We start from the raw sequence: 71,305 nt of genomic DNA, 5'->3' as shown, positions 1-71,305 counted from the left end.
TCTGGCTACTTCTCACTGTAATGACTCTACATGCACATATGTGCATGCACATGTGCACACATACACACACAGATGTGTTGGTGTGTGTGTGTGTGTGTGTGTGTGTGTGTGTGTGTGTGTGTGTATGTGTGTGTGTGTGTACATCACTGTGCCCTCTCTATGGCCTTTATAGGAGCCAGCACCCATGTCAAGCTCTATGGGCTTTCAGTCTCCAAAACCAAAGATAAACAACCTTCTTTTCTTGTAAGGTTTCTGGTATTTTGCTGTATCAACAACACAGAGATGACATGAGGCAATGCAAGTCCCTTTAAGGAAGTAAAAATACAAAACTTCCATGAGATTCTCTAGTCTCTCTCCTTCTTTCTACCTCAGCTGGGGAGGTGGTGATGTGTAGACAGTGGAGAGAACCTGCAGACAGTGGAAGAACCTGCACACAGTAGGAGAACCTGCAGACAGTGGAGAATCTGCAGACAGTGGAAGAACCTGCAGACAGTGGGAGAACCTGCACACAGTGGCAGAACCTGCACACAGTAGAGAGAAACAACCAACCTATTCCTGCTATGGGGATGGAGTTTGAATAGTAAGTAAACCGTTGTCTCATTAAACTTTTGAGATCTGTTACTGTGGTAACAGTGGCTTACCCCGAGCTAATGATCAGAGAGAACAGCAGTAGGCGTCCCATTTCTGGACTCCCTGCTTTGTTCTGGATGCTTCATATAGGTGACCCCACTCTACTGAGAGGAACTCATTCAGCCATGTTTTGTTGATTTAGAAACCACTTAAGACTCTTCTTGGGTTTTCTCCTCCCTGCCTCTTTAAGGGGCTCCTTTTTGTTCTCCCTCAAGCACACCATTAAAGACCTAATCTAGATCCCTTATTTGCAGGCAATCCACTTCTAAGGAGAGAAGGGATTAGCTGATAGGCTGATCTACTTGAGATCATTTGCATATATTTGCATTACAGCTCATCTCTGACCTCCTGCTCCAAACCCCCTAACTCCAGAGCTCAAACCCAACAGCATTACTAGGGAAGACATGTGTGAGGCTGGGGCATGAAATACAAAGACACAGCTGACCTTGCCACTCAGTTCCAGGACTAAACTCTTAGGCCTCAGTTTATTTGTTTGTTTCTTTTCTGAGTGTAAAATTTGGATCACGTGTGTCATGCCCATCTGTGTCTGCCATAAAAATCACCACAAACTCAGCAATTTGCAACAGGAGTCTAACTTTTTAGAGTTCTAGAATCTAGAAGTCTAAAATCAGCTTCCACCCAGGCTTGGGCAACTTAGCGAGACCCTGCCTCAAAATAAAAGTTACAAAGTGCTGGGCAGACCTGTGAGGGGAGCTTCTAGACCAGGTTAATTAAGATGGGAATGATGATGCCCGCACTCATCTCTGCCTCCTGGCTGTGTGTTCAGCAGGAGCAGCTATCTCCTGTTGCTGAGACTGCCCACCAAGGTGGACTCGCCCCCAGACTGTGAGCCAAAGTAAATCTTTCCTTAGGTGGCTTCTGTCTGGCATTTGTTGTAGCAACGGAAAAACCAAAACAAAAAAACAAAAAACTTCTGCCTAATGCAGAAGTTAAGTTTGCTGGGTCAAAATCAAGGTGCTTGAAGGACTGAGCTTCTTCGGGAGGCCTAGGAGTAAATCCATCTCCTTCCCTCTTCTGGTTTCTCATGGCGGCTGGCTTGGCTTGGCCGGTGGCCTTGTCACTCAGCCCTGCCTGTGTGGTCACCCTCATCCCTCCTCTCTGTGAGGAGTCTCCTCTGCAGTTGGGCTGGCATCAAGGCCCTCCCTGGATGGTCCCACACGTCCATGTCTGTACTTCAGCAGGGCCTGCAAAGATCCTGATCCTGTGTTTAAGTTCTCTGTAAGAATGCTCCTGGGTTAGGGTGAGCTCTCTGCACAAGCTATTGCTGGGTCTGGAACACCACCACAGACAGGTTGCCTTGGGCCTGGCACAGGGCACGTTTTCCACATCTCTAACTGCTTTCATAATGGTGTGGTTCTTCTACGTGGTATCTAAGGCCCTGAGCCTTCCCTTCCAGGGGAGGAAGACGCCAAGGCCGCCATTGTTACTGTGCTGTGGGTGCTAAGGGTACTGAAACGACAATAACGGCATTCACTTAGCCCTTGAAACAGATGTACCCACTGTTTGTCTGCGTGGAACCTTCCTCTGCTGTGTGGTCACAGACCCCACCATGGCCACTTCCCTGAAAGGTGTCATCATGAGCCAGAGGAAGTGTGGCTTTAGCACAGCTGGGGCATGGCCATTGGGTGCTAAGATAGGTCAAGAGCCAGAGCTGAGGAGGAGGCGCGGAGCCCCTGCCCCTCAAGATGCAGGCCAGTCTGAGATACATTATCTCTGGCTAAGGGCCCAAACCTTCTGGAGGCAATGTTCGAAACACAGACAGCAGAACCTGGTGTCTGTCCTGCGTGTGACCTGAGAAGCTGCTTCCAGATTAGCAACTGGACATGGGAAGTCGGGGGAGGCCCTGTGTGGGAGGACCTCTGTGTGGGAGGACCTCTGTCTGGGAGGACCTCTGTCTGGGATCACTGCAGCTGTTTCCACTAGGTGAAGTCATTTAGACCTTATTAACCCCTCAGAGGCGGGATAAAATTAACCATCTCTAACCCAAGGATGGCGTATCCTAAAGAGTCAATAGTAAAAATGATACCAAGGCCTGTGGGGATGTCCCACGAAGGCTTGAGGATGTCAGCTCAGAACCTACTTAATGCTGGACACTGTGGTGTACATCTGCAATTCCGGTGCCTCTACAGTAAATGGTAAGGTGGGGGACTGAGACAGAAGAATCCGCAGGAGCTCAGAGGACAGCCAACCCAGCATTCTCTACCTCCAAAGAAAGAAATCCTGTCTCAAACCAGATGGAAGGTAAAAACTGACCCCTGAGACCGTCCTCTGACCTCCTGTGTGCACCATGGCAGGTGAGTTCCTGCACGCACACACACAAATGCGCATGAATACACATCCGCACGTGTGCACACACACATATATGCACATCATACACTCAGAGTTGTAAAACCTGATGTCGCTTCTCTCTGTGCTTTGAGACCGTGGAGGACGAAGTCTCTGTTCTTTGTAGATGTTCCCGGCATCTTCGAGTGTGACCAAACCACATGCCTGAAATTCACCTTCAAACAGGTCAATAAATTCAACCCTAAAGATATAGAAAGGAGACAGGGCACAGGGCACAAGCATCTGAAGCTGGGGAGGAGGTCAGATCTTCTCGGTGTTGGTCTCTGTAAGTGGAGCTCAGGAGCAAAGAAAATTGGTGACACAAACCAGAAAGTTTGACTGGCCCTTTCCCAAGACTCAGTGTGGTGGTATGGGGGAGCATCCCTGTCTGAGAGGCTCCTGAGAACAAAGACCTGGGTATCCAGGTTAGCGGGGTGAGGAAAGAGATGAGCTGAGGAGCCTTTCCCAGAGCCACACCCAGGCAAGTGGGGCAGCAACAGCATGGCAAATGTCAATCACCTGAGGGTGAGCCTCAGTTAAGCCCATGTTGCTTGCAGAGACTATGAATAGCTGGTGAGATAACGGGTGCAGAGGCACATGCATCCTGGAGTCCCCAGGGACTCTCCTCTGCCTTTGCAGGTCTACGCTGCAACGCTCAGGGGTCCAGATGTCCGGACATAGAAAGAGAAGCAGCAAAGGACACACATCCTGCAAGCTCAGGTGACCTCTCAGCCCCCAATCTGAGTTCATCAGGTCTTCCCAACCCCTGCAAAGTGACTGGCTCAAAAATGGCCATGAGACCAGTTCTAGCCAGTGAAAGACAGGAGGCCTCTAGGAAGATCCCCAGAAGAGCTGGTGTCTTCTGGCTTCGGACTACCTCAGATGTGAGACACAGGAACCACGGGCTCCAGCCTAGGGCAAGCCCAACAACGCAGGTGATGTCAAGGCTCCAGAGCGGGGGATAGTATAGGAAGGGCCCCAGACCTGAAGGGTGCTTCTGAGCATGGAGCTGCCTAGCCTGCAGCTGCATTGCTGCCTGCAGGATCCCTGTCTACACTCCGCAGGGCTGCAAGCTTGGCTTCTGTGACTGCTACAATCCCAGGAGATGAAATCATAGAGTACTTTTGCCTTATCTGAGCAAGGAGCCCCTTACCCTAGAACAGGAGTCCTCAACCTTCCTAATGCAGTGACCCTTTGATACAGTTCCTCGTGTTGTGGTGACCCCCCAACCATGAAATTATTTTTATTGTTACTTCATAACTGTAATTTTGCCATGGTTATGAACTGCAATGGAAATATCTGATATGCGACCCCCAAAGGAGTCACGACCCACAAGTTGAGATCCGCTGCCCTCAAATGATATTACACATCTCTGGTACAGAAGACACAGATTCCCCAACACCAGGAACCTGTGCAGGAAACACCCCACACGGAGCTTTCATCCTGTGCCATCTGCCTGCCTAATGCGCCCAGCAAGATGAGGAGCTCATGCCATGCCCTCAAGGTTTTTAGCCTTTGAGAAGTTCACAGTGGTACCCAGGGATGAGCACAGACCCCATCCTCCAATCCAAGCATCCTTCCATTAAAACCCTAGGTTCTTGTTCAAACGTAGTTTCAAACCCCATTCACTCTTTCCTTTCCAACTAAAGAAAGACTGTGGATCCCCACAGTGCAATCCAGGACACAGCCCTACCTGTGGGACTCCCCTCCTCCCACCCCACCCCCACAAAAAAAAAAACAAAACAAAAACAAAAAAAAAACGAAAACAAAAACAAAAAAAAAACCAAACAAACAAAAAAAAAACCTACAGAGGAAAACCAAGGCGCAGAGCAAGCTGCCCTCTGCTGGACTGGCTGAGGATCCACAGGTCAGTGTCAGATGCAAGTTTCTTGTGAAATGGCCTCAAGAGACAGATGACTTCAAAATGGCTCAGAATCTCTGCCTTCAGAACTGCAGAACCTCAGAACCTACGGGCCAGCTGGGCCCCAGTAGCTTGGAAACAAAGGATGTCTGCAGAGCCCAGAGGACCCAGGACAGGATGAGGTTCAAGAACTATGCACATAATTTGGTCTTGGACACTGGAGTTCGGAGCAAGAGGCAGCCGGGCACTTGGCCTGGTTCCCAGCTCACAGGGACAGCACAACAGCACTATCTTCTTTCCTTCCAGGCTGGAGTACACTGCCCGAGCACAAGGGGTCACGGAGAGCCCAGCAAAACCTCCTAAGGCCAAGGAGCTGGCCCAGGTAAGGCCAGCTCCCATGCTGGGTGTGTTCGCTCCCTGCTTTTCCCAACCTCACATTTCCACTGAGCTTCCGCAGCTCACAGCCAGAATCCTCAAAGGGGAGAGGAGCTTAAAGACTTGAATTGTGGGCCAGTGGGTTCCAGGCTGCAGGACTGACTCTGTGCAAGACTACCTGCCTGTTTCCAGCTGGGTGACCGTCTGCAAGTGACTTCACCTCTCTGATCCTTTATCTCGTCCACAAAAATGTGAACAACACCAGAAGGTCCCTCTCAAGACTTCAGGTGGGACTAAGGCAACATGTGTGTGCCAAACACACAGGACCCACCCTGACACACAGAGAGCACACAGACACATGTGGTGACACATGTGGTGACTGCTAAACATCCACAGCTCCCGATGGTGTGGAGAGTGTGCTCCTGAACACCATAACCTCTTCTCTCTGGCTGAAAGACAGAGTGGGCCGGTCCTGGAACAGCTTAGAGATTCCTCATGCTACCCTGGGCTGCAGAAGCCGACCTCCTTGGGCCAGTCTGTGGCCCCAGGCTGGGTTTCAACAGTGATACTCTCTGTCTGACTTCCTCTCTCTGCTCCCAGTTTCTTTATCTAAGACCCCCCTCCCCACCTCAAGCATGGTTTCCAGGTCTCCAGGGTCTCCGTTGGTCTCATGTCAACCTGATGATATTTTTTGCTACACTGACATCTCTGGTCCTGGTTAAACTCTGAGTGTTTGCTTAAGCCAGCCTGCTGTCAGGCCTCGGTGGGCACCTTCAGTACCTTTCCAGTTCTCAAAGTACCCTAGACAGATAATCACTGTATACTCATTGTACAGATGGGGAAACTGAGGTACAGAAATAGGCATTGCACAGGACAACTCACTAAACAAGCGACACCCATGAGATGGGATTCTAACTCCTATTGGTCAAATTCAACCTTATACCCTGGTGTTGTCTCCACCCAGACCCTTTAGGGGTCTGAGCCAGCTGAGCTCTTTTGTAGATTACCAGACTTCACCATGGGTCTGTCACCTTGGACGCGTGATTTTGCAACTGTGGTGGTGGCCATATAGCAAGACCAGACCCCAGAGTGGATGAGCTCATGTAATCCGCCATCACTAGGAACCCCATGAGGAGAAAGCCAGCTCAAACCGGCTTGAGCATCCGTGGACAGCGCTGTGTGCTTGTACTGCAGAGGCATCTGCACCAGGTACATATAGTGAAGCAAGGCCTCAGGAGCCAGCCCTGCTCTGAAGCTTCTCCGCTCTGGGAGACCCACAGAACAGTCCAGAGAGGACCACCAGGTCTAGGTTTGCAAACTGCTTCTTCCTCATTCTCCTCTTGAAGCCACACGAGCACCTGAGTCCCACTAGGGAGTCATGTGACTATCCTCCAGCGTGTGTAGCCCAGAGCTGAACAGACTCCCCAGCATAGAGTTGGAACTGCCCTTAACCCGCCCATAAATAGGAGAATGAGAAGTCTGATGAACAGGGATCGTCACTTCAGAATCCCTTGCCTGCAGCCTCAAAGTCACCCTATTGATAGCAATGGCTGTTTACATATGATGGAGATTTGAAATGTTCCTTAGCAACCCACCCGAACTGCCTACGGCTCAGGACTCTGATTCTAACTCATCCTAACCCTGGGATCGCTTGTGGCCACAGTACCGTTCTCCAGCCGGACTGATCAAATCCGAGCTTGCATGCTCTGCAGAGAACTGGGTTCAGGATCCCTAGATGTCACCCGTGTTATTTCTGTGTTGACTGCCTCATGAGCCAACTGAGACATCTGCTCCAAACCCTTGGTCACACCACACCAGTAGGTTAAGATCAGCAGGTGACGAATTATACCACAGAAACTGGACACTCTTCCCCACCGCCCCTCCTCCCCCAGAAGCCCTAGCTAAGTTTCTAGCCGTGTGAAACCTCAAATGATCTAGATGTCCTCAAAGCCCCTGGTTTTATCTTTCGTATCCCATGCACTTTGTCGTTGTCCACAAAAGGTTTGTTAGCTTCTTGCAGGATTTGGGGCTCGCATATGGGCTGATCTTAAACTCAACATCCTCCTGCCTCAGCCTTTCGAATGCTGGAATTACAGGCATGCGTCATCACACCTGGTTAAAATTATCTTTGACTTCCCTAGGACATTTTTAAATGGCCATCCACCTTGTTGTCAGCGATGAAGAGACAGGCCAGCAGCCTCCAACAGCCTTAAGGAGTCCCCTCCCATCTCAGAGACCTCCACCCAGAGAAAGCTGGATCTTCAATTTTGCCACAGAAAAAGAATTTCAGGATGAGCCAAAGAGAAGTGAAGGTAGTAAGTTTTTTAGCTATTCAGACAGAATCCCACAGAGACAGACATGAATACCTCAAGGACCAATGGCCCTGAGGTGTCTTGACAATGGCTGCACACAGGACCCTGTGGTTCACTAAGTATATTCTTCTTCGGGGATTTAGTTTACACTAAGATATAAAGATTAGGCAAAGCAGGTTTACGTCTCTTAAAAATGTTTCCCTTTTGTGAATGAAACTGTCAGGTGGTCTGATAAAGTTTGCTGTGTCACCTTAGGCTGAGAGGTCAATGCTGATTCAGTAGAAGTCAAGGCACCGCATCCTGGTCCTACTAACCACAGTTCACATCTTGTTCTGAACATCTTCGTCCGAGCTGCCTTTAGAGAAACACATTATCTTGGTAGGTGACTTCGGCCCTGGGAGCTGTGTTGACATTTCTTGACTCACAGCCGTGAGGACGAGCAGATGAGATCCCCGTAAGGGCTTCTTTGCCATTCGTGTTCTATCCTGTCTCAACATGACTGCCCTGCTCAGACACTATCTTTCATGAGCTTGACCTGCAGCCATCTTCGTGGAGGTCTGATGCCTCAGACTGCAGTAATCAGCGCCCTAAGAGTGGAGGCACACGGGTAGAACTGAGAGGCACCAGGGGGTTGGAAGTGTCCTGTGTGGCAGGCAGTGGTGGCAAATGACATTTGCGTTTGTTCAAAGCATGGGGTCCACCACCAAGATTGCACCCTGATGTCAACCAACAGCCAGGCCTGGGTGCCAATGAGTGTCCACAGAGACTGTGGACCCTAGTGAGTGGGGTACTCCAGGTGGAACGTGGAGACGTGCTGGGGGTTTGGGGAGGAGACTCAGGGTGTGTGGCAGCTTTGTGTCTCTCACTATCTGGAATCCCATATAAAGTTTATTTTTAAGTTTTTGAAAGGAGAAAAGTCGCAGAGCACCACCCAGGCCCCAGGTGTTCCCCCTAGACCCCAGATCCCATCCCTCTGCCTCCTGGCTTTAATTAGCACAGTGAAAGTGGCCAGTCCTGGGACCGGTTCCTCCTCGGGTAGGGAAGAAGCTGCGGGCTGGCAGGTGCCGCGCCCTCCCTGGCAGATGTCTTCACCGTGCGGTCAGGTTTGGGGAAGAAGTGGCTGGAAGCCTTGGGTGGTGGTTCCTCCAGGTGTCTTCGGGCACCTGGGAGGCGTCGAGACATGGCTCTGGGTCCTGTGTGGGGACCCCATGAGCTAAACTACAAGGCCAGGCCTGAGTCTTTGCTCTCTACTGTCCAGCTGCTGAGAGCAGGTAGAGCTGATCCCAGAGTGTCAGGAGAGAGCGGGATGCCTGACTCTGTCCTCCCAGATAACTGTCCCGTGGGTCAGCTGACACAGTTACTACATGCTGTGTAATGGTGGGCAAGGTTCCAGCCTCTTTGAGCCTTGGTTTCCCCAGCTGTGACAGGGGTAGGTAATGCCATTGGCCTTGTGTTAATAAAGTCGTGACTGCCCAAACCTGGGGGTCCAGCAGCCCCAAAATCCAAGAATCTGAGGATGGCTCAGACACACATCCTCAATAGACCAGTTAAACAGAGAGGAGCAAAGAGAAGGTAAGAGAAAGGACAGTTACTCGGTGTGTCGGAGGTGCAGTGACCCCTCCTACCATGTGTACCCAGGATTCTGATGATGGTGGTGATATTTAAATAGAGGACAAAGGGGTGCACAGATCAGCTGTCCTGACCCAAAGGTGGTCCTGTCCATCACTGTCCCAGCTCCAGACTCCCCTGCAAGGCAGTCTGACAAAGTCAGAACGGTGTGAAGTCTCTTCCCGAGAGACAAGCTCCCCTCTGGCTGACACCAGACCTCAGCCTTTCCTTTCCCAGGATGAGACTTTCCTAGCAAAGGTATGTTTGTCCCCAGAATCAAAGGGAGGGCACAAGGGTCTCTTTAGGAAATCTTCCTGCCTGCCAAGACCCCTCTTTACACCCAAAGGGCATTCACACATATTAAATGTCACACCCAGGCTGGAGAGCACACAGCCTGATAAAGCTGTGAGCCTCCAAACCTGCAGCCAACTGTGGGAGCCTCGAGTTTGGCAGTGCCTCACTAGAGTCCCATGGGCTCATCTAGGTAGTGAACATTGCTGACACACCCCTCCCCAACACCTCCTGGAAACAGTGGCTCCCCAACTCCTCAGTCCTTGGGAATGAGCACAGTGCAGTGGAGCCCAGGCTGCAAGCACAGAGAGTACTGAGTACCCAGCACTAAGGGGATACTGAGTATCCAGCACTGAGGACTATAGCAGTCATAGCCATGGTGACTGAAGAGGAGAGAGGTTGCCCACAGCCTTTTGAAATGGCCTTCCAAGTGGGGTAGTCCCTTTAAGGAAATTCTCAAGGTTAATAACTGCCTGCTCTCCATCCTAAGTGACTTTGGAGACATTGTTTACCCACAGCCATCCAGTGAGACAGGAGCCACCATTGTCCCACTGTCAGGATGAGAATAACTAAGTGGCTCCGTAAGAAACAGAGCCCAGATTAGTGGCTTTAGTAAGAGGATTCCAGTTCAGACTGAAATAACTAAGAACCGGTTTGCCTCCAGGTACCAGTGTCTGAGTCTTTCTAGGTGCCAGAGTCTGGTCCCTCTGGGTGTTAAGGTCTGAGTCACCGTTGATACATAGTAAATGAATCCCAAGTATCTGTGTCACCGGTGATACTAAGAGCTAGTCCTGTGAACTAAGCAGGCCATCCTTCATCATGACAAGCCCAGGCAGGGGTCAGGTGAGACAAGCATCCTTGAGAATGGCAAGGCTGGACAGTGGCTGAGGAGGGACAGGGGGACGGCTTTCTCTGGAGATGTGACACTGGAGGGGGACTTGGCCAAAGTAAAGAGAACATCACTCAGTGAGAAGTCAGAGGGACAGTAGTGTGAAGAGCCTGAGCCCCGTGTGCCAAGCAGGGCTGAAGGGGACATTAGAGACGGGACAGGGGCCAGCAACATGGCCACCCAGCAAGCCCTACGGGAAGAAAAGACTCACACTGCTCATTGGAACGGTACTGAGAGCCTGAGTAGCCACCTCTGCGGGAGTGGGGCTGCCTCCACGTCAGTGACTCTCACCTGCCACTTTCCTAGTGACAATTTGAAGGTGTGGCTCTGAGGACAGTGTGCATGTTATAATACATTTTTTAAAAATTACAATTCAGATCAGAGCCTGGCCCCAGAATGAAGACGATATAGCTTCTGGGTGGTGGGCTGGCAGGGAATGGTTCTTTTTCCCCCTTTCAGATTTTATATGTTTTTATGATTGTTTTTACGATTGATTCTTAAAAAAAAAAAAAAAAAAAAAAAAAAAAAAAAAATCAAGGGAAGATGTGTTCCAACCAAGCCCATGACTGGGAGGGGGCGGCAGCCCAGCTAGGTTTCCGTTCCTCGTGAGGTGACTCCCCACCTGTGATTCAGGCTCCCTCACCACTGCTGGTGGAAGTGAGCCAGCCCCAGGGATGCCACGCCCGCCCCCAGGAGCCTCCTGCAGCTGCACAGGGAGGCAGGCACTTCAGCCCCTAGATTCTCCAGAAAGACCATCTTGACTCAAACTGCCTCTTGCCCAAAGTATAGCCAGGTGTTAACATGGGAGGGAGCCATGCTTTCCACAGGATGCCTGACAAAATTGCAACCTAAAGACATCCCAGCCTCTGCCACCTGAGGCCTGTTTGTTTGTTAAGACAACTCCTAATCCCAGATGGAGCCAGCTACCTCCTTCCTAGGTCCCTGGAGGCATTTGAGACCTAGTACCAGCCAGAATCAATGCCTACCCCCTGCCCTTCCTGGGCTAGCCAGGTCCCAGTCCTCTTCTGAGGGGTCCCAGGCTATGGTCCACACACAGGGGTAGCCCAGGGCTCCACACCCTACATGAACCTCTCACAGAGCAGAAGTTTGCAGGGAGCCTCACTTGGGCCTTGACCCCCATCAGCTTCTTCTGCCTTTCAAACAGGCTACCTTCCCCCTGAGGCTCTTGTGAGGTTAGACCATTTAATGCTGTCACCTCTTTGTCACCAGCACAGCAGAGCTTCTCTTTCCAGGGTCCTGGAAGATTAGATTCCCATGTCTGGAGGTCCGATGTCTGTTCTCCCAACAGACCTGAAGCATCCTGGCTCATGCCCAGGACCTTCCTAGAAAAAGCCTGGTTTGTTCCCCAGGACCACCATTTCTCCTGCACAGGAGTTTCATGATAGCTGCTATAATCTTCTGAGGGAGCCAGGACCATAAGGAAAGGGGACCCAGGGGGAGTCCTTTGAGCTATGTCCCCAGATAGTCTTGCATCATTGATAAGAGGCCTGGGTTCCACCTGAGAGACTGTCACTATTCTTGGCTACCATCCTCAACAGTCCAAGTCAACATATAAGTAACAGGGAGAAGCAGAGAAAGGAGCTTTATTCAGAAGACATGGCTGTCCATGTTGGGAAGAGAAACAAAGAGGAACACCAACCCCCAAGTCCATCCTTGGGGTCCCGAAGGGAGATTGCTACCTAAATAAAAGGCACGAGGTGTGCAGAGCTAAGGGGTCCTGACCCAGCTGTGGGCTTTCCCATCACCACTGGCTCAGCTCCAGTCTGTCCCATAAGGTCATCTGACAAGCTATCGGGGCCATGTGATGTCTCTTCCTAGAGTCTGTTTTTTCAAAAGTTTGATAGCCAGAGAGGAGTGCACATGTCTCTTTGGAATATCTTCATTCCTGTAAGGACAGTTGAACGAGGAGCTACCTGACCTAGCCAGTGAATGAGTATCATGGTAGCCTTCCAGCCTGCAGAGCCTACCTCAGTTGTGGATTCTTTTATTCTGTCAATGCTGGGCTAACACATACTGCCTTCGATGGAAAGGCCTCCACCAGGATGTTCTAGAATTCCAGCTCACCCCCAATCTCACGCCTCACCAATGCTGGGCAATGAGCTGCCATGACCTTCACTCCCAACCCACAGCACGGAGGCCACAGACAGAGCCTGACCTCCAGAAGTGACCGATTCTATTTAAAATGGAAGCTGTAGCTCCCAGCCGTCTCCACTGCTGCTGGCTGGCTCCTACCAGCATCCATGTTGCCAGCTGTGTGTGGCCCACCACGCAGCTGACCAGACTCCGACCTCTGCAGACTCCTAGATGCACACGGCACTCAGACATACACTCACACACATGTACACACAAATGAATATATTTTTTAATATAGAAAAATCGAATATCTTCTCTCCCGGGGACCGTTCAGATGACTCAGTAGGCAGAGCTGGTGAAACTAATTGACAAGCTCAATTCTCTGAGTTCGATCCCCAGGATCCATAGGATTCAAGCAGAGAGCTGAGTCCCACAGGTTGCCCTCTGACCTCCACTGGTATGCTATGGCGTTCACATAAACAAATAAGCGAACAGAAGCAGTAAGGCTCTCCGTTCCAAGGTGCTTCCCAGAGGACACCGGTAATATAGAGCATCTTCTCCCCAAAAGGCTTCTTTTGTCACCTACAGTAGTGACTTGGGGCTCATTGACAGCCATCTCCCCCATAGCACCCAGGGTCCCTAGACACAGCCAACATGACACATAGCCCTAAAAACAGGCCTGGGTGAAAGACTTGGCCAGGCTGTGACCGGATCTCAAAGCCAAAGCCAAGCAGATCTAAGAGTAGGAAGCCTGGGCCATCCCCTCAGCACCAGTTCCAAAGCAGACTTTCAACCTGAACTTCCAGTTCATCCCTAAATGTGGGCAGAAATCTTTGAATGTTGGGGTTCTGCTCAGTGGCAGAGGATTGGCCTAGCATATACCTAGGTTCCATGCCCAGCACACGAGACAGAAGGTCTAGGGGCTGGGGGTTTCCCCTGGTGGTTCCGGAGAGCACCAAGCCTGAGACTTAATCTAACTTAGAAAATGCCTACACCAAAGAGTCGGCAGTTGGCTTGCAATGTTTAGATAAAGTCATGGCAACAGTTGTCACAGTCTGCAGACAGGCCACCAAGCTCCTCACCCACCCACTACCCACCACCTCCAGCCCCACATCACCCCCAGGACTTCTGGTTGGGTCTGGTAACTGCCTGAAGGGAAGATCACACAGCTCTGTGAATACAGTAAAAATGGCCAGAGCCCCCTCTGCCTTCCCCTCAGCTCCCCCGTCTTCCCATCAGTTCTGCAGAGAAGTATCAGCTGAGACACAGAGTGTAGCACAGAAGACCAAGACTTGATTGTGATGTGTGTCACTCTCGAGGGTGAGAGTGGACAGCAGCCCAAGGGACCATCATGGTGGGAAACGCAGGGTGACAGTGACCAGAGAGCCTGTCATGCTGTTGCACAGGCTTAGACAAGCTTCATGCTATGCTACTGAAGAAGTGTCTGCGGCATGTCGACAGCTTTCCTGAGAGGTACCTTCCTATGCAGGTGATTGACAGGCCCTTAAGGGACAGGCAAAGTATGTCTTCATTCTTTCCCAGAAAGCTTCTGCTAGGTAGGAATCCTGGGATCTTTCTGGAAGTTCAGAAAGTTGTGTCTCTACTCAGGGCCAGAGATAACAATGCAGATTCCATTTACCAGATCTTGAGGCCTGAAGCTTGTGGCTTCAGCTCCTGGTTTTACAGGCTGCCGACTGTCAAGAGCTGGTCTGTCCTTGGTGGCCTCTAAGCCTGACCAAATCTATCTGTCTGCCTAAGCCACCTGGACTGAACTTTAGATGGGTGTATTACAGGGGATGTGACTTCCACACCAACAAGACTGTTACAACACAGAGCAGGTGACTCTGGCCATGACAGTGTCCTTTATAGCTCTCTCTCTCTCTCTCTCTCTCTCTCTCTCTCTCTCTCTCTCTCTCAGATTTATTTATTTATTATATACATGAGTGCTGTATCTGCATGTACACCTGCATGCCAGAAGAGATCCCATTACAGATGGTTGTGAGCCACCATGTGGTTGCTGGGAATTGAACTCGGGACCTCTGGAAGAGCAGTCAGTCCTCTTTTAACTGCCTAGCCACCTCTCCTGCCCCTACTTTTACTATTCTTACAATGTTTCTGGATGTTTAAAGTCTCTTCTTGGGACAGGAGAGATGGCTTAGTCATTGAGAGTTCTTGCTACTGTTTCAGAGAACTGGAGTTCACTTCCCATCACCCATGTTGGGTGGCTGACAACTGCCTGTAACTCCAGATACAGGGAATCCCACAGCTTCTCCTTGCCATTACAGACAAAGACACACACACACACACACACACACACACACACACACTTATTTTACACGAAAATGATGTTTGCAGCAGTTGTCTCTAATCCTTGAGTAGGTTTTAGGGACCCCTTGTACTCAGTATGTATGTTTCCTCTTTAGCCACTGTGCCTGTCATCTGAGGAGCACCGCACAGGAATTAACTCTCCATCTACCAGGCCCCAGGAGAGGCAGGTCCTCTCCTGAAGATACCAGGGGTTTGGGATTGGAAACCAGACACTGAGGACAGCAGCTCTCTAGACAGCCCAGCTTGAGAGGATAGAAAGAAAGACCCACACCTAGGATCTGTCCCTTGACTTTGGAGGAGACTTTGATGTAAAAGACAGGATCAAAACAAGCTCAATGTCAGTCCAGAATCAAGTTCCAAAGTCAGTTATAGGGTGTGGTCCTGGAGTGAAAGCTACAAACATCAGGCTGGGTGGTGGTTTTCCCATGGGGGTCTAATTCTGTCTCCCATGTGTCCCTTCCCTCAGCACCTGGACCAGCCTTGGCTAGAAGGCCACGGAAACCTCAGCAACTATGTTGCAACCTCATGGCCCTGCCACTGAAGCAAGGGCTGTCAGACACAGGTGGCTGAGGAACACCAGGTCCCAGCAAAGCATGGTAAGAAATCCTACCTCCGGGGCCCTGCTTAGAGTCCCCCTTACTTTGCTCCCCTCCCCAGTAGGTGAGGTGAGATCCTGAAACCAGACCTGCCCCAGGACAGTTCCCTTTCCAGGGCCATCAAAAACTCAGGGTTTCCTGCAGTGATTCCTCTTGGGGCAGGGTGAGGACGGCTGGATTCAGGAAGTTGCTGGCGTCCTCAATGTCCAAGTTCACCTTTCGGTTTTCTTATCAGAGAGGTTCGTGAGTAACCTCGGGAACCGGTGTTGTGGAACTACCTTGATGGACAGGATCCCCGAAACTCTGCTCCCAGCCAGGACAGGCAGCAAGGCAGGAACCTGAGCCAAACTGAAATTCAGAAGGAGAACCTGAAATAGAAACAAGAAGAGATGGGAGTGGGGGGTGTCGCTGGCTGCACATCCACAGATGGCACTCTGCACCCCAGCCAGGGTCTCCTCTGCATGGAAGGGAATGGGCCCTCTACCTCAAAAAACACAGCTCTCACCTCAAAGCAAGCAAATGCTAAGTTTGTTCTGGAGGCAAATACAAGTAACCATGGCCCAGAAACACAGATTCAGGTTTTCAAAGTAGCAGGAAGAAAAGTTATCAGCTGAGGCAACATAAGTCACGAGGGTTAAGGCCAAGGAAGGGAATCTCTGCTTAGACCTCAGACGCCCCCCCCCCCCCCCCCGCCATGACACTCCTTAGCCTTTGGGATGCTGGGAGCCAGGTTCTGTTTGTACAGTCTGAAGGACTTACTTGCAGTCACAAGAACCTTAGGTCACTCACAGAGATGGGCAGTAAAGGGCTATTTAGAGGCTGAGATAGCCCAAGATAATTGGGTTCGTCTGCCACATTCTGGATCTCCACATTCATTAACGTGTTTTTATTTTAAACATATTTTTATTTATATGTATATGCTATAGGTGTGTCGGTGCCTGAGGTGGTCAGAAGAGTGCATCCCATTCTCCTATCCCTGACCATGAGTTGGAGTTACAGGCAGTTGTGAGCTGCCCCACATAGCTGCCAGGAACCCAACTTGAGTCCTCTGTAAGATCCGTCCATACTAAACTAAACTACTCAACCATCTCTCCAGCCTCCATCACTGACATTTTAATCATCCTCAGATCTGCCTCAAAGAATGTGTAACACAATGTCTCTTATTTCCCTGGGAACTTTCATTCAGAGACCATAAGCAACATTCACTCTTTACAACCTTGAGGAGAAGACAGGAAAGGGACCCAGCATCCTGAGCACACAGGCCAGGCTGCACCAGTGGGTAGCTGCCTGGCACAGTTGCCACTTCCCCTTGTTGAGCCTCAGTAGGGCACCAACTATGCCCACCCCACTAGGTTATAGGGTGTAATTATCATGTCTGTTGCATGGTGTTTGAATCTTCAAAAGTGACCATTCGTTTGTACAGTCAGTCAGATGGTTGTGTCCAGCACCACAATCCACACCGTGCCGGGAAATGTCTGTCCAAGTTCTCTATTAAATCTGATACAATAGCTGACCTATTATTCCTCTCTTAAAGACCTGGAAACTGTGGTAGTTGAGCCAAGTGGCCTGCCCAGAACAAACCTTGTCTAGGATCCTGCTGCTCAGAAATCCAAAAAGGATCCTTCTTAAGAGACAGAGACCAGGAACTTGAGATGGGGCTCGGGTAGCATGCTCACTTAGCATGCAGGAACCCCGAGTTGCACCTGCAGGTACAGCATGCACCTGGCATGAAGAACGCCTGTAATGGGGCACTCAGGAGGAAGCAGGAGAGTCAGGAACTCAAGGCCATGCCTGACTATGTAGGGAATTGGAAAACAGCCTAGGCTACAGGAGACTCTGTCTAAGTAAGTAAGGGTGGAGAATAGAAAGGAGGGAGGGAGAGAAGGAGGGACAGACAGATTCAAAGACAGAGACTGACAGAGAGACACAGGGAGAATTTAGCACCAGACCTGGTACCAGCAAGAAAAGAACCTTGACGTTTAATCCCCATGAACCTAACTGTATTATCTCCAGTTACCCCTGCACTGAGGGGCCTTGTGCAAGGCAAACCCCATTGCTCACAAAAGAGGAAGAACTGTCTTACAAGCCATCCAACCCTGGCCCTGAGGAAAGCTCTGTTGCAGTGCCCGTGAAGGGGCAGAACTTGTCCCGGGGGGGGATTGCGGGGGGGGGGGGGAGCCATACAGTGAGTGAACAGGTTCTCCTAGGTCACTGAAGGAACACAGCTGAGGGTGGGAGTCAGGCACTCACCCCACATCAGCTAGATTCTAGAACATTTTTTCTCTTGCTCAGAAGGAGAGCAGGGAGCCTGGAGCCTGGAGAGGAGCTGAGATTCTGCCCCAACTCCTGTGCTAACATCTGAGTTTCAATTGCCCCGTGGAGCTCATGGCCACCCCCAGCACACAGCCTGGCTCCAAGTGGAAGGAGTGAGCTAGGAGCTGCTGTATCAGTTCGGATCCATAGCCAAAAGTCTGTAGGGAAAACTACCTTCTGTGCCCATGGCGATGAGCCCCACAGGACATGGCAGCAGCTTGGCACGAACCTAACAGCACAGGCTTCCATGTCTGCAGCCAACTTTAGCTGAGAGGCAGTAACCAGGCAAGGGGCAAGCAAGGTTGGCATGAGACACTGACTAAGTGCTGCTGGGGCCCCAGAGCAGAACAGTCTATCCCCTGAGCAGTTGTAACTGCTACTGGAGACACAGGGTTGGGTCTTGTCAGCCCAGATCAGTGGCTCTGTGGTGGGAGCGGACATGGGCATGAGAGAGTTCACTCTGGATCTACAAGAGAGTCCAGAAGAGACAAAGACCTCGCCTGGCCAAACCCACAGCATATGCCAGGGTGCTAAAGGGGGTAGCCTCTGAACCCGAGAGCTCTGCAGGCAGAGCTGATTCTGTAGGGTCCACGGTGTCCCCCCCCCCCATGGGTACTCTGGGGATACTCTGAGTATCCCCAGATACTGGATACTGGATACTCTGTTCCTTTGACCAGTGGCTTTCTCTGGTCACTTGTATCCATCCACCTTGCTGCCTGGATGAAGGTCATCAGTGTGGGGAATTCGCACTGGGGACCAGCACGGGGCACTCCCTTCACCTTCATGTGGACCTGAGAAACAGGAGTCCCAGGATATCCTGGCTCTACTGAGGATGAAGCTAGGGCACATATCACAAAGCTCCCTCCCACAACTAGAGCAACAGAAACCATCCTCCCTCCATCCCGGCCCTGCCACCTGGCAGCGTTCGCAGCCACAGCTCTGGCCTCTGTAACCAGCTCAGCACCCACAGCAGTCACATCCTGGACATTTGGCCACTCTCAGCCATCTCTGGGGCTCCTGCAGCAGAGTAAGGCTGCTGGCTTTGAACCATTTCATGACTGAGCCTCATCCCTGCTCTCTGCCTGTGCATCACCCTCACCCCAACCATCCTGCTCCAAAGAATGCTCTCCTTAGGCAGCCTGTAGTGTTCACCCCGCATTCCCATCCCTTCCACTGCAGGCCAGCACCCCCCACACACACACCCCTTCCACTGCAGGCCAGCACTCTCTCCCCCACACCTTCCACTGCAGGCCAGTACTCCCCCCCCCCACCTTCCACTGCAGGCCAGCACCCTCTCTCCCCCTCCCCCCCCCCCCCCGACCTTACACTGCAGGCCAGCACTCTCCCCCCTCCACCTTACACTGCAGACCAGCACTCTCCCCCCTCCACCTTACACTGCAGACCAGCACTCTCTCCCTCCCCCCCCCCCACATACCTTACACTGCAGGCCAGCACTCTCTCCCCCCACACACCTTACACTGCAGGCCAGCACTCCCCCCCCCTTCCACTGCAGGCCAGCACCCTCTCTCCCCCCCACCTTACACTGCAGGCCAGCACTCTCCCCCCCCCCACCTTACACTGCAGGCCAGCACTCTCTCCCCCCCACCTTACACTGCAGGCCAGCACTCTCTCCCCCCCCCCCACCTTACACTGCAGGCCAGCACCCTCTCTCCCCCCCCACCTTACACTGCAGGCCAGCACCCTCTCTCCCCCCCACCTTACACTGCAGGCCAGCACTCTCCCCCCCACCTTACACTGCAGGCCAGTACTCCCCCCCCCCACCTTCCACTGCAGGCCAGCACCCTCTTCCCCCCCCCCCCGACCTTACACTGCAGGCCAGCACTCTCCCCCCTCCACCTTACACTGCAGACCAGCACTCTCTCCCTCCCCCCCCCCCACATACCTTACACTGCAGGCCAGCACTCTCTCCCCTCACATACCTTACACTGCAGGCCAGCACTCTCTCCCCAACACCTTACACTGCAGGCCAGCACTCCCCCCCCCACTTCCACTGCAGGCCAGCACCCTCTCTCCCCCCCACCTTACACTGCAGGCCAGCACTCTCCCCCCCCCACCTTACACTGCAGGCCAGCACTCCCCCACCACCACCACCTTCCACTGCAGGCCAGCACTCCTCCCCCCACCTTCCACTGCAGGCCAGCACCCTCTCTCCCCCCCACCTTCCACTGCAGGCCAGCACCCTCTCTCCCCTCCACCTTACACTGCAGGCCAGCACTCTCTCCCCCTCCCCCACCTTACACTGCAGGCCAGCACTCTCTCCCCCCTCACCTTACACTGCAGACCAGCACCCTCTCCCCCCCCACACATACCTTACACTGCAGGCCAGCACTCTCTCCCCCCCACACACACCTTACACTGCAGGCCAGCACCTCCCCCACCTTACACTGCAGGCCAGCACTCTCTCCCCCCCACCTTACACTGCAGGCCAGCACTCCCCCCCCTCCCACCTTACACTGCAGGCCAGCACTCTCTCCCCCCCACCTTACACTGCAGGCCAGCACCCCCACACACACACCTCTTGTTACCAGTGCACTCTTCACTTCACACTTGAGAGAGAACGATAAAAGAAAGAAAACCAAGAAAGGAGGAAGGAAGGAAAGAAAGAAGGCTGCTGTGTTCAAACTTAGCACAAGTGTAGCGACCAAGAACACAAGACACAATTTCCTGTGCTTTTTTTTTTTTTTTTTTTTTTCTGGTTTTTAAAAGAGTTCCAGAAAAGTTTCCTCTACAAAACTGAGACCAAAATGGCAAAAGATGCAAATGTAGTAGCCTTGCTTTGCTTTGTGCTTCATCTTCAGCCCGCACAGGGCCACCCACAGTCACAGCAAGGTGTTCAAAGCCTAAGTCCCCGCAGCTCCACCTGTGGACAGGACCATCCCCTGCAGTCACCAAGACGATAGGCTCCAAGAGGGAGGGCAGCGGCTTCCCCTTGATCCTGTGTGACAAACCTGTCACTGTGCTTGGCTCAGTTGATGGGTGGGTGTTTACATGCTAGGTAAAGGGATGGATGGATGGGTGAATGGTGGGTGGATGGGTGGGAGGAGGGTGGGTGGATAGAGAGGTGGATAAGTAGACGGGTGGGTGGGTGGGTGATTGTGAACAGACAGTAGGTATGTGGATAGGTGAGTGAATCAATAAGTAGATGGGTCAATGGATAGTCAACGATGTGTGTAGGTGGGTGGAGGACAAGTGGCTGATGGGATACATGAGAATGGAAGGGCAGATGAAGGAGGTATGGATGGGTAGAGGGAAGGAGGGATGGGTGGATAAAGGGAGGGATGGATGATGGATGGGTGAATGGGTGGGTGGATAGATGGATGGAGGGAAGATGGGTGGAGGGATGGATGTGTGGGTGGATGGGTAGATGGGTGGATGGAGGGAGGGAGGGATGGGTGGGTGGATGGGTAGATGGGTGGATGGAGGGAGGGAGGGATGGGTGGGTAGAGGAGAGAAGGAATGGGCAGATAGAGGGATGGATGAATGAATAAAGGGAGGGAGAGATGGATGATGAATAGATGGAAGGATGGAGGGATGGATGGGTAGGTGGATGGGTGAGTGGATGGGTGGATGGATGGACTGACAGATGGATGGATGGGTGGGTGGGTGAGTGGACATTTGGGTACATGGATGGATGGATGATCAGGTGGATAAATGAATGGGTGGATGTTTGGGTGGATAAGTGCTAAGTGAATACAAGATCAAGTGACAGGTGGATTGATAGGTGGATGGATGGGGTCACAAGAGTACTGGCCCCTTTATAATCCACCTAGCTCCAGGCTGCAGGCCTGAAGATACACCAGGGACACCATGGGAAGAGTCTTGCCCTCCTTGAGTGTACTGTAGAGAAGACTCACTAACAACAACAACAAAAAGAAGGTCTCACGTACCTTTGTCCTAGCTCTGTCAGTGCAAGGAGAATTGTTTATTTTATTATGGAGGCCGGGGGAGACCTTTTCCCAAGGTGGCTGTGGGCAGAGGAATCTGAAGCTGTCAACCAGCTTATGAGGGAAGGAAGCAGATTCCAGGCGGAGGAAGTGGGGAGACACTGGCTCTGAGATGGCTGGAAGGGCATGTGGATCCTGGGAAAAGCGAAAGGAAGCTCTCATGGCTGGAGCAGCAGGATGGAGAAGGTGCTTAGACAGAAAGCAGGCTGGGGTTCCAGCGTGCCGCAGGCCGTGTCGTCTCTGGACCTTTGGGGAAACTGCTCAGGTTAACTTGCTGAAGAGCATTCTCAGAAAGAACGGTAGGTAGGAGCTGCTGGAGACCGCAGGAACTGGGGACCTATGGGGGTCACAAAGAGGCCTCAGCTTGTATTCCCTGCAGAGCACATGTTCCGGAGACCTGAGCTGCCCCCATTGTCATTGGTCTGTGGACTTGGAGAATCCTCTGTAGACAGAGGGGACTGTTTCCTGAAAGACTAAGGCCAGCACCCACAAAGAAGCCATCGGTGTGCAGTGTGCCTGACGTCCCAGAAGCAGAGTTTTTTTTAATTTTTTTCATTTTTAATTTATTTATTTTGAGACAGGGTCTCACCGTGTAGCCCTGGCTGGCATCAAAGTCATTAGGCAGACCAGGCTGGCCTCTAACTCTGAGAGACCTGCCTGCCTCCACCTCCTGAAATGCTCCGATTAAAGGCATGCATCTCCATGCCTGGTCTCAGTATCCTCCTTTAAATGGCAAGAAAGGACCACGGAGTCCCAGCTGGGGACCCTCTGTAGGATACCTCAAAATAATCAAAGCTATGCAAGCCGGGCAGTCTGAAGGAATCACTGCCAAAGAGATAAGATTACCATAGGATATGGGATCATTCTGGGTCCCAGGATAGGAAAAGGGGACAGGGAACATTTAATACATACCAGAAAAGTGTGGGATTAACAAAAGTGTGCTAAAGTTGGTTAGTTCCCTGAAGGAGTTAGCCGTGTCAGGAGGAGCAGCCACGCTGGGCTGGGTCCATCACTGGCTTGAGTTGAGTGGTGGTAGATTCTATTCAAGACATTCGGTCCTGGGCTTCAGCCTCTAATTTCCAGAAAAACAGAGGCCGAGATTGAGCTGCAAGAGCTACACTTCAACAAACAACTTTGTAACAAGGTCTTTTCTTCTGAGCAACAAATGCTTTTGTAACCCTCAGGTTGTATCATTCCTGGGCTCTGCAGTGAACCTCTGTGAGAACAGCGAGGGCAACAGATAAGGAGCCTGGCTTCAGACTACACCGCCAATCAGCCCCGAGCAAGCCCTGTAGCCCTACCGTCCTTCTGCTTCCTTGGCGTCAGCAGAGATAACCATCTCAAGACATTATTGAGTGGCCAAAGGAGGTGAGCCAGGATGGCAAAGCAACCGGTGATAAGGGTTTCATGGACAAGACAGCTCAGCGGGCGAAAATCCCCACTCTTCTAATATGAACTACACATTGTGGGAAGTCGGCAGACCACCAGAGAGGGGCTAGAGAAGGACACCTGGGCAGATTAGCCACCACCCATCCAGGAATGCTCCAGGTGTGAGATTGGTCTAGTTTTGCTCCAGGACACTAGGTTCTGTACCAGTGTCAGGAACAGATCTGCAAGAGAGCTGGGTGACATCCACCCTCTCCAGGCTAGGTGGTCTCTCAGACCCACCTTGCCTTATATGCCACACCTATCCATGACATACAAGAGAGTCCCACATCACAGGAGGCCAAGCAGAGGTAAGAAGGAGTTTCCTGTGTGAGGGCGTAAAGATGGAGACTCAGGGCTGAAGAGTCCTCATACCTGTTCATTAGCTAGGAAGGACTGGGAGAACCTCCCAGAAGCCCAATGAGAGCATTCCCTTATATTCCCTGGCTGTTATCCAGTCACAGACCCTTCTGGAAGAACCATTGTCTCAGAGATGCCAAGGTCCACAGCTGGGTGAGGATGGGACCCACCCCTGAAGCACACAGAGGGAGAAAGAGTGCCTGACACAGTCAGGGCTTCATGGTGAAGAGCCTGGAAGGCTGCTAACCACCCTCACCATCACTGGGTCACCTCATGGCCAGTACAAGCTGCTCTGCCATCTATAGCTCACCTCTGGGTCTTAGTTTCTCTATCTGAATAATAAGAGTGATGTTCTTGAAGCAGAGGGAGATGGAATAAGGGTACCACCCCCTGTCTCAGAGTCTCCCTAATCATGAGTGAGGTGACCTGCCCTGGATATCACTGGGATATTTACACAGGATCATGGGTAAAATCTGGCATGCTGGGATGAATCTCTGTCCCAGCCGGGTTGTCTTCCAGTCCAGAAGACACTCAGGATGTTGGTATCCACCTGGAGAATGATTTCAAGTGAGCATATGTGTCTGACTTAGCAGAGAGGGTATGTGTTCTAGAACCGTCCAGTCACACCAGACCCAGCGGCTCCTCACACATCCATTTCACTCAACAAACACCTCTGGCCTGCTCGGTGGTGAGGAGAGAGTGACAAGCCATCATCTGAAGCTTTGTCTTTGAGTCACACGAGCAGGGCGCAATTTGCCTCCTTGGCATTTAAGAACCCACCCGTGGGAAATGGGACAACGTGTAAAGCCTGCTTTAAAAGCCTCATCCTCTTCGCACACCTACGGTGATCTATGTTCTATGGTGTCATTTACATTTTTCAGTGGCAACCAGCCCTTAAGGTCAAGCTTAAGAAACAGGGGGAAGAAAGAATTTTCTTAAGAAAGACCTTGTGCCGGTCGGTGGTTTTGAATGGAAACAAGTTTCTTGGCTGTGACACTGTCGTGGTAGGAGCTTGTGCCCTGAGAAAGGAAACACAGCCTCGAACTTGACAACAAGAAAGACCCTAGGACAAAAAGACAGAAGCAGGCAGCAGCCCAGCCGCACCCCTCCAGCCCCAAAACTTCTGCCACAGCCAGGACAGGAACATAGGGAAAATCTTTCCACAGAGACCCTCTATGCCAGCCCCAGGCGGCTGGTAGCTCAGCAGGCCAGCAGACAGATGCCAGAGTGGACTGCAGGCTGGCAGAAGGAAGTGGCTTTCTCAGCCGGCTGCCTCGGGGAAGAGAGCAGAAACCTAACCAAGAATAATGCGGGGCTATTTTCAACCTTGGGGTTTCCACCCCAGTGTCCCCAAGAACGGGGGGGGGGGCAGTACGGCTCCCCTGTGAGAAGGTCAGACTGCTGATGACAGAGAAGCAGCTGAGAAGACGTTGAGTCTGGAAAAAAAAAAAAAAGGGAGGATGTGACCCACCATAAAATACAGGACCCCTAACACCCATCCTGGGGGGCCGGGCCTGGGCTTCTCTAAATGTCAACATTCTGTGCCGGTGTCCTATGGCTGTGGACTTAAAACAGCACACACTCATTCCCTGGTGGTCCTCAAGGTCAGGACTACAGATTGGGTGGCGGTCCCTTCTAGAACCTTCTGTCTGTTTCCCTGCCGTCCTCAGCTTCAAGAGCCACCTCAACCCTTGGCTCATGGCCTGGCTTCTATCTTCAAACTATCTCAGCCCAACTAAATCCTGTCCTGTGGTGTCACCTGTCTCCTCTGGCTCTGACCCACATGTCCTCTCTCCATAGTTCTGGCTCAACACTGGGACACTGGCCTGCATGGATAATCGAGAAGGCTCTCCCATCATAAGATTCTTGGCTTATTTTCAGAGGCCCTAGCAATAGTCATTTTATTCTGGCCTCAGGACCTCTAACCTGTATTGACCAACACCCTGCTCCTAACAGAAGGCAGGGCAGTAGAGACCGAGAGACCCTTGCAGAAACCGTGGACAGGAAGGAAAAGGGGATCCAGGGCAGATGAGACACTGATTTTTTTTCTCCCCCAAAGCTGGCAAAGGACCTGCTATGGGGATCCCCCTCCCATATCCCTTTAGGGGTTCAGGCAATTTTTTAAGTTTCCTTTTTCATAAACTTCAGACAAAAGCAAAGCAAGGGATGGTATAGCCACCGTGCCCTCAGTGCAAGGGTGTGACCCATAATGCCAGCAGCATAGAGTTCAGTCCCACTCAGCAACACAGCTCCAAGCCAGGGTCACTCAGAACTCAGTTCTTCACTTGCACATGCTGGGGGGGGGGGGGGCAGGAGGACCCTGCTCCCTGGGCAGCATCCATGAAAGCCTATTCCCCTCCCCATGCCTCACCACAAGTGATTCTAGACCTCAGGTTCTGCCCTTCCTTCCCTCTCCTGCCTCTTCCCCTCCCACCGCATAGGATAGTCTGACCAAAAGCACACTATTTTGATGCCCTCTAAAGGATGCTCGCAGCAACTCCTCCTGCGGGATGTGAGAGTCCGTAGGACCACCTAAAGCAACCTGTGGAATCCCACTGCTTGTCGGGAGAAAACTGAGAAGGGATCTCAAGTCTTGCGACAGCCCTGAGCCAACCACAGGCCCCCTTCTTCCCATCACTGGGCTCCGTGTGGATCACAGACAATGCTTCACTGGCTTCTCCCACCGCCTGCCATGCCAGCATCAAAACAAAGTTTGAGACTAAGATTCTTTCTCAAAAACAAACAAAATGCCCGGCGGTGGTGGCGCACACCTTTAATCCCAGCACTTGGGAGGCAGAGGCAGGCGGATTTCTGAGTTCAAGGCCAGCCTGCTCTACAGAGTGAGTTCCAGGACAGCCAGGGCTACATAGAGAAACCTTGTCTCGAAAAACCAAACCAAACCAAAACAAAAACAAACAAACAAACAAAATAATAATAGTAAAAGAAAGTGTTACAGAACTTCAGGCTCTGGTCGGGAAGCTGCAATCGGGAGTCAACAGGGCAGCCTTTCTACTAGGCCAGCAGAGACTCTGTAAGGAACTTCACGAGAGAAGTTTAATAATTTCATTACTGTTTACAGTGGAAGTTTCAGAAACGACCACATTAATGTCATATACAATTAAATCAGTGTTCGTAATGAAAGGGAAACCATATAATTCTACACAGTCATGCATTTCTGTATCACAATTGAACATTAATTCCTCTATTGTAGCTTGGTTTCTTGAGACAGTGTTTCACTATGTCGCCCGGCATGGTCTGGAACTCACCATCCTCCTGCCTCAGCTTTCCGGATGCTCGGCTTCTAGGAGCCCACCACCACGCCCTACTAACAATCACGTTATTGACATAGTTGATTGACAAGCACACACTTACTTAACCGTTGGCATTATAGCTCGTTAGCAAGGGTTATTTAACATTTATTACACCACTATCTAATCACCCGTGGCTTAATTACGGGCGAGTGATACACAGAAATGCGGTGATTTGGGGTCTTTACTGAGCGGCAGGCTCTGCTCTAAAGTCTCACTGGTGAGGGAAATGGGAGACAGAAGCATGAACGGTTGGCGAGCTTTGGGTCAGTAGAACCCCAGCCTGTCCTCTGGCCACGCAATTGCCCCTTGCCTTCCATCAGCCCAGGCAAGACCTCACAAGCTCTAGCCTCGCCCTGTCCCACCCTGCTCTTCCCTGGTTGGCTCTAGGGTCATTGTCTTATGTGACTGGTACAAAGGGAAACAGAGCGCTTGCTTCCCAGGTGGACCTTGCAGGCATTAGGGAATTAAGCAGCCACTCAGTCATGTGGACACACACCAGCCTTCTAGGGGTTTTATATGATCCCAAGAGTTGGGGGGTGGGGGGACAGCTGGCCTTTCCTTCAGGGCCAGTCTCCATCCAGAGAAAGTCACTTTTCTTTGAGGACCCAAGTCCTGTCCCCGGAGGCTCCAGCCTTCAGAGACGCCAAATTCTCTCCCACATTCAGGGAGACAATATCCACTCTTGGCCCAGGAGTTGCACTCTGAGAGACACAAACTGGACTGGATCCACTTTTCACATCCAGCGGCTTAGAAACAAGACCCCTCGTTGGAGCACTGTGGAACCAACATGACTCACTGCAGAAATGAACTGTTCTTTGCTCTGGAGTCAGCTGTCCTCTGGGTCAAGGACCTTGCCAAGACTCTATCTGCGCTCCCAGAACACAGAAATCTTCACTCAAGCCAAGCATGGTCCTCTACCTCACTTTCCACGTTTGTGAGCTGGGACTAACTGGCCCTATCTCTGGGATCTCATGAGAGCAGAGATGGTACGCACTGCCTCAAAGACAGGATGTACCAGGCACATCCACCCACCTGAACTAGCAGCCCGTGTCCACCTGCAGTGGGGGCTTTGTTCCCAGTTGCTACTGGAATGGCCCCTGGGCTAGTTATAGCACCAGTGAGGGCCATAGTGGGCCCATGTCCAGCACAAGTATGTGTGCATGAACGGAGGTCATAACTTAGTTTTGTGACTGGTGACTGTCCCACTAATGCTTCTAGAAGCTTCCAGAAGGTGCTATACACACAATCTCCTGGCTCTGTGCCCTCCCGTGTTTCATGCAGCCTGAGCTCACTGAAACTAATCTACATCTGGGTGAGCAGCATGGATTTCCCACTGTGCTCTCTGGTGTCTTTTATTCTCAAGACCTTTCTGCCATTGTCTTAAGAGAAAAAAACAAAAACAAAACAACAACAACAAAAAAAAACAAACAAAAATAACAAAAAAAAAAAAAACCCTAAAACCTAAATTCTTCAAGTCTCAGTCCATTATTTCTTTAAAGTTACTCCTTTAAGAATCCTCAAAGCCACAGTGACTCCCCTCACTAAGAGGCTGAGGCAGGAAGATTGCAGTAAGTTCAAAGCCTGGGCTACAGAGTCAGATCCGGTCTCACTTTTTTAACAGAAACAAACATGACTTTTATGAAAGAACAACTTATTTTAATAAAGGCTGAGATCAATACTTCTCAAGTGGATACAAAAATAAATATTTGGATTACAGATTTGGGCACTAGCACTCCTTGAGGCAGGTGTGTGTGTGTGGGGGGGGTGACATGTGACAAGGGGCCAGCGACCAGGTTGTCCTGGCTTTGGAAGAGATGTTCCTTCTTTGGCTGAGGGGGAAAAGCGGGCCCCACGATTCTGTTTGCAGGGGTCACACACTCTGGCGACCCTGTCTGTTGAGCAGGCCTCAACCCACCACCTTCTTACAGTAGCCACGAAGGTCACCGTGGTCCTTAGCTTTTCAGGTTGTAAGGTGTGGCCTGTCACTCACTTGTAGCTGCCCGGAACTGTCTTCTGCACCCTCACGCTTTTCCCCAGAACAGTCAACAGGTAAGGCTTTCCCTGACCTTCCCCAGGGAATAGGAACACATTGGGCTCCTCCAACTGCGCTGAGCCTGTCACCCAGAGATGGTTACAAAGTAGAACAAATAGAGAAGGTCCCTCCTGTCCTCAGACAAGAGACGATGCTCCCTGCCCCCACATCTGCTTGGCCTCTGCACCTGTTGTGTACTGATGGCCAAACTAAATCTTTGGCGGTGGCTACCTCCTATGGAACCTGTCCATTAGGCAAGACTGCAGTCACCAATTTAGATTACTTGCATACTAGGCTGGCCAGCCAGATTGGGGGCACAAACCGTGCTGTAGGTGGATGTTCCGCTCTGCACCCACTGTGTAGGATGCGCAGCCTTCCCTGGTATGTGGGTGGGCACTTCTGAGCCCAGAGCACAGTTTAGACACTGCTTTTCAGTGGGTCTTAGGACTGGGTATGGAACATGACAAGGGAAGGTTGAGATGCCAGTGAATGAATGGGTCCTCTCGGCAGTGCCTGGTTCTACAATGCCCCACAAAGCCCTGTCAGCTGACACAGAGTCATGTGACTCAATGAACCACAACCAAAATTCCTGTGAAGCCTGCAAGCAGTATCTACACCCATATTTATAATCTGCCCCACCCTAGAGGAAAGGTCTAACGTGATTTACAGTAGAGTCTGTGGGAATACAAATACCTTTTTAAAAGTGAAACCCGTTTGGGTAAAATATATATATATATTGTCAACTTATTATTTCACACTTCTGGCAAAAAAACAAACAAACAAAAAAAAAAAAAAAAAAAAAAAAAAAAAAAAAAAAAAACAAAAAAACAAAAAAAAAAAAAAAAAACAAAAAGAAAAAGCCTGAACGGTAAAATCTCCTCGTCTACAATCAAGCAAAGAAAGTCATAAATCTCTCCCCTCAGCCACAGAAGGACAAAGGCGGGTCTGCTGCCACCAGATGATTTGAACCGTCACCGTGAGAAAGACCTCAGCATGCAGAAAGAAGGCCAGCCATGAACGGTGAAGGGGGAAACACAGGAAAGGAACGCGTTAATCACAGGTTCTGACCACAGTCCCTGCAAGCTTCTGACACCTGCCTGAGCAGGAGCGTGTCCATCTGTCAGCTTCCTGAGGCCCCTCGGAGGATACCCGCCCACCCCAGTCAGAGGGGGCCATGTCCTTTCAGAATTCTCTTGGTCACAGAATCGTGAAGCTTGAGCTCAGGAGAGGTGGGGTGTCCAGACTGAGGCTTAGACGGTGATCTGTTGATTTTCTCTGAAAAAGGGTCTCTGGTGTGAGGTACAGATATCTGGAAACATCCGGAAGGCCTGGTCCGGCTGGGGCTCCTCCAGGGCTGGCATCAGGGAACCAGCACCACAGCTCTTGCTTGCCTCCTCTACCAGCTGCCTGGCATACAGCTGTTCTACCTGCAAGGGTCGTGTGCAAAGTCAGAAGCAAGGTGGAGGGGAATTGGGGCCGTCCTCCACTACAGGTCCTCTCATCTCTTCCGAGACAAGAAGGGGACAGGTAGGCAGTGATTCTGCACATCGCTAAGAGGGCTCTCCCAGAACTGCTCCAACCTGGCTAGTCGATGCTCAGAATAGCACCACCGTAGCTACCGGGTACCACGGCTCAGACCATAGTCAAATAGACTGTAATCTGTCACTGAGACCTTAAGGCCACTAGACAAATGGAAATCTTCTAAAGAATAAGGAATGGGAGAAGGGAGGGAGGGAAAGTAGGAGAGAGCAGAGAGAGGAAGAAGGAAACACAGATGAAGAGAGTCCCAACATGGTAAGCCATCCCAGAAGTGACTAGAGCCCTGTGTGGTCCCATTCCGGACCTCTCTGCACTGGTTACACAGGCGAAACACCCAGCCCTCACTGTCTCTTCTCACCCTGAGATAAAGCTGGACCCGTGTAAATGAGGGCCTAGGATTTCTGGGCACAGATAGACGCTGCCAGCTCTCACCTGCACCAGAATGAGTTTGGAGCGCAAGGGCGCCGTGTCTGGAAACTCCTCCCCGAAGCACAGGACCACCCTGTTGTCGGGTAGACGGCTCTGAGTGGCGTAGAATTGCTGCAGCTCTGGAGGGAACACAGAAACCAGTGAGCCTCTGAGCTGTATGTAGTCGGGACCCAGGGCTGCAGTACAGAGCTTGGAAGGAAGTCACAGATCCTCCAACAGGCAAGGGAAGAGTGGTCAGGCCCAGGCCCCTGGAGCCTTAAACATGTGGCCACTCAGCTAAAAGCCAACCAAGCACCTGTGGAATCTGTCACTCTCAAATACTACTGAGACATTTTAGGGAACTTTTTGTTCGTCTGGATTTGTTTCAGGGAGACAGGATCTCACTGTATAGTACAGGCTGGCCTGGAACTCTCCATGATCCTCCTGTCTCAGTCCCTTAAGTACTGGGATTGTGAGTGAGCTTCACCCTACCTGGTAGCTGGGTTTGGATACTTTGCAATGGTACAGTTTCTAATCCCCACCCCATACACTGTGAGCCACAGTCCCTACCTGCCTGGGAGGTGTGTGAGTTTGAGGGCTGCAGGCCTTCTGGCACCTCCTTCAGCTTCTCCAAGGTCCCCAGAGCAGAGACCTGGAGCAGCACCACAGCCTTGTGCTGGAGTTGTGGAGGACCGTGGGTTCCCTAGCTGCCCAGCCCCACAGGCCAGCCTGTGAGGGTTGAGCAGCGCAGGGTGTCATTTGCTGCATGGCATGCTCAGGGTGACACTACCTGACCTCTCCAGCAAGTGTATCACTGACACTGCCACACCTGAGCTCTTACACACACACCCAACTGCAACCCTCCTGGGACCCTCACCCTTTCTGCCTTCCTAAGGCTGCGAGACTTGAATACAGTTGCCCATGTTGCTGTCATCCCAACCGGAACACTATTTTCATTGCTACTTCTTTAACAGTGATTTTGCTACAATCTGCTTACAAATTTGCTTGTTGGGAATTGTAATACAAACATCTGTGCTTTCAGATGCTCCTAGGTGACCCCTGTGAAAGGGTCCTTGGATAACCCCCAAAGGAGTCAAAACCCACAAGTTGAGAACCACTGCTCTTAGATTTCTCAGACCCAGCATTAACTCTGGACCAGGCTCGTGAAGGCAAGGGACAGAGGGCAGAGGGTACAGAGAGGAGGCTGGCATGCGGCAGGTGGCTGTGAGCACTGACTCCTACCCCACCCTTGGAAGAAACTCAGGCAGAGTTTAAACACCTTCCCCACTGAGCCAGAAAAGCCAAGGAAAGGTTGGCGGCACTGAGGGGACATGGGGCTTTCGAAGTACTTCATACAACGTGAGAAAGCACATCAGCCATGGGTCTTGGGGGCTAACAGGTCTATTTTGCGTGGCTTTGCAACATGGTGTCATAAAGAATTCACTCGTGAGTACTGTGTGATTGAGTTTAAAAAAAAAAAATGGCAACAAAACCCCAACAATGCTTTAAGTCAGTCTGCCACTGTGTGTTGGGCGTCACTTGGAGCTGTCCTCAATTGCAGGCAGCCCATAGGCTGAGGGCTGCCCACACTGAATCATGCCACCTCCTCCAGGGACTCTGCCAAGGTAAAGGTGCTGGGCCTGGGCTGGCTGAGGCCCTGGACTCTGCATTTCTAAGTCATTTCCAGGCTAGAGACAGCTTGATCAACTCCAAAAGGAAAGGTTCCAACTCTGCTGTCCTTATACCCAGAAGGAAGTGGGGCGAGGGCTCCCCAGGCTGCTCGGGGAGCACAAGCAGGCTAGGCTTCAAAGGGGTCTCCCCAGCTATACCATTGCCAAAGCCATGCAAGAGTAAACTTAGTCTGTGATGCAGGGGCACAAGGAAGGAGGTGGGTGAGGCCTCTAAGGCAGGGACTTGCTTGGTGACTCAGTACTGACCTCGGAAGAACTGGTTGGTGTCAAACACTTGTGCCACCTCATCCCGCTCCAACTTGTTGGGCCTGCCCTTGCAAACCACTGCGTTGCCGCTGCAGAACACGCGGCCCTGACACAGCCGCTTCACGAACACACCCTTGCGGTTACTGTGTAAGAGCACGCCACGCTCCAGGTGCCCAAACAGCTTCCGGGTCACCTGCCTCTGCCGCTCACTGGGGATGATGTCGGCTGTCGGGAAGCACACGGACTCCAGGCCATCGGGCCCATACAGCTTAGGCAGCCCCGGCTGGCTCAGGGACAGACGGCACCCCTCCAGGCAGGTGGTGGTGGTCTGGCCCACCAGCTTGCCTCCATAATAGAAGCTGATCACCATCTGGGAGAAGGCTGTGGGGAACAAGAGCACAGAGCAGTCAGGCTTAGAAGATGGGGAGCCCCAGTCTCTCCCCCCAAAGGCTCAGGATCTGTTCTTCCTTCCAAGTGGAGTTTGTTTGTCATCCCAGCCCCTGAGAGGCAGAGAAAGGTCGACCCCTGAGGCTGGCTGGCCAGCCAGTCTCACCTACTTGGTCAGATCCAAGCCAGCAGGAGACCCTGTCTCAAAAACTAAGACAGACAGTGCCCCCAAAAAAACGATACCTAAGACTTGCCTCTGGCTTCCACATGTCCATATGTGTGAACGTGCATTCATACATACCCGAACCTACACACACATGAACATGTGTTCATATACACATGCATCTGTACACACATGGGCACAGGTGTGAACATGCATTCATGCACACATGTACAGAGAGAGAGAGAGAGAGAGAGAGAGAGAGAGAGAGAGAGAGAGAGAGATAAAGATCTAGGAAGGCCTGGGAACTACACCAAGTTCAAGACATATAAGCATTGCCAATGTAATTTCTCGTGAGGTGCCCCGTGGCTCTGGTTCCCTAGTCACCCTGAACTTGGTGGCCCTCATTCGAGATGGGAAGAAACACCCACTGTGACCCTGGACTCAGATTGAAAGCCCCTGTACAATCCTACACACAACCTGTCCTCCAGAAAGACCTAGAAGCACTCTCTGGCACAGGAGGGAGGTGTGAGCATAGGCTACACCCTTGCCATCCCTTCCCTCTATCACCTCAAGAGCTGGGGTGCAGGTAGGAGGGGACGTGCTTGTGTCACACACACAAAGTCCTGGGTTCCATCCTCAGCACCACGCTGTAAACTCATCAATCAGTAAAGAAATTTTTGTTTTTGTTTTTGTTTCTGTTTTTTGAGACAGGGTTTCTCTGTGTAGTCCTGGCTGTCCTGGAACTCACTCTGTAGACCAGGCTGGCCTCGAACTCAGAAATCCGCCTGCCTCTGCCTCCCAAGTGCTGGGATTAAAGGCGTGCGCCACCACCACCCGGCAAGAAACTTTTAAAAAGAGAGAAAAGCTTCAGTTTGGCACCAACAAGCCATAATAATCCCAACGATATTTTGGTTTTTGGAGGGAGGCTTTGAACTTGAGCCGTGAGGCTGGAAATTTGCCAACTCTGTGTTTGGCTTTCGTTGACTTTCCTTGGCTTCAGCCTCTGGTTTCCTGTCTAACAGGCGGCACCAATGTCCTCTTGCAGGCAAGGACAACAGGATTCCAGATAAGGTTACCAAGTGAGAAGACAAGAAAAACACAATGCAGAGAGCCCAGCCTGTCCTGACTAACAGCCAGCGTGGAGGCGGAGCTTCAGTGAAGGGATCTGGGACACCAGGAGAACAGCCCAGAGCTACCAGGGCTCTCCTGAACAGCCCAGGGCAGGCGGGCGCTGGAGAGGCTCTGTAACTGCTGTAAACCGAATTCTCCATGCATCAGCAGCCTCATGCATCCTAAGCTTCACCTGGCCACCTCAGGCCAGTCCAGGCTTCTCTCCGAAGCCAAACAAGTCAACAGCTCCCCAGACCCATGGTGTCTTAAAGCTGTGCAGTTACTGGCTGCACCGCTGCCTGGGTGGGCCTGTGTGGGGGACAGCAACAGCTCACTCCACACCTGATTCCAGGCCCACCATAAAAATCATGAAACCAGGATCTGCACTGATATCAACATCATCAGCATCGACATTTACACCATCAGCACCATCACCATCTGCATCTCCTTCTGTACTGAATTCTAGCACTGCTTCCTCACAGCTGTGTGACTTGAGGCAAGTGGCTCCACCTCTCTGAGCCTGGTTTTCATCAGCAAGGCAGAGATGGCAAGAGCTCCAACTTTGTGGGAGGTGGGGGTCTTTCGTGAGACCCCCAGGAGCCAGGGAAACAGGACAAAATATGGTCCACAGATAAGACCCCTGAGACTAGGCACTGCAATTCCTGGTCTGCAGGGATTGGCTGCATCCACACATCTGACCCTGGAGGTGCATCACTGGTCACTCCAGCCATTTTGCAGGCTGAAGAGATAAAGATGCAGACCCTGCCAGTCTGGCTGTCTGATCGGGGAGCCTGGCCTTGCTCCCCATAGCAGGCTGGCTCCGCCTCACCCTGAAGTGCTGACACACCAAAAAAGCCTTCCTGTTTGACCCATTCCCAGATGGGCACAGGCTGGGAACAAACTGGCAGCCTCAGGAGTCACAGCAGAGTGGCACTGAGAGAGACTTGGGGTGGATGGCAAATACAGAGAGGGGTGCCTCATGCCCGAGCCTTGAGGCTGAGGCAGGAGGATTGTGATTTCATGACCATCTTGGGCTACACATCTCTCAAGACTGTTCCCCCCCCCCCAAAAAAAAAAAAAAAAGCCAGACCTCTGGGTTTTTCTGTTAAATAGGAAGTCTATCCCAGCCTGGTCTAAAGGCCCATAACATTGGCTACAACAGGGAGGCAGCTGCCATGGGATAGCCCTCAAGGGCTATCTGCACAGTGCTATGGTCTCCCTTACTCACTGTGGTCCCCCTGCCTCACCCATCTCACCCTGTGTCATCTCTGCAGTCAGGAAGCCCGGCTGCAGCTTATCTACAGAGACAGGGCGTGGGACCTGGGTTCTGGGGAAGAGCTGCTCCCATCGGTGGCTGAGGACACCTCGCTTTCCTCAGTTGTGCTGAGACAGCTGTGCGAGGCTCAAGGACACTTCCTTCTCACAGCCTGACTTTACCTCTCACTCAGATGGCCCCAGGTCTGGGCCCAGCCAGTATGGCCCCAGAATGCATTGGTCAGCAGACTCTCAGGACCACAGCCCAGGGCCGACAAGGCCAAAGGCTCAGCCCGTGACCCCGGGCCTCCTGTGAGTGGGTTAAGGGAGCCTTGAGAACAGGCTAGGAGGCAAACGCCTGAGGAAGCTTGCACAAGCTAAATCCTCCATCTGCAGCCAGGCCTTAAAGGACCCCACACACGGACAGGCCGGCACTAGAGACAGGGAGCATCATTTATTCCTGTTTTTTCTTACTTGGTGAGCACCTGCCTCTACTTCCGTGATGGTTCCCACGGCTCCTCCCTGAGCCCCACTGAGTCCGCCCTGAAACCAGACAGCGCAGTGGCTCGTAGGACGGCACAGAGGTGTCACCCGTCTCACAGCGAGCAACGGTGAGGATGGCAGATCCCCACTCTGGGATCTATCAGCCACACCACCCAGGGCCTGTGAAGTGGGAAACGACCTATATCTCCATAACCTAGAGGAGGCTGAAGGCACGGTGAGGAGAAAAGAGCCCATAAGAGTGTCAGCCTTGATTATGGCACCCAAAAAAGGAATCACACTGCAAACACCACACTGCCATCACTATCAAGCACCGTTACCATGGTTGCCAGCGGTATCACCATCAGTACCATGAACACCATCGCCATCAGAATCATCAACATCATCACCACCATCGTCATCATCACCATCAGCACCACCACCATCATCATCAGCACCACCACCATCATCATCACCATCTTACCATCAGAAACCTCACCTGTGGGAATAGCTTTTTTTTTTTAAAACATCTCTTGCCTTTAGTAATTGAACTTTTGCCAAAATCTACAGCCAGGTTAATAATTTGCCTTGAGATCACTTAAAATTATGCCCTTGATGTGTCTCCAAACTGTGTTCTCTGCCTGTTTAACCTGGCTTTAGCAGATCTATGTAATCAACCTTACTCTGCCTCGGCTTGCCCCTGAAATCAGCTTTTAAAACACAAGTTAAATGCATAGCTTAAATCTTAAAATATGTACTCTTCCATGCCTAGGACCCAGAGTGGTGTGTGTTTGTGTGGGGGTGTGGCTGCACGCCCACATGTGTACACACTATGGTGGTCATTCGTTAAGAACAGCCACTAGGTTAAAACCAACCTTAAAAAAAAACAAACATCCCATAAGAGTTGGAAGACACATGAGGATATAAGTCAATAACATGTCTGCAGCTCTCTCCGAGTGCTACCCTCGGTCAGCTGGAGTCAGCAAAGTAACTTCTTCCCTTGAAAAACTCTGTTTAAGATCTCTATTTTAAAAAGGGGGGGGCGGGGTTTGAGAGATGGCTCAGCGGTTAAGAGCACTGACTGCTCTTCCAGAGGTCCTGAGTTCAATTCCCAGCAAACACATGGTGGCTCACAACCATCTGTAATGGGATCTGATGCCCTCTTCTGGTGTGTCTGAAGACAGCCACAGTGTATTCACATACATAAAATAAATAAATCTAAAAAACAATAATAATAATAATAATCCCTTAGCCCTTCCCCATTACTGTATTAATTATTCTGCTCCATAAGTTCAGAGCAAAGCACTTTGTTAGGGACAGACAGACATCAGACACACACAACAGACAGACAAACTTAACACAGACCACAGAGGAGACAGCCAGAAGACACGGGGTGGGGGAGGGAAGGGGCAGGGTTTGGAATTCAGATGTAGGCTCGTTCTTCATCTACAGTGCGCCAAGGGGATTACGGCAGCTGTGGAGGGAATTTCTTATGTCTGTATGGATGTTGTTCCTGTCAATAAATAATCTGATGGCCTACGGCTTTAGGCAGGAAATAGGAGGAGGGACATCTGGGAGGGAGAAAGAATTCTGGGATAGAGCAAGGCGCGGGAGATTCTCCCGGGAAGATGTGATGAGACAGACACGTGGTACCTGAGCCCAGGTAACCAACCACGTGGCAGAATGTCAATTAGAATAAATGGGTTATCACTAGTTAAGATCTGGTCAGAGAAGAGCTTAGCTATATGGTCAAAGTATTTGTCAATATGTTTTGAGTCTGGGAGCATGGGGCTGGGAAGAAGAACTAGATGCAACTTCTACTGTTAGCATTGATGCAGCCACATCAGCACCATCAGCAGCACCACCATCAGTATCACCTGCATCAGCACCATCAGCAGCATCACCATCAGTATCACCTGCATCAGCACCATCAGCACCACCAACATCCACACTGGCATCAGCGCCATCAGCCTCAGTACAACCATCTCTAGAACTCTCACTACCGAGTTGGAAGTGAGAGAAAGTGACGGACCCTGCATGGGAGACACTGGCCAGCTGTGTCCCAACTAAACCGTGTTAGTGACAGTACAGTGCACAGATTCTCACAGAATTTCACACATGGTGAGCTTGATGCTCCAAGAGGTCAGATCCCTCCACACAAGGCCAAGCCTGACAGGCAGCCTACACTCCCTGGTGCATGGCTGCCTCTGAAGATACTCTTGGCTGACTATAGCCACCCCAGGGAGATGTCAGGGCCACCTGCCTGCTCCCAAACCACACAGACTGAGGAGGAGGGATCAGTCTTCAGCGCCTGCCCCGAGGCCACACTTGTCCATAGGACCTCGTGACCCCACCCACGCCATAGGGCTATTTTCAAACAGAGCCTGTGCCATGCCCACCCAAAATACCCTGGTACCTGAATGATGTGTGTCATAGGTGGCATACCCAGTCACCAGTGGCAGGCCTGTAAGCAGAGAAAAGAAAGGATATACCCAGTTTGGCTGGTGCTATGAGCAGGGAGGACCCAAGTATCCCCGGTATACACATGGGATGCTGCTGCTGCTGCTGGTGTCAGTGCTGGTGTGCAGATCTCACTCTATGTGAGACACAGAAACCCACCAAGGTGGAGGGGACTCCCTCCATGCTATGGGTTCCTGTCCTTGTGCTAAGCTTCCCTCCTACCCCAAGGACCTGGCCCAAATGTCACTGGACTATACACAGTGACTTGTCTCACAAGGGAGCTGGGGGTCCCAGGCAGTTTTGCCAAAGGCACCCCTGCAGTGCAAGGCTCCTTGTGGGACACTAGCACCCACAGCCTAGAAACCACATAGTCCTGCAAGGCCAGCTGAGACCTCCCAGCAGTTCCTGTCTTAGCAGGAAAGAAGCAAAAGAGGAAACAGAGACATCTATGAGCCATGCAAGTTGCTCACGCACTGAGGTAGGGGCCCAGATGAATGACACTCTAAGTATTTACAGCCTGGGTGTATCTCCCAGATACTAACAAAGGGGTGTGTCCTTTATTTAACTCTCGGATCCCACCAGGCAGATCCTGGCTTCCCATTTTATGGATGGGTAAACAGGAGGCACCACCAAGACATGGAACTGCCCAAAGTGGTTCCAGGCTACTACCTACTCCTGACTGAGCTCACCTCCTGCTCCTGAAGCCCTGGCTTTCTCTGGCTCTGGGAGTGCCCTGATGGTAAGCCAGGAAGGAGGCAGGTGGCTGAGAGCTGTGGCCTCCCTTGAGTCTTGGGGATGTTGGCAGACTCCTCTCAACTTCCTGGGAGTACAGACGGAGAGTGGCCATGTATAACTACCTATTGTCAACCAAGACCCTTGTGCCTGCTAAGGAGGCTGCAGCTTGGCTGTCTCAGTCCATGGCTGTGACTCAGGAGCCTTCCACAGGACATGGAACCTAACAGTGGCAAGTACCTCCTACCATACATAAACAGCCTAACGGTTGCCAGTGCCGGACACCCACACTCACCTGCACTGGACTGCTGGACCCACCAGTCAGGGAGGATCTGATTCCTGCAGGCCTCTGGTGGGGATGGGCTCCTTTTGGTCATACCCATGTATTCATCCACAGAAGGCTGTAGGACCAGGTAACAGAAAAGAGCAGTTGAGTCCCGGGTCACCAGCAAAGCCCTCCCCCCAACCCCATGTTTGTAAAACCCAGTATCAGACACACAACTTTATCCCATGGGACAGAACCAGAGCTTCTCTTTGCAACTCAGCAGACCCTAGACTACAAACCCACTGGGCTGGCATTCTGCCTAGCCTTGGCTACGAAAGAGTTCACTGGCCTTTGGAGGCTGGGAGACATGGCCCAGTTCTGGGGCTACCCTCTGGGGTGACACCCAGCCAAGCCTACTGTGCTCTGAGACTCAGAAAGCCACAGGGGTCTTAGGCCTTCAGTAGCAGATGCATCCAATTAGGAGATGTCCTGAACCTCCTCTGCCTGTGACCCTGGTGTAGCATTATAACCATTTACTGGCTCAGGCAAACTGGCAGTAAAGGTTTATAAGAAAACAAGACAAGGTGGGGGCTGGGGGTTAGGGGAACGCAGAACCAAGACCACCCAGAAGATCACAATGGCCCTGTGCCGCAAACCTGGGCAGCTTTGGGGCAGACGATGCTGGATGGCTACCCTGCTCCACAGAAAGCTGCAGGCCACACAGCTGATGTGCCGTTGCTAACAACAGTCTTGGTTTTATTTTTATGATGTCACTGAGTTGGGGATGGAAACCGGGATTTTGTGCACGCGACGCAAGGGCTTTACCACAGAGCTGTGAGCGCTATGTCGCCAGCCTTTTTCCCCTTTTGATTTCAGGGCAGGGTCTCATGAAATTTTCTACCCTGAACTCATTCTGCGGCTCAATCAGGCCTTAAACCCTCCTCCCTCTGCCTCCTGAGTAGCTGAGGTGACAGGGTCTGGGCCACCTGCCATCTAAAGAGACCTCATCTTGCTTACATGAGCTTAAAGGGTCGTTTCAGCTATGAAAATCCCACCTTGTATAGACACAATAAAAGGGCTAAAAACAGATATACAAAAAGCCATCTGTTTAACTTAAACAAAGCCCACTGCGCCTTCAGTTACAGGCTGCCAACCATGCATGTGAGGGGGGACTATTCTAAGATCTGTGTTTTGGGTAAGCTGCTGGGAACTGTCTGTGCACGCTGGGTGAGCACTGGGCCACAGGCAAGTCCCCACCACAATTACTGGATCCTACTGGCCTCAGTCATCCTCTCCTAGATCACATTCAGGAATAAAGCTTGTGTATCACAAAAGCAAGCGGTCTAGTTGCCATGAGCTTTGAAGCGGCAGAGACGGCCATATTCTACTCCCGAAGCCCAGCTAAGGAGCAAGGCTAAGACTCTGTGGAGATCTTCAAAGCTGATGTTCAATGTGTTTAACTAAGCTTGGAGCTTAATAAAGCTTTGCTGGCAGCCCACGGGAGGAGACAGGACATGCAGTAAAGGGAGGGTGGCCTGGGAAGGTAGCTGGCGTCCAGGTCCCTCACTCTTCAGGTAGGAATGTCACCTCCCTGGAAAGCCCGAGGCTCTCAATGCCTCTTGAGGGTTAGAGACAATGTCTGTCCGTCCCTGGAAGATGCCTGAGACCCCTCCACGCACCTCCTTGATCAGTTCCTCGATCTCTGAACGGCCACACTCCATCTCTGGGACGTCGCTCAGGCAGCCTGTGGGTGCCACGCCCAGCTTGCCTATGGGAAAGGGGACAGACACCATGACCCAGGGCAGCCAAGCACTGCAACCTTTTCTCAAAATGCTGAATTAAGGAAACGGAGGTGGTGAGCGTCCTCGCTGGTTTTGACCAGCAGCTGCTGGAAGGTTTGGGAAAGGCACAGCCGTTCCTTCTCATGGCCCGGTCATCTGATCCGCCAAGTCAAAAGAGAGAAGTGGTGGGTGGTGGAGGGGTTGTAAACACAGGCTTTTAAAGGACAAGGGCCAGACTTTGGTTTCTTCCTTCTATCTGAGCCCCAACGGGTATGTTTTACACCAGGCATTTATGGCCTATATATTGAAGGTAAGTTTGCTAGTCTGGGTGTTTGAAAATACCCAGAGATTTCCTGGAAGGTAGGGAGCGCCAGGTAGCAGTAAATCTTTCTGTCCTCTTATGTCTGTGTGTGTGTGTGTGTGTGTGTGTGTGCGTGCGTGCGTGCGCGCGCGCGCGCGTGTGCGCGCCACATGGGGAAGTCACACACCTGCCGGTTCACAGCCTCCACCTGCCTCCCAGGGGGCCAATGTTTTTATCTGTCGGTATCCTGGTCCAGGTGGGTTCTGACCCACTTTGTATCTCTGCCCTGGTCAGACATAGCAGGAAAAAGAATCTCCTCTCCACCCCTGCCCCGCCAGGCTCTCCACTCCCAGGAACCTGTGTGATCTCCCCATTGTCTCATCAAATGGAGAGAGTCACCTAAAAGCCATTGCTGGGCTAGCAGAGGGCTAGAGCCCCACCACCCCACCCCACCCCCCCACCCCCAGAGAGGCCAGCAAATCAGGCCAGCCAGAGGAGCAGGAAGCTGGCAGAACCCCTGGAAGCTGGCAGAACCCCTGGAGCTAGCTCAGTGTAAGCTCCCCTGAGGTTCACAGTACAGAATACCAGGACAAATACCATGCAAATGCTATCTATGTTCCTCTGCCTCTCCTTCACCCCCAACAGTGCAGGTGATGGGGCTCCACCCACGCTATAAACAAGTCAGGGTCATCTATCAGGTCAAGCCTGGCTGATCCTGGGGGAGCAGGACTCTGAAAGAAACTTCCCTATTGTTCAAATCACTGCGAAGACAAACAAGCCGGGAAGTGGGGCTGTTTGACCTTCCAGGAGCAGGATCTAGAATGGAGCAGGACCCCCGGGAGCCAGAAGGTTCTCCTGGGGGAGGCCAATGTGTGTTCATTCCTTCACAGATGCTTTCAAGACTTTACTGCAGGAAGAAACCTCAGGAATGATGTTATCCCCGACCGCAGGGACACACCGAGGCCATCGGTGAAGTCCCCACTGCTGGCCCCGTCTAACTGGAGAACTTTTCGATGGACCTTACTGCCCATTCCAGCCTTGCCCACTCCTCCCCAGCTGCCTCTGCAAACTGCTAGAAAGCAGAACAGAATCCTGCATCACAGACTCCAGCAGAGCCTCAAACCCACTCGGGAGAGCTTACACTGAGCCCCAGGGTCTCAGCTTCCAGCTCTGAGACATGACCCAGAGTCCGCCACCCTTCCCTGCCTCCACTCAGCCACTCCCTCTGCAGGAAGCTGCCACTTGACAGCACATGGCATGTGAGGTCAGCAGACCAGCTCTCTGTGTCTGCTTACACAAGAGTGAACAACTTTGGTTAGCCAAAAACAGGCACCCAAACCCTGTGGGTGGCATGCCTGCTCTGGCCCTGTGGAGACCCAGGGTTTTAGGAGCAGAGGGGGGAGGTAAGGGAGAGCCCTAAAAGGCTTCCTGGCCCCAACAGATAGTTACATTTTTGCTCTTCCTCGGGGACAATTCGGTAAACTTTATATGGCTCGGAAATGTCCAGCTGGGACCGGTCAGTCACTTCTTCAAAATCTGGGCTCTTGTTCAAAGCACATCGTAACCTCGTCTTCCACGTGGCTGGTTCAGCTTTGTCTCCCTCTTTAAACTTCCCTTTAAAAACTGCCCAGGCCTGAAGAAAGAGAAAGAAACTCAATAAACACAGAAGGACACAAACCACAGAGTTCAATGCGAAGGCTGGCTGCACACAGTCCGTCCCCCTCCCCAGAGACTTTCCTGGCCATCAACCCTTGTCCAAGGTCAGCACCCAACTGGACTTCAGGAAGACCACTGTATCTGAACAGACAAGACCCAGGCAAGGGGCCCCCAAAACACTCAGCAAGGCTGGAATTTGAACGCAGACTCCCCACACCCTAGGATGCATCTTTGGCAAAGTCATCTGGCTTGAAGGGTCTGAGGGCTTCAGGTCATGAAGCTTAAAGAGGAAAAATGTAGATGGCTTCATCAGCACCATCGAAAACTTTCTGCTTTTTCAAATAATGCCCCGAGCATGGAAAGGAACACATATGTATTCACCGGTCTCTCCTTTTAATAGAAAAATTTGTTTTTACATTTTTTGCATGATTCTAATCATTTAAAATGCAGTGAACCATTCTCCCTGTTAAGTGCCTCTTTTTTTTTTCTTTTTTTTTTTTTTTTTTTTTTTTTTTCTGACCTGTCTAAAGCTTATGCTCTAAGCAAAGACCAGAAGCTCAAAGCAGGGGACTACTTAATACCATGCCTGCCATGTAAACACGAAGGCACAGGTTCAAATCCCCAGCATCCACAGAAAAAGATGGGTATGTGTACCTGTGACCCCAGCACTGGGGGGACACAATAACAGAATCCCTGGGGTTTGTTGACAGCCAACCTAGTGTAATCCCTGAGATCCTAGTTCAGTGAGATCTTTTGTCTAAAATACACAGGTGGACAGTGGTTGACAAAGATAGCCAGCAGGGACCTCTGGCCTCCAAATGCACACGCATGCGCACATGTACCCCTACAGGGGACACTTATGCTCAAGGCCAATGCTCTCTGCACTGTTGATGCCAAATTTCGTGTCTCTGTTCAGCAAGAGCTGGAAGAACATTCCTACCCCCCCCCCAAGCCTGAGTGGTCACTTCCTCTCTGACATAGTTGCAAACCCACTTTTAAAAATATTTTTTTTTAAGTAGACAGTTTCCAATTCTGGCCTTTATTGTAAATGGCATTGCTGGCCACAAGCTGACTTGTGGGCTGTTGTGAATTCAAAAGAAGACAGGAACAGCTGGCTGGCGGACTGTAAGAGTGACTTTGGGGCTGGGCTTACTGGAACTTTCTGCCTCTTTGCCATTGACCCAGTGAAGACCACTCTATGCACCAAGGCATTCTCCGGCAGTACCTCTCCCTGGATATAGCAACCCAGAACATCTGCCACACAAGTGAAGTGAAGAACAACCCCTCCCCCCAAAAAAATCATTGGGTGAACCCACTCTCCAATGGTACCTGAGGAAGCCCAGATACCACAGCAGTGTCCCAGTCAGTGGGCACATGACAGAACTGTGGGGTCTCAGCAGCACTGCCAGGTTTATCCCTTCATCCTGGGCTCATGCTTCCTCTTGGAGAAAAAAGCCTGGAAGCCTCAGGTATTAAATCAGACTCCATGGTCAGGAAGCACCCTGAGACAGCACTGGGTACCAGCATGGGCCTACCCTGAGCCTTGCCACATCTGGCCAGAAACCATCTGTAAAGGGCTATCTTAGCTGCATGGTCCCTCGGGGCTGAAGCTATAGCGTAGGTGGTCCTGGGACCCACAGAGGCACCCACTGCTTGAAGTTCTTCTCTGATGACCTTGGGAGCATTAACAATGGGGGTGTAGCTTGTTTGATTACTTGCCCCCCAACTCAAGAGCCTCGAGTTCAATCCTCAGTACCATATAAACCAGGTATGGTGGCCCACACCAGGAATCCAAACACTGGGAAGGTAGAGACAGGAGGTCAAGGTCACCCCCAGCTACATAGCAAGTTTGAGATCAGCCTGACCTATGTAAGTTCCAAACTCAAAATAAAGTAAAATAAAAATGAACCCCTATTCCATCCTTCAATGCCCCCTGTACATAGAGTTAAGTGACTGTTAGGCCTTCCGTGAGCCAGGCCCAAGGAATCTCAGTCCTTGCCTGATTGAGATAAGCTCGGTATCTTTTTCATTCTCCCTCTGTGGTCTACACAGGAAGCAGGCCCCAAGACGCTGCCTGTAGACAGTGCAGGGCTCTCTGGTGTAATCCCTTCCCCTGGTAGAAAAGCAAGCATATCCTTTCGTTGACACCTACATTTCTTAAAGGTTTTAACTGGCTGAGAAAAGCGAGTTGCTTACTCAAGCTGACAGCCCCTAAGATGGCTCTATCTACCCAAGGCCTTATCCTATGGTTCCTCCAACACCCAAGTTGTGTCTGGCTGATGATGCAGAAGTACCCACCCCACACAGGACTTCTCAGAGAAGACCCTCTCCACCCCGTGTCTCCCGCTGCTCGCCCGCCTCCGGATCAAGTGGGAACCCGTTGCTCTCCCGCCATTCCAGCCGAGATTGATGTCTCATTTCAGATTGCCACACAGAGCGACTGCGTAACCAACGGAAACATCGGGAATCTTGCGCATTCTCCTGGGTGCTGTTGAAACGGCTTGCTGGCCGTGAAGAACGTTGCATAAGATGTATAAATCTGGGGCTTTATTTAGGGACTCCTTGGTTTGCTGAAGCAGGGAACTGGATGGAGAGAGGCCTGCAAAAACTGAGGCCCCTGGTCCAGAACTCTTGCCCTTTCTCTGGAAGGTTCAAGACAATCTTTCAGCAAAGCATACTGTGCTTCTGAGTTTAGTGTCAATGCTAGTCGCCATATGCTTGGCTCAGAGTTCTCACTGGGAAGGGGAGACTGTGCCCCCAGAGTTTGACATCCAAGACAAGTTTGGTGGTCAGAGTCTCTGCAGGCCCTGCTCCCCACTTGAAAACAGTCAGATTCTGGCCCTCGGTAGTTCAGTGGGCCTCATGGGCCTCATAACCTCCCACCTCGGGCCCCAGCTCCCAACACATACAGTGGTTTACAACCTGGGCTCTGGGTCAAACCACCAAGGCTGCAGCTGTTCACAAAGTACAAGTGTGGGCTGACCATGACCTAGGGCTCTGAAACTCCCAGAGAGAAATATAAATGCCTAGGGCCTTAGAAACACGCATAGGTGACTATGACAACCCGCAAGGGAATGTCTGACCCAGCCTGCCTGCAAAACTGGCCTGGGCTGGTCCTTAAGGAGAAATCACCCTAGTTCTCTGTACTATAAAGGGTTAAGACTGTGGACCACCTGGTCCCAAATGCTGGCTCTATCACACAGGATCAGTGAGACCCTGGAGAAGCCGTGACACTACAAAATGCAAGCAAGAACATCACCAGGGTCAGATGGGAGGATGTCGGCTATCAGCCCAGCTGTGTGGCTCGCCCTCGGTGATAGAAAGCACTCAGTCCTCTCAGAGAGCAAACAGTAAACGCAAGTTCAGGATGCCCCTCGAACCTGACCCAGAAGCAATTGTAGAAGCCTGTCACCCTCATAGCTAGTCCCAGCATGCTTAGGAGTCACACTATGAAAGAGCAAAGACTGAAGCCTTCCCTTCGTATACCATGGCAGCACACCAAGGCAAGGAGTGAAGGGAGGGCAGGAAAGTTGCTCTGGACCTTGTGAGGGAACGTGCCAGAACCAGGCAGTCCTCCTTGTTTCTCTTGAAATACTGAGTTGCTTGGTCATAAGGACATTCCTACATAACCTCCAGAGCCGGGGGGGGGGGTGGGGGTGGGAAACCAGAAACCACCGCGTGGGGACGCAGGGGGCTTTTACCTTGAAGATGGAAGCATCCACTTCCTGATTGTAATCCTGCTTGCCGGCGTGCTTCCAGGGGATACGGAACATGGTCTTCTCGTCATTTTCCCAAATCAGCCCTGGGTACATGCTGCTGTCGATCTGTTCGATCAGCCACTGCCGCAGCCGCCGCCCGCCGTTCCGGTCACACATCCTTGGAAAGAAAACAAATCTTACGGTATAACAAACAGATTCGTCTCCATGAGTCAGAGCAATCCGGGAACTGACAGGGAGATCAGAGGTCCACACAAAGGTGCCTGCTTGGGACACATCTGGGCCAGTGCCATGAGAAATCAGTAGTGTCCGGTGACCCAAAACCCAAAAGAAAACCAAAAGGCTGCTCACAGGTGTGCCCCACCCACGGCTCTGAATCTGAGTCCAGCTCTCCCCTGACCCCTTGTCCCAGACACTGAGAGCACCTGCTAGGAAGAAGTCCCTCTCCTATGATGCCGTGCTTTCTATGAGCTGCTTGCCACTCTGAGAACCAGCCTGACTACTGATGCCCAGGGGACTGGTGTTCCTCACACCCTTTGACCCCAGCACCACCTGAGAGAGAGGACACCCTCAAGGCTACTTGCAGGTTGTCCTTTGCTAGCTAGGGTGGTAACAGGAATATCAGACAGTATAGGGTCCTGTTCCCACTGGGTTGGAGTTAGAGCTGAAGTCCTGTTCCAGCTGGGTGACTGTGAAGCCACTTAACCTTAGAGTGTTAAGGTTTCGGTCTGGGAGCTGTTTGTAAAGCACCTGCATCAGAACCTGTGTCCCGCGGGACTCTGCCAGCAACAGAGAGCTCCCCGGGAACTTAGGATCAACCCTCAGTGAAAACGAAGGGATGGCACAAAGCCAGCTCAGGGGCTCTGCATCCAGTCTCGCCATCCCTAGACACCTAATGGCACACTTGAACACTCTGGCCGGCATGGTCGGGGTAGCTTTCCCTACAGCCTGGGGAGAGAGAGAGCATTTGCACACAGAGACTTGCAGCCAGCATTTACTAGAACAGCCTGGAAATCCCCAAAGCAGTTGGACAGACGCCCACCCAGAAAACCAGAACACAGCACTTCTGGCCTTCCAACTAAAATGACCTCTCTGGGCAGGGAAAGAAAGAAGTAATCATTGGTGAGGAGACACGATGTCTCCAGAATAGAGTCACATCCAGAGCCAGTATGTCCCACAAAGCAACACGGTAGTCAGGATTGCTGGACAGAGGTGTGAGGTTCAGAAACTCCAGGCTGCTGCAGGTAGCATTTGGGGGCAGGAAAGCCGACAGCAGCCTGAGAGGAGGGAGGTGAAATTTCTCCAGGGCTGGCTTTAGCTTTTCCCCAGCTGCCACCAGTGAGCTTGGAAGCAGGTGAGGGCTGAAGCGGAGTCTGACTCCAGTCTGTTTTGAGTTTTATTTTTGAGACAGGGGCTCATATCCCAGACCTGATCTCCAACTCCCTAGGTTGATGAAGATGGCCTTGAACTCCTGATCTTTCTGCCTCTGTTTCCCCCTTGCTGGGGACTGGACCCAGAGCTTGTGCCTGCAAGGCAGGTGCTCTGTCTCCTGAGGCACCTCTCAAGCAAAACAGCAAGCTGGCAGGGAGCCCCTGACCTCAGCAAGGGCTCTGCCACCTTGGGAAGCCATTAGCTCCTAAGTCTGAGGACCCTCACAAGAAAAGCAGGAAAGAAAGGCTATCTCAAGAAACCCAGAATTCTAAGACCACTGTATTCATAAATGACAAGTCAGAAAGGAATACCTAGAGAGAGATAAAATGGTACCGGGTACCCCACACACACAAAAAAACCAAGAAGGGTGCTGGCTCCTACAGCTTGTTCTGGAGAGGAGAGAGGAGGCTCTCCTGGCTTGATGGTGTCTTATGTGACCTCTAAGGATGAGTATCTGAGGATATGTCAATTGAAAGCCTCAACTCATCCCCTGGAGATGGATTTGTGAAGCACACCCCATGGTCCCTGAGCCTCCTGAAATCTAAAGAGACTTCACAGCCATGGCTGGAAGTTTCTCCAGAACAGGAATGGCACTTTCTAGTCAGGGATCCTTGGGTGCCCAACACCCCAGAACTGTGAAGAAGAGTTGTCTTGGTAGGTGACAGAGAAAATGGGCCATTGAAATGAAAGCTAAGAGGTTAAAATCCTCTAACCCAGACTCGTCTACACTCGGAAGGGTAGAGACTGGGACGGACAGCCATCGCCTGGGCACAGCACAAACTGTCAGCACCATCCCAATGGCAGCACCCCGAGAAGTGTTGCTTTCATTCATTCTGCAGACTGAAAGCCTCAGTGGGGTCCGGCCCGCAGCACCTGAACAACCCCCTCTATTGCCTTTGCAGCCACCACTGAGGTCCTAGGCAGACAGAGCCTGACTCTCTTTCAACTGTGGACAATTCATGGTTTATAAACACACTCACATGATTATAGCTTCCCCTTCTTGATTTTGACGTAGCATTCAGTCTCTGTGGGCCCAGTCCTGTCTACAGCTAACTTACAACCAGAGCAACGTGTCTTAAGTCAGGCTTCTCACAAGGCGGTGGGCAGAGGCTCGCCTAACGCCGCAGATGTCAGCATCTGCACTAGCCATGTGCGTTAGGTCTCACACCATCATACCATCTCTCTCATTCATCCCTGGGCAGCAGTCTGACCAACACTGAGTGGAAACCAATCACAGACTTGTCTCTCCCCGACCCCAAGCTTCCTCAAGCCACTGATTCGGTCCCAGTTCTTCATGAAGGAGCCTGCCATAATTTAAAGGGACAAACCTAGAACTGTCATGTAACCGCTCTTATCTTTGGCTTTAAAAGAAAAAAAGTGTGTGGGGGTGGGTTTGAGCACCAGGGCACCCCCCTCCCAGCTACTTCTGAAATCCTAACACTCAGAAGATGAGGTAGGCAGAAAACCAGGAGCTCATTCGAATGAGCCTGGGCTACAGAGTGATACTCTGTCTCAGAAACAAAACAAAAAAGTGATCTACCATTTTAAGATTCTAGAACAGTCGTGGCTGGTTTCTATTAGTTTCTACCCCGGAACCCCTTCCCAGCTGGGGGTAAGTAAGAAATCTTTCTCTCCTGGGAAAGTTTGCCCCTATAGCCTGGGGCCAAGATCACAGAGCAAATCTGGTCCTGGAAGCTGTGTGTGACCCACACGGAAGATAACTTTCCTTCCGGGGCCAGCTGGGCTATCGGGCAATCAGAAGTCCAGAGACACTGGGCAATCAGACTGAATCTAATCAGAATCAAAGCCAGTGGGTCCCTGAGACGACCACGACCACCACCACCACCACCACCACCACCACCACCACCACCACCATCACCCCGGCTTTGGATAGTTCACGCCTGGTAGCTGGGCTGCCGCCTGGTGACTGGCAGATCTAACTATTTATTTCTCTTCATCATGAAGTTGCCCATCAAGCAGATTTTAAAGGGAGAGGTTGTTTGTTCGGTTGGTTGGTTTTTTTAGGAAAGCAGCCAGTCTTCGGGCGCATGCACCTGCTAATGTGCTGTACTCTCCGTGTTTGGGCGGAGGTGGGAGAGCCACAGCCCCGGCCCGCGCGCCCACCCCACCGTGTCCTACCTGCCGCCTGTTCCCACGCTGCCCGCGCCTCCGCGACCGGCCGCGGGCTCGTGGAGCCCCCCGCGCGCCTGCTTTTATAGACTGGGGGGGGCGGGGGCGGGTCCCGTGCGCGGAGCGACGGTCGTGCGAGCTAATTGGGGCGCGGGCGCCGCCCAATCAGCGCAGCCTGCCGGGTCCGCCTTCTCTGAAGCGCTCGCCTTTCCGAGAAATCACTTCTGCACGTCCCAAGGCCCTTTTGAGCCCCTTTTCTCTCTTTACTCCGGGGGCGGCGGGGGAGGGGGCTGCCCCAAGGATGGTCGGGGGCCTGGCAGGCTGGTGGTGCTCGTATCATCCTCGGGGTGTCGTTCAGGTTTGGGGCGCCCCTGTCCCGAGCACGTGTCCGGGGGCGTCCTGAGTGTCACCTGCTCTGGCTGGAGTTTCAGAGCAAAGGCCGGTCCCAGAGCTGCGTGCTGGGCGACAGCCACTTGCGGCTCGCCCTCCTGGGTGGAGGATGACCGACTGAAATTGCGCAGGAAATCTGGGAAACCGGGGGAATCGCGAGTGCTGGGGCTGGATACCCACAAGAAGGCTCCGCAATATCCGTTTCCTTGTGTCCCCAGTGGTGTCAGGAGCCTGGTCGAGCCAGTTCCCAGCCTGAGTAGGAGGTGGGGGCGGGGAGCCTTACGTGAGGGTCGTGAGGGACTTTCATTGCAGGCTGCCCAACTACACACCTGGGGCCACGTTTACCGGACTTTAATCCGTCTGGCTTTTAAAAGACTTAGGGAGACGTTGGAGCCGCGACAAGAATTTTTAATTGGTCCCCAAATACAAGAAGTACACGGCTGGGTTTCAAATAAATACGAATTCAAATAAGGATTTTCCAAACAGACCCTCCTAACTGTAATTTATCCTGATGAGCACTTTGGTGTACCTGAAAGGCACTTACTTAGGAGATGTCGCTTACAGCCTGTTAACTCACTGATACATAGCATCCAACCGTTCAGAGCCACGTGGAATTCCCTGGGGCCAAAGAATTTCAAATGAAAACTATTTTCCAAAACTCAAAATATTTTTTATCATTTTTGTTTTGTTTTGCTTTGTTTTCCGAGACAGGGTTTCCCTGTAGCCTTAGCTGTCACTCAACTCACTCTGTAGACCAGGCTGGCCTCACGTTCACAGGGATCTGCTAGCCTCTGCCTCCCAAGGGCTGAGATTAAAGGCGTGCTCAAATTCTTTAGTAGTACTGTGGGAGTGTTTTAACGTGAAGGGCAGAGTCCAGAAGTCAGACACCCTCAGAAGATTGCTACAACAGGTTCCATTCCCCGGATACATGCCTTATAGGCTTATGCAGATTTTCCCACTTACAAATGTCAGAGGCACAGAACAGAGCTCAAATGTCCACCCGGCATGCCTCCCTCTTGGCTAAAGGTAGAGAGACAGAGATTAGAGAAGCCAGCCCCAGAGTCTGGTCCTAGCAGCAGGTGTCACTCTACACACTGTAGGACACCAGCCTAGCCTGCCTGACAACTGTCCTGAAGCCATGCACACTGTGGTGTGGCAGGGGCTAATGCCTAGTCTATTTTTTTTTTCCTAAATGTTTTCATAGAAGTCTGAAATAGGTTTCCACTCAGACCTAAGAACCCAAGCCACCTACAATGGGCACTGACTCACAACTGAATATTGACAGGGTCTTTGTGGATGAAGCTATAAAGGTGGTATCTCGAGTGACCCACACGTACATTTCCCACATGCCAGAGATAGCCATTCAGGAGAGAGTCAGTGTAGGATCCCGCCTATCAAAGCCTCCTGGGCATAAGTTGTATTGTATGTCACGGGTGGAGCTAGGTCACATCACCACATAGGAGAAGAGGCATCTGCAGGGCTTAACTTGGGAGAAGAGCCCCCCAAGTGTTCTAGAGAGTCCATCATCACCCAGCCCCTCAAGAGGAGGCAGTTGAACATGTTCTCCAGAACCAGTGTACTGGCTGGTTTTGTGTGTCAACGTGACACAAACTGAAGTTATCACAGAGAAAGGAGCCTCCCTTGAGGAAATGCCTCCACGAGATCCAGCTGTAAGGCATTTTCTCAATTAGTGATCAAGGGTGGGAGGACACATTGTGGGTGGTGCCATTCCTGGGCTGGTGGTCCTGGGTTCTATAAGAGAGCAAGCTGAGCAAGCCAGGGGAAGCAGGCCAGTAAGCAGCACCCTCCATGGCCTCTGCATCAGCTCCTGCCTCCAAGTTCCTGCCCTGTGTGAGTTCCTGTCCTGAATTCCTTTGGTGATGAACAGCCATGTGGAAGTGTAAGCTGAATAAACCCTTTCCTCCCCAACTTGCTTCTTGGTATTGATGTTTTGTGCAGGAATACAAACCCTGACTAAGACACCCAGGAAGCATACCCCCACCCAGTGAGACCTGACTGCTGCACACGGGTTACCCAGGCCTTTCTGAGGGTCCTTGCTAAGAACCCTATCGCCAAGTCTCTGTCTTTCCCTGTCTCACTCTCTCTGTCTCTGTCTCTCTATTACACACACAGACACACACCCCTTCCTGTCACCTAAAAGCCCTCTTCACTCACCGTGTATTGCCGCTGGAACAAAAACAGGGAGTCCATCTCCCCTCCAGGGAAATTCTTGACTCGTACACTTATTCATCTCCAAAGAGATGCCCCTGGCTCTTCTCCACAACCTCCCTGTTCTACTAAGACAGTGGTTCTCAACCTGTAGGTCGAGACTCCTTTCACATAGTGTCTGCATACCAGACATTTACATTGCAATTTATAACTCTAGCAAAATTACAGTTATGAGGTAGCAGCAAAATAATTTTACGGTCCGGGGTCAGCACAACATGAGGAACTGTGTTAAAGGACCGAAGCAATAGGAAGGCTGAGAGTCGCTGCACTAAGACTTTTGTGACTGTATCGGCTCAGCTGGATGATCCAGAGTCATTGCTCTAGTTAAAGTCAGCTGGGTACCAGCCCCCGACATCATTCCTGGTCCTGTGGATTTTGGGCATCTTTGGGGTGATATTGTTTGCCCACCACCCCATCCTCAAGATCCAGCTTCCGACCTCTTTCCTATGCTGCCCTTCATGGACCTTAATTTTTAAAACCCAGACTCCAGCCACACTGATGTCTTTAAGGAAGTACATGTCGTACTTTTAAAGTTTTTAAATTTATTTCAAATCTGTGTATATGTGTGTGAGTGCACATTGTGTGTGCGTATGTATATGTGTATATGTGTGTATATGTACGTATGTGTGCATGTGCATGTATGTGTGCATGCATGTGTGTATGTATTTGAGTGTGTAGTCCAACTTACCCCTCTCTGTTCATGATCAAAGCCTCCCATGTCCTGCTGAAGCAAGCTTGGCCAGCCCCTTTCCCGTGTAGGGAGGTTGCTCCCCAGTGAGCTTGCTGCCCTGTATGTGTGACCCCCATAAAATTGCATTTTTCAAAGCCTTTCCCATCTACCCAGGTCTACCACCTGCAGTCTGAGAGGGTTTCCAGCACATACACACACACACACACACACGCACACACACACATGCACACACACTCACACACACATATACACATGCACATACACACACACACACTAATTAAAAATGATAAAATGTGAATTGGCATTCTGAGTGTGGGGGGAGTCAAGGCTGAAGAGACACTAGAAAGAGCATCTAAGCCAGAGGTGGGTGGGGCATGAGAGGTGGGCGGGGCATGCCAGCACTTGGATTGGCTAAGACAGAGGTGGAGGGGCAAGCCTGGGATCCCCGCACTGGGAGTTCATGTTCAGCCTGAGGTACACATTGAGCCTCTGTCTCAAAAAGAAAAAGAAAGGGCTTCTACTCAGAACAATTTTTAAAATTCCTGTGAGTCAATAAGAAAAGACAAATGACAAACTGAGCAGGGATGCAGTTCCGTGGTAGAGGCCTTATTTAACCCAAGCAGGGGCACCGAGTTCCTAAGCCAGCACCACGAAAGAAAGATAACCAGCGCACGCTTATTCCTCCGACGTCCCAAGAAGAATCCCTGCGCTGTGTGGCTCTTCTCTCTGGCTGGATTCCAGAGGCCACTTCGTATTTGTTTGAACACTCCCTCCTCAGAGCACACGGCAGAAAAGACAGCTATGGCTCACAAGCATTTAGGCTGTCAGAATACTAATCACCCGGGATACAAAGGCTTTCTGTCTTCATAGCCATTGTCTCTGTCTCTAGCGCAGCCTCTGTGCATCCGTGGGTTATCTCCTCTAGCCCAGGCAAGTGTTCGGGGGTTTTTCACCCCAAATTATTTATTTGCACAAAGCTGACCCACTATGGGTCAAAATATCTTTGTGAGGAGAAGGACACAAAACAGATGCCAACTCTGAGTTGGTCCTTCTTAATGGAGTGTTGGAGTCAAGTCAGCTTAACTTACCAAGCCTGAGTACATAGGCTTGTCTCCAGCAAACAAGCAGAAAGAGGAGAAGAGAGCGAAAGACTGACCAGAAAGGAAAGGGGAAAGGAAGAAGGGAGGGAGAAAAGGGAGGGGAGGGGGGAATCAAAAAAAACTTAAACAGCCATGGCGGCGTTGAGAACAGTCAGGAGACCTGGTGAAAAAGGTCCAAATCTTCCAGGGGAGCTGACAACAAGGTGATATTGCCGCTCTCCAAAACAACTAGAACTATAAAATGATGGTGCAGATCCTGGGGACCGTGTGAGGGATGGGACTGCCATTCCTTTTAAAGCACTTTGGCAAACAGGTGGAACCTCCTCTAAGTCAGGCAGGCCAGCTGCTAGCCACGCCCCCAGAGAAGTGAAGGCAGGAAGTCCACAAAGACAGTACAACTCCTTCATGCTCCCCAGTCTTCAGGAGGGCCGGGGCTGTAGCTCAGTTGGTAAAACTCTTAGCTAGGTACAAAGCCCTGGATGGGGTCCCCAGCACTGCCTAAGCCAGGCATGCTGGCACATGCCTGTAATCCTAGCACACAGGAGACAGGCAGGAAGATCAGAAGTACAAGGTCATCCTTAGCTATATTAGTAAGTTTGAGGCCAAGCTGGGCTACATAAGACCTTGTCAAAAAAAAAAAAAAAAAAAAAAAGCAAAACCAAAACAAACAAACAAAAAAACCAAAAGTCTTTAGGGAAAAAGAAATCACATTTCCTCAGATAAAGTCAGACACTGTGGTGGTATAAATAAGAATGGCCCTCATATGTCTGTGTATTGGAGTGTTTAGTAAGAAGGGGGTGACTATTTAAAAGAATTAGAAGGATTGGGAGGTACAGACTTGTTGGAGGAGGTAGGATTTGAAGTTTCAAAAGGCCACCCCAGATCTATATCCCCCCTCTGTGTGTGTGTGTCTGTCTGTCTGTCTCTGTGTCTCTCTGTCTCTTTGTGTCTCCATCTCTCTCTGTCTCTGTGTGTGTCTGTCTGTCTCTGTGTGTGTCTGTCTGTCTCTGTGTGTGTCTGTCTGTCTCTGTGTGTGTCTGTCTGTCTCTGTGTGTGTCTGTCTGTCTCTGTGTCTCTCTGTCTGTCTCTGTCCTTCTGTGTGTGTCTCTGTCTCTCTGTCTCTGTGTGTGTGTCCATCTCTCTGTGTCTATCTGTTTTGTCTCTCTGTCTCTGTGTGTGTGTCTGTCTGTCTGTCTCTGTGTCTCTCCATCTCTCTGTCTCTCTTTCTCTCTCTCTCTCTCTGACTACAGATCAGGATGTAGATCTCAGCTACTGGTCCAGTGTCTGCAGGAACACCACCATGCTTCCTGTCATACTGAAAAGGGACTAAACCTCTGGACTGCAAGCCAGCCCCAGTTCACCGCTTTCTCTTATAAGAGTCGCTGTGGCCATGGTGTCTCTTCACAGCAATAGAACGGTGATTAGGACACACACCAACCAAGCATTAGCAAAGCCACTGGGGCACAGCCATGTGATAGGGCACTGTGGTAAACAGAACAGGCAGTTCTGCATCCAGCCGCAGCGCAGGATAGACCTCTGACACCAGACAGAGGGAACAAAGCCAGCTGAGGCAGCAGAGTCTCGTGGGTGTGCACTTGAAAAGTAGTCAGACTAGTTGCTGTAACGCTCAGAAGAACACTCCTGTGGGTGGGGGTGGGGCTGAGTGGGAACTGAGACCCCTGGACATGCAACCCAGAGCCGGGGCACACAGCGTCTCCATCTGAATGGCGTGGAGTGATGTACATTAGAGGGAAAGACGTCCTGTTGTGCACTTAAGTTGACAGGACACAAAACCACACAAAAACACAATGATCAGGGGGCCTGTCAACCAGGGTCAGAATATTCCTAGGGCCAGAGTGGAGACTTGAGCCAAGGCTGCAGGTGCAGGGCTTCAAGTGAGTCACCCAGGAAAGGCAAAGACAATATCAAAGTTTATAGTCGACCCCAGAAGATAAGGGAAGACTCATCAATTCTTTTACTGAACTCAGCATAGGACCTCAGCTTATCGGGGCGCTAGGTACTATATGCATGCAGTCATGAGTCCACGTGTGTGCGCGTGTGCTCATGTGTGCATGTAGTGTGCATGTGTATGTGCACATGCATGTGTGCACATGTGCATGTTTGTGGTGTGTGCATGTGTGTGTGAGTACAAATGTGTGGTATGTACACGTGTGTGAGTGTGTATTGTACATGAACTCATGCACAAGTGGATTTTTTTTTTCATGCAGGAAACACCTCCTACCAATAAAAGTGAGATTACTTCAAGCTAGCTAACTGGGACTTAGCAAGCTATTCAGAACTGTGGCAAAACATATCTGTGCTACAGGGGTGACCTTTGCCCTGTTTTCTTAGCCCCAGTTTCTCTTTTACCGGATCCGTCCGTTCTATTTGCTCAAGGTGGACTTGGACGACAGTTGACTAGGTGATAACAATACCCCATCCATTTCTTTAGAGAAGAAACAAGTCAAATCTGAGACCCACCTGGATTTTATTTGTAGCCTAAATAAACTGCTTTCACCTTCAAGGGTAGCATTAGTTCATTTATCGGATGCTTGCTAAATACCCAAAGTGTGCTAGCTCATGTTCAGAGCACGCCCATTAGATGCATCAAAGCTGATGAAGAGTTAAGATAAAGGAGGAAATGCAGGAAGCATTCAGCAACTCCTGCCTGCAGGGGTTGGAGGTCACTTGTATTGATTATCCATGGAATTTATCCTGATCTAAATGAGTAAGAGGCCAGCCTGGGCTACATGAGACCCTAGAAAGAATACACGTATGTGTGTTTAATATAAACCACACATGACTCATACCAGGGCGCTTAGGACAGACACAAACCCCCAGGAAGTTGGACCTAACACATTTTGGACAGGGCCAGCGGAGCCACACACTCAGAAACTTGGACAAATTCAGAACCAGGTATCCCCACCTATGGACAAGTGACCAGACACAACAAATCTATATCTCCAATAGGAAGACAGCTTAGGAACAGGAAAAAGTTAGTGCAACAGTAGATAAGTTACCCCAGAAATAGAGTCGCCAACTCACCTGTCAGAAGCCAGGACCTTCGCCTCTCACCCTCACCCCCTACCTCTCCTCACCTGCATAATGTCTCCTGCAGCTTGAGTCCTTTATCTCTCTCTCTCTCTCTCTCTCTCTCTCTCTCTCTCTCTCTCTCTCTCCCTCTCTCTCACCCGTTCTTTTTTCAGGATGTGGTCCTCCTCGTGCCCACGAATTACTAGGCCCGCGGGTCGGGCCACTCACCAGATTACTGACACTGTTTATAAGAAATTCTTTTATAAATTAGATTACATTTTGATTAATAATTTGTGTGTGTGTGTGTGTGTGTGTGTGTGTGTGTGTGTGTGTGTGTGTGTAGGAGGGAGCACACATGCCATGGTGTGTGTGTTGAAGCCAGAGGATTACTTGTGAGTTGTCTTTGTCTTTCCACCGTGTGGGTCCTGAAATGCAACTCAGGTGTCAGGCTTGGTGGCAAGTGCCTGTATCTACTGAGCCATGGTGTCAGCCCTGCAAGCAACATTGTCAGCATGTGGTGTCCGTGTCCCACAAGAAGCGCTTGCCGCCTTTCTGAGCCAATCTACTTACTGGTGAGCTGGGATGAGCCCCTTCTTTAAAAGAGGTTTGTGCTTCAGAAGGCACCAGTCCTGTCTCCTGGAAGTGAGCTTCTCAGCTTGGTTTGGTCTTGTCTGTTTTGTTGCTTTCCAGGGTTTTAGAGAGTTTGGTGTTGTTTTGGGAGTGGCTTTAGATTTGGGTAGTTGGCAGGGTTGTTAAGTTGCTTCTTGATGTTTTGCTTTGTTTTGTGTTGTGTTGTGTTGTGTTGTGTTGTTTTAGTCGGGGTCTCTCTATGTACTCCTGGCTGCCCTGGAGCTCTCTTCGTAGAACAACCTGGCCTTGAACTCACAGAGACTCTCCTGCCTCTGCCTCCTGAGTGCTGGGATTAAAGGCATATACCACTACATCTGACTCGGGGTGGTTTTTTGAGGCAGGATTTCATTATGTATCTCAGGCTAGCCTTGAACTTGTTATACAGTCCAAGCTATCCTCCTGCCTCAGACCCCAGTGATACCACACCTGGCAAAAAGTCACACTAGAGCAACAGTCAGAGGTGACTTGGGTGTCCCTTGTGTCAGCTGGGGGAAGGGATTGCGATTCAACCAATCAGCCTATGCCCCTAGGTCAACTTCACTGTTGCCTGGAAGACCTTCAGCAAGTGTTTGGAGACCAGAACACAGCCATCTTGAGTGGCAGCCTCTTTGTGTTCCCGCCACGGTTCCTTCCTGTATTCACAGAGCTGACTCAATGCAGCTGGGGACTGCCCAGCAAAGACTCCTGTGAGGAAGGATCTAGGGCAGAGCTCACATCTGAGTTCAGACTTTTCGAGAGATCAGGGGCGATCAACACTCTAGATCTCTATGCAGACAACCGAGAACTGACGTGCCAAGCAGCCTCAAATGCTAACAGCAGGGACTAAAGTCTGCATTTCCCTCTCTCCTTTGCAAAATAACTTGCTTAGGCATTATCTCATTTTGGTTATTCCCATTTGACAGTTGAAAAAACTGAGGTTCAGCAGGCTAAAAGTCTCTCTTACCTTCAAATCTTAGGCTTTCCATCCTTCCACCATGTTCCACTCAGGGGATGCAGGTGCTGCCCGGAGGACAGGGGTGTAATTCACACCTCTGTTTCCTCTTCTATGAAACAAAATCACCAAACTAGTCAGGTCTCAGGGTTTATTTTAGATCTAAAAGTCTCAGTTTGCCCAAGCCTTTCATGTCAGCCCTCGAGAGTCAGGGGCAGGAGAATTATAAGTTTGAGACCACATCTCAAAACAGCAAAATAACAACAGTGATTCTGTGAGGCCCACAGTTGTATGAAAACATCAACAAACAGGAGTCATCAGATACCGGGAAGGAGAGAGGCTGGGTACAGGACATGCATGCATGGCTGACATTTCTTTACCAGTTAGTCATTTCCTTCCTGACAGTCTTTTTCTTCTGTGCCCCTCACTCTTACCCCTGTGACCCAAGCATGCAAATGAGTGCATGGTCGCTTGGGAGCCAAGCTAGAGCCGCGTCAGTGCACACCTGCTTCGCATGCCTCTGCTCGGGGACTGCGCAGAAGTCGGGCTCGAAGCAGGTGTGGGTGTGTGCGCCTGGGGTGAAGCTCCTTCACTCTGCTGGACTACAGTTCCGGGGTTAAGGGTGACCCCTCTGTAAGACAGTTCCCAGCGACTGTTTGGAGGTCGGTGGATAGAAACCTCGTATTCTAGGGGAATTGTGAGCACAGGGAGATCATAGGTGTGTGTGCTGCTCATTAGAGCTGACCTGCCCAAGCCGGCTGGAACAGGCTGGTGGCTCCTCCGAGTGCTAGAGCTCAGATTTCTCTCCCCTGAGTGTCTTCTTGGCTCTTCAACCTCACTATTGTGTGGACTCTGCTATTAACTATTTCGACATACAACTTTCCACAAACATCTCGAACGGCTGGTTAATTGCTCACTGCACACCTGTCGAGAGCAAGGTCCTTTCTGTTTCCCTGAGGTGGCAGTTAGTCACTTTCAAGGACCTTGAGCCTGTAGGGCATGATGACATCTACCTGTAATCCCACTATGCCAGAGACTAAGGCAGAAGAATTGCCTAGAGTTCATCGTCGGCCTGGGTTACAGTGACAGACCTGTCTATAGATGAGCAGAGGACTCTCTCACTCTCTGGTCAAGGAATAAGGTTGATTGATACCAGTCACTTGTGTTTAAACCCACATGACGGAAGGAGAAAACCAACTCCAAGAAAGAAGAAACTTCAGACCCATATTTGAATTAATCCAGATCAATAAATGGTGTGTGTGTCAGGGGGTGGTATATTAAAAACTGATTTGTTGTCCATTTAATTATGTGTCTGTGCATGTGAGTGCAGTGACAGAAGAGGCCAGAAGAGGGCAGCAAATCCCCCTGGAGCTGGAGTTATAGGGGGTCATAAGCAACCCAGTATCTAGGATGGGAATTTTTAGAAACATAAATTATGCACCATCACTTAGAAATACAAGTTTTAAAACCTGTAACAAAATGTGATAAAATCAAGTTGGACACCTCAGCTTTTCCAGAATGACAGGGTCAAGTTTGACCTATGGGTGCAGGAAGCTTGTCTCACAAGAAAACCTGGGTCTGTGACACAATATGGTAAGGGGAAGAGACAAACAAACAAGCTGGATAGTGGTGGCACATGCCTTTAATCCCAACACTCAGGAGGCAGAGGCAGGCAGATCTCTGAGTTAGAGGCCAGCCTGGTCTACACAGAGTTCCAGGACAGCCAGGGATACACACAGAAACCCTGTTTCAAAAAAAAACAAACAAACCAAAAACAAACAGGGTCTAATTAATACCCTGTGTATGTGCACAATATATATTGAAATACACACTATATGAAAACCATATCTGCCACATGGCAGATAGGAGTTCTCAGGGAAATATACAGAATGTTATTGCAAGTCATAAAAGAAAACCTAAGTAGATTTGTATCAGTGGAGAAAGCCCAAGTGCTTTCAAAGAATCTGGAAGACCACCCCCACAGATGTCCAGTCTTAGCATAAGTCTGTTGATAGTGAGAATGTGAAAATAGCCAGAATTAAAAGCTTTAAGATAAGGGCTGGAGAGATGACTCTGCAGTTCCGAGCAGGTACTGGTCTTGCAGAGGACCTGGGTTCGGATCCCAGTACCCACAACAGGCAGGTGGCTCAACTGCCTGTCACTGCAGCGCCCTCTTCTGGCTTCTGTGGGTACTACATGTGATACAGGTAATTTAAATTTCTAAAACAAACAAACAAAAACCTTATGATCAAGGAGCAGCAGGATTGGCTCCGAATCTGTCACACTGGGCATGTGGAGACACACACATGACAGAGGGGTGTTTGACTCAGCAGAGGAAAGAAAGGCTAGTCAATCAGTCATGTACTAGCCATGGGAAGACTCTGACCCTGATCCCACTCATCTCCCTGTCCCTTCATATCCAGACTCTGCACCTGCAACCTTCCATCAAAAAGAAAATAAAAAACAAACAAGCAAAGTGTACAAAATACCTCGTGAAAGCTGTAGTGTGTCATGGTGTGTCCCACAATGTGTCCCTCTGTCCACACATCTTTACTTGCAAATGTTCATTGCAGTGAGTCCTTGGTCTGGCTCGAGGCCTCTGGCTTCTGCTACTCCATCAGTACTGGATCCTCACCTGGATTTCTCTCCATTATCCTGTCCTGGTTCTGTGTCATGGAGATTCTGCAGCTTTGGATCTGCAGGACCTTCACTCAACTCAACCTTTCATAGATGGTGTAGATTTTGGAATGGGCCAATTCAAAGCCCTGGATCTGGGCCTGAATCTGGGCCTGGGTGGCAGCTGAGTTAGTCAGCCCATCACATCAGCACCACCAGAGCAGGATTTCCAGCACTGCTCTGACTAGCTCACCCAGTGCTTCAGCTGACAAGGGCCTGGACCAGCTCTCCCATTCTTGGGGCTGGCTCACCTGTGCCTCAGTCATCAGAGCCAGCTCTACTGTGTTGCCCAGGTGAGGTGCAGGAACTGCTCTCCCGATCCAGGAACCAATGAGGGGCAGGGTCAGCTCTCCCACTCTCATGAGCTCAGGGCCCCCATGGGAAGATTCTTTTTTAAATAAGCCTTTTAAACAGGTTTGTATACCTTGTACACCTGCATACCAGAAGAGGGCGCCAGATCTCATTATAGGTGGTTATGGACCACCATGTAGTTGCTGGGAATTGAACTCAGGACCTTTAGAAGAACAGCCAGTGCTCTTAACCTCTGAGCCATCTCTCCAGTCCACATGGGAAGATTCTTAAAGAATAGGTCATACCACACAAGAAACACACAGAGAAAGGTGTAAGGAGGACAAAAGGCACTGTGCCTGGATCCTTAGGAGAGAGCATGAGCCAACGACTCTAGAAGTTAAGTTGGAAACTAGTTCTCAGACAAGAAACACTCAAAGTGGCATAAACCATAAAGGAAACCAGTAACGCCTTAGGGTTTCGATGAAAAAAAAACAAAAACAAACAAAAAAAAGCAGAGAGAAAGAAAAGAAGACCTGGAAACTGTTTCCAAAGAATAGTATAAGCAGACTATTATCCCAAAAATACCAGGACTCCCACAAACCAGCAAAACACATCAAACCACAAACTAGAAAACATGCAGAGGACACAGATGGTAAAGTCATGCATTCAAATCCCAAATGGCCAAATGGGTTCTGAGTGGCTGGAGATAAGGTATCCTCTGACATCCACATGTGTACCACCGTATGTGCATGCATGCGTGCATGCGCGTGCACATACACAAACACACATTAAAATTTTAAAAAAATTTTAAAGTTACAAATAATCACATGACTTAGTAACTTAGCAATTCCATCCAAGCTGTATACTTGAGGGGGAATGAAACCTGCTGATTTAGTTTGGTTACTGTTGCTCTCACAAAATACCCTGACAAAAATAACTCAGAGGAGAGAGGGCTTATCAAGGGCAGAGAGAGTTAATGTACCCATGTTCATACTCTGATTGTGTGTTCCATCCACTCTTAACACAGTTCAGTACCCAAAGCTAGGGAATGGTGCCGCCCATAGTGGGCAGATCTTCTCACTTCAGTTAACACAGTCAAAACAATCCCTACAGACATGCCCAAAGGCCAGTCCTCGTGGAGACTGTCCCCCCACCCCAGGTGACTTTACTTTGTGTCGAGTTGAGGATTAAAACTGACCATCTCGTATGTCTGCACAGAAACATGCATGACTCTTTTTTCATAATCATCAAAAAATGTAAGGGCTATACAGAGAAACCCTGTCTTGAAAAACAAAAACTAAAAAAAAAAAAAAATGTAAGCTATCAATAAATAATTGATACATGAGTAATCAAAATGTAACATAGTCACATGACTAGGTAATATTGACTATCAGCTTGACAGGAGACCCAGCCTGAGTATAGGCAATACTGTCCCATGGGCTGCGGTCCTGGTCTGGATACAAGGGAGAAGGTGAGCTGACAACCAGCAGTCACTCTTCTCTGAGGGCTCAGCAGGTAGTCTGCCCTGTGGAAGCTGCTCTGAATGTACTACCATCTCCCTTTGGGAATCCTACTGGCCACTGGGCTGGGTCCCACCATGCTGCTTAGGACAGAAATTAAGAGACACAGTGAGGTGTCCTTGAACCAGCACAGGGGCACACACGGGCAGATGTCTCAGGAGCATCAAGGGGATTCACAGAGGCAAGTATCCCTTACCAACATCAAGCCATGGAATCTCTGAGGATCTTCTTCCTTGGCTGTGGATAGGACAAATGAACACATCATGCCATTTGGGAAGGTTTCTGTGGGCGATTGCCCTCCCTGACTGTGACCCTGGGAATTTCCAAAGAGGCAGTTCTCTGTCTGGCTCGTGGCATCGGGCAGGGCCTCAGCCAGAATCTTTACCCATAGGACCTCTCCCCAGTGTGGCAAATATTCCCCTTCCACAGCTCCTATATCTTCAATCCTATTGTAAACAATAAACACTACACAAATTCTACATAGGAATAAAAGCCCTGAAAATTCACTCTCCATTAACAGGCAAGTTTTCCAGGTCATGTGGGCCAGCCTTATGACTAAGATGCTCTGAGCTGTCCCCTAGATGGAGAAATGCCATCAGGTGTCCGATCAGTCAGGGCAAGTTCTAACCAGCAGGCGTGGGTCACATATATACAGGATCGTGGTTAATTTCTAGAGGCTATGTCATTTCAAAAACTAAAACTGAGCCAGACGTGGTGATGCATGCCTGTAATCCAAGCACTTACGAGGTAGAGGCAGTGGGGCCAGGAGTCCAAGGTTATCCTCAGTCACATAGGTAGCCTAAGGCTAGCCTGGGCTACATAAGACCCTGTCTCAGAAAGAGAGAAGAAACACTCCGATGGACGGACTGGCGCGTCAAAGTGAAATCAAATTTTGATTTCCCATCTCCCAAGCTGCCGAGCAACTGTCTTCGCCCAAGGTACCCACTTCTCTATTCTGGTTTTTGCTTGGAGAAATTTAAGAATTATGTCATCTAAAAACACTGAGGTCATTGTCCCCTCACCACGAAAACACTATCAGCAAGAGGCAGCAAAGGGGAGGGAGAGAAGTGCACGCACAAGGCTTCTGTGACAGGCAGGTGGCCGCACAGTTCTGAGAAGGTGCCTGGAAGCTGAGGCCTAACAGGGGAGAGAGAAGCAGGCTGTGTGTGCTGAGAGACCAGCACCTCCAGCACCGTGAGCCATGTGGTATGAAAGTGGTTTGGAGGTTATAAAGCCCCTGTCTGCTGTGACCCAGCAGTGGCTTTCAGTGTCTCAGGAGAAGTGGCTGGGACGGAGGCTGGCGTGTCTGACTGGAGACTGGTTTACACAACATCCCCAGGATCAAGGAGTTTTCTTCCCACCAAAGCAGCCTTGTGTAAGGGACATGCTACTTTGACCCAGGAGAAGCTGTGTGTCTCACATCTAGATGTTGACAGCATCTAGAGTTACCTACCTGGGGTCATGGTGGGTCATGGGGTTTAGGGGTTTGTTTTTTTGGGGGGGGCCTTTTGTTTTATTGAGACAGGGTCTATATAGAGAGACCTGGCTGTCCTAGGACTTGCTATGTAGACTAGGCTGGCCTCGAACTCACAGCGATCAGTTTGCCTCTGCCTCCTGAGTGCCAGGATTAAGGTCTGCACCAACAGATCTGGCTTTGTGGGCATTATGTTGATTGGATCAACTGAGGTGGGAAAGCTGTCCTCCTGTGAGCAGGGGTTTTCCTGATTGGAGTCCTGGATCCTATAAATAAAGACAACCAGCCTTTAATAAAGCCAGTTCAGCAGCATACATTGCTCTCTGCCTCCTGATTATGGGTGTATGCCAACAGATACTCCCAGCTCCTGCTACCTTGACGCCCCCCGCCATGATGGACTGAACCTTGATCTGTGAGCTCCCCTCAGACGCTTTTCTTGGGATGTTTTTATAAGAGCAACAGGAAACCCACTAAGATGTTGAGTGTGTCCTGCCAGCGGTTGGCTGATATGTAATCCCTGAGAGTCAAAAGGGCGCCTGTCAGTTCTTGCTGTAATCTAATCCTGAAGCTTTTGGGATGGGAGGGGGAGGACATATTTCTATTGGCAGTTTTCTGTGTGTAAGCGTGTAGCGAGCTGTGGCAGGAGAATTCATGTATGAGGGAAGAGAAGCCCCAGGAGACAAGCTCTGAGTGAGGACCATCGTTCGGATCTCCAGACTCACGTGAATGCCATAAGGGCATGGTGGCCAGTAACTCCCACACTCTGAAGAAGACAGGAGACTTCCCGAGCAAGCTGGCTAGCAAGTCTAGCTGTACTGGAGAGTTTGCGGTTCAACTGAGAGGCCTTGCCTCACTATATAAGGTACACAGCAGTTGACAGAAACACCAACACCAGCCTTAGGCCTCTGTGTTCACACACATGCACAGGTGCACAGGTATTATATTGGCTGGTTTTGCATGTCAACTTGATACAAACTGAAATTATCATAGAGAAAGGAGCCTCCCTTGAGGAAATGCCTCCATGAGATCCAGCTGTAAGGCATTTTCTCAATTAGTGATCAAGGGTGGGAGGGCCCATTGTGGCTGGTGCCATCCCTGGGCTGGTAGTCCTGGGTTCTACAAGAGAGCAAGCTGAGCAAGCCAGGGGAAGCAAGCCAGTAAGCAGCACCCTCCATGGCCTCTGCATCAGCTCCTGCCTCCAAGTTCCTGCCCTGCATGAGTTCCTGTCCTGACTTCCTTTGGTGATGAACAGCAATGTGGAAGTGTAAGCTGAGAAAACCTTTTTTCTCCTCAACTTGCTTCTTGGTCGTGATGTTGATGCAGGAATAAAAACCCTGAGTAAGACAGGTATACACACACACACACACACACACACACACACACACACAAACGCACGCACGCACGCACGCACTCACGCACTCACGCACGCACGCACGCATGCACACAAACATGCCTGCATAGCACACAGAGACACATGCAAAAAAAAAAAAAAAAATGCTCATTCTGACAGCAAGGACCAGGAATCTTCTAGCAAGTCCATGAGGTTGTCTTGTGCCTCGTTGTTCTCAGGCTAGTGTCTCTTGTACAGAGAAAGGCTTCCAGAGAAGCACACCCTGCTGGGTCTGACAGGCAAGGAGCCCACCCCAGAGGTATAACCCCACAGAGCTTAAAGGTGTGCGCAGGTACACACAACAGGAAGTAACCAGGAAGCCGAGTCTACCTGGTGTCATCTCTGAGATTCCTTCGTGGGCACCAAACCCTCCTCTCTGCCAATACAGCAGCCTCCAGTCGCAGGGTACAGTACAGCTGTTCGCAGCTGTGAGGTGTCAGTACAGTGGATTTCAGAGACTATCTGAGCAGAAAGAATGTAGAACTCGCCTCTGAGGATGGTCTGGCCATGAGGTGAGTCACCGCACTGATCACCGAGGTTGGCTAGGAGGGTATCTGCTTCCTCCCTCACCGTAGATCCATGGGTGTCCCTCCTGAAGCTGTGTGCTCAGTGGAGAGGAAGGCCTTCTCTTAGAGAGGACAGATCTTCCATTGAGGGGCATGCAGGTTGCTGCACCCTCCTGCTGGAACCTTCAAACAAGCTCTCAAGGATGGAAACCAGCTGATTAACAACATTATGGTAATAACAGTAAAGATTTGGAGGGGGGTGCAGGGGCGAGCCTTGACACTAAAGTAGGTTGTATCCTTTGGTTTTCACTTTTCAACAGTGGCTTCTGGGAAAAGTGCATTTCGGCTGGAAGAGCTGTATGGATAGATATTAGTCGGCCCCCTAATCTGGGCAGCCACCCGGTGGATAGACACTGCCATGAGCAGAAGGTGAAAAAATGGAAACAACCCAGAAACAGAGAGGCAGGTCTGGGGTAGAACACCAGGGCCTCAGAGCCCAGCACTGGGCCCTTGGATGCCTGGGGCTCCTGCCCCAGCCACAGCACACTCAAGTGTCCACTGATACCAGAGTCGGTGGCTAAAGGATGAGACCGAGGTGCTGGGGCAGGGGACTTACTTAACCTAGCACACGCTGAAACCTTCATTCCCTACTGCAGTTCGCTCCAGGCCTCAGCCCTCCCATGTCAGGAAACCAGATCTTTCCTGAGTGACAGTCTGTAAGGAGAGGAGGGTTCTGCCGGCTCCCTGGGGTATAGTTGTACTAAGGGGCTAGCCTGTGCTAACCAAAGGAATGTTACAGGAAAGTGAAAGGGGCATGGGTTGTGTGCCTGCCTTTATGTAAGCCTATGTACATGATTAGACAATAAGGCAGAAAACACGCAGGTTTCTTTGTGTGACCGTCCCAGCATCCCTGCAAACACCTCAAACAAGAGTCAGGTAAGCCCGCTCAGGGACAAGGACCTCATCCAACATGGCTCCAAAGAGAGGCAGTGGGATGGTTGTCCCCTGCCCTGAAGGACCCAGGACATCCTCAACACGAGGAGACACTGAGGGAAGCCATAACTTCTTAGGAAGTGGCTTGTCACAAGTGTGACACAACCCTCCCGGGTCACTGTCCCTAAGCAATTTAGTTCACACACGTCCAGCGCACCACTCCGAGCTACGTGTATTAAGGAGCATACATACCTTCATGTCTCCTCGTTTGTTCTTCTGAGGCAAGACCTTGATTTGTAGACGAGGCTAGCCCATCCTTCTCCCAGCCAGGCACTGAGATTGTCAGCATGCTGCCATACCTGATTGAATGGTTTCTTAGAAAACCATTCCTGCATTTGTCACATACTCAATGAGGTTTTCTGGGTCACATCTACCCTTAACAGAGTTGTCACTTGCCAGATGAGCCTGCCACCTTCCACAGGCCTCCTTGGATGGTTCTTGGGGTGGAGGTCCCAGAGGTTGGTGTGCACTGGCAGGGCATGGTCAGCCTCATGGTTGCCAGTCCACTCAGTGTCTGTCTTGAGTAGCAGCATGTGGCTTGTCTCTGTTACTTCTCAAAACTCTTACTTCAAAGATGCTGGCGTGGACGGTCACTCTAGCAGGGAGCTGGGCTCCCCTGGCTGATCCCAGGACACGATGGGCATGACCTGGGAGATGGGCTTCCTCTGAGTCACAGGAACAAGGGTGACTGTGGGTCACTTATGTTGGGAGGACATCATGTCACGTGACATCAGCTGAACAGCAGAGCAACTACCAGCGGGCAGTAGTGCGGTGCAGTCAATGAGGGGCTTGCCCTAGCGCGCACAGCATCCTGGGTTTGATCCCCAGCACCACTTAAACAAGGCGTGGTGACATGCCTGTGACTCTAACGCTCTCACCAGAGGCAGGAGAATTACAAGTCCAACATCCTATCCTCTACCTCAGGGGGTTAGATCAGCCTGGGCTAGAAGGCATTGTTAAACAAACAGAGAGAAAAAGAAGAGAGAAGAGAAGAAATAAAACAGACTAGGGTACCATTGCAACGATCAAAGTTCTAAAATCAAGTGGATTCCTGAAAACAGGAAAGCAGGGACAAGGTGGGGTGGGGGCGGCTTGGGGGGATATTATTTAATGGGTGGTTTCAGTGGGGTATACTGAAGAGTCCTGGAGACACGACAGCAACACCGGCTCAGCAGTGTGAGCCTGTTGGGGGGGAGGGGAACACCACAGAGCTAAGCTAAAAATGGCTAAGATCATGCGGACTATGTTACCAGAAAACTAGAAGTATTTCCGCTACACCAGGGGCAGGATCATCTGTGGTGTTTCAATGGCGGGCATGAACATCACAGAAAAGAAGCCTCCTCCAGTCCTGAGTCAGCAGGGGGCCGGGCCACAGAGCAGGAAAGCAAAACTACTATTTCCTGGAACTGCTGAAAAAAGTCGATAAATTTAGATGTAAAACTTATTTCCTTTCTGCTGGAGAGTGAGAGGACAGCCCCATCTGACAGAAGCAAAAAGGGTGGAGAGACCAGCAAGGCCAGTTTGCAGGCTATCCTCACAAGGCCCCTGTGCCTGCCCCTGCCTCTCACCTCTCACCTCTCACAGGCAGCTCCCTAGCAAAACTGGTTCAGTTTTGTTTTGTTTTGTTTTGTTTTGTTTTGTTTTTGAGACAGGGTTTTTCTGTGTAATAAGCCCTGGCTGTCCTGGATTCCCTTTGTAGACCAGGCTGGGCTTGAACTCACAATGACCAGTCTGCCTCTGCCTCCTGAGTGCTGGGATTGGGGGTGTGCGTACACCTGGCAGTTTTGCTTTTTATAAAGATTAAAATTATTGTGGGAAACTTCCCTGATGTGTGAGGACATGTGGAAATAAAGACTATTTTCTCTAGAGAGTCGACTGTCCAATACATCACTAATAATGTTTCTCCAAACCCCTCTCTATGCTAAGGGAAGGTAGACAGTCATACAGAAGGGAGGGACGATGAAACACAGAATGTGCAAGAGACAGGAAGAAAGAGAAAGAAGGGGAGGGAAGAGAAATGATAGCTAATAAATAAATAGATGATGAATAGACAGATGATGGATGGATAGATAGATGATAGATACATGCATACATTTAGATAGATAGAGATAGGTAATTGATAGATGATAGATAAGATGATAGATAGACAGACAGAGAGATCGATAGATAGTTATAGATTATAAAGATGCTAAAGCCGGGCGGTGGTGGTGCATGCCTTTAATCCCAGCACTTGGGAGGCAGAGGCAGGCAGATCTCTGAGTTCAAGACCAGCCTGGTCTACAGAGTGAGTTCCAGGACAGCCAGGACTACACAGAGAAACCCTGTCTCGAAAAACAAAAGCAAAAACAAAAACAAAAAAAGATGCTAAAATTTATTTCATAAAAAAATTAGATCACATTTGCCTGGAGCTTGGCACAGAACATGACCACATTGTTCTAGGTACATCGCTATCCCAAAGACTGTTCACTGTCCCCGTGTGTGACTAAATCATAATTCATTGACCAGTTCTTAAATCTCAAACAACAGAGTTCTTTCTGGTTTTCCCTACAATAAGCAACATTTCGATCACCCTTGGTCACCTAACTTCACCAGGGTGTCCAGGTGCTTCCTGCAATCAATCCCCAGCTCCAGAGCCTGTGTCACAGAGGATACACGGGCTTTCCGGAGACAGCTGTGCTCTGAATAGCCGTGCTTCTCCAAGACTTGAAAAGATGGCAGAAGCTGAGCCCGGGTGAGGTCACGTCGATGTGGGGTCCTTGGGGTGTGATTAGGTTGTGAGAGCACCATCCTATGGCTAGCACACTATGAAAAAAGCCCAAGGAGACACTCTATGGCTAGCATTCTATGAATGGAGCCCAAGGGGACACCCTATGGCTAGCACCCTATGAAAGGAGCCTGAGGGGACACTTGGGCTCCCTCCACTCATGAGAGAACACTCGGAAGGTATTTATTTTGGAAAAGAACC

General features: G+C 50.7%; 1 protein-coding gene across 1 annotated transcript; it reads right to left on the bottom strand.

Annotated features, from left to right (window-relative positions):
• Window positions 1-28,338: 28,338 nt before the first annotated feature.
• On the bottom strand, window positions 28,339-50,604 carry Irf8 (interferon regulatory factor 8). The gene is made up of 9 exons (XM_076915977.1): window positions 50,496-50,604; window positions 46,911-47,085; window positions 43,003-43,186; window positions 41,151-41,239; window positions 39,502-39,607; window positions 38,431-38,478; window positions 32,621-33,001; window positions 30,708-30,823; window positions 28,339-30,163 (listed from the first exon to the last, which is right to left on the bottom strand). Exons 2-9 carry the CDS (start codon window positions 47,082-47,084, stop codon window positions 29,987-29,989), a joined length of 1,275 nt encoding a protein of 424 aa, XP_076772092.1. The 5' UTR covers window position 47,085; window positions 50,496-50,604; the 3' UTR covers window positions 28,339-29,986.
• Window positions 50,605-71,305: the final 20,701 nt, after the last annotated feature.

This window comes from Arvicanthis niloticus, chromosome 18 (genome assembly GCF_011762505.2).
Source record: "Arvicanthis niloticus isolate mArvNil1 chromosome 18, mArvNil1.pat.X, whole genome shotgun sequence".
Lineage (NCBI taxonomy): Eukaryota > Metazoa > Chordata > Mammalia > Rodentia > Muridae > Arvicanthis > Arvicanthis niloticus.
This window is presented reverse-complemented; position numbering and strand designations above follow the sequence as displayed.

Bases quoted from the DNA above. Each gene is read 5' to 3' on its own strand.
- Irf8 (XM_076915977.1), bottom strand. From the start codon at position 47,084: ATGTGTGACCGGAACGGCGGGCGGCGGCTGCGGCAGTGGCTGATCGAA. The intron at 39,608-41,150 runs GTGCGTGGAGGG...CTGGTCCTACAG, and splicing joins TCGAGGAACTGATCAAGGAG to CCTTCTGTGGATGAATACAT. The intron at 38,479-39,501 runs GTGAGTGTGGGT...CTCTGCTTACAG, and splicing joins GGTCCAGCAGTCCAGTGCAG to GCCTGCCACTGGTGACTGGG.